The sequence below is a fragment of the Saccopteryx leptura genome, chromosome 2, assembly GCF_036850995.1.
Source record: "Saccopteryx leptura isolate mSacLep1 chromosome 2, mSacLep1_pri_phased_curated, whole genome shotgun sequence".
In the NCBI taxonomy this organism is placed as follows: Eukaryota; Metazoa; Chordata; class Mammalia; order Chiroptera; family Emballonuridae; genus Saccopteryx; species Saccopteryx leptura.
This window is the reverse complement of record NC_089504.1, coordinates 348,408,307-348,475,920: the sequence shown is the minus strand read 5'-3', so window position 1 is coordinate 348,475,920 and position 67,614 is coordinate 348,408,307. Positions and strand designations below refer to the sequence as shown.

General features: G+C 54.4%; 5 protein-coding genes across 6 annotated transcripts; 4 read left to right on the top strand and 1 right to left on the bottom strand.

Moving 5' to 3' along the window:
• The first annotated feature begins 9,175 nt into the window (after window positions 1-9,175).
• On the top strand, window positions 9,176-15,057 carry SP6 (Sp6 transcription factor). Its single transcript, XM_066364409.1, has 2 exons — window positions 9,176-9,380; window positions 11,532-15,057. Exon 2 carries the CDS (start codon window positions 11,590-11,592, stop codon window positions 12,718-12,720), a length of 1,131 nt encoding a protein of 376 aa, XP_066220506.1. The 5' UTR covers window positions 9,176-9,380; window positions 11,532-11,589; the 3' UTR covers window positions 12,721-15,057.
• Window positions 15,058-19,556: 4,499 nt separating this feature from the next.
• On the top strand, window positions 19,557-23,225 carry SCRN2 (secernin 2). Of its 2 annotated transcripts, none has more exons than XM_066364406.1 (8): window positions 19,557-19,669; window positions 20,012-20,185; window positions 20,490-20,671; window positions 21,247-21,446; window positions 21,890-22,105; window positions 22,232-22,397; window positions 22,486-22,666; window positions 22,922-23,225. In XM_066364406.1, the coding sequence occupies exons 1-8, from the start codon at window positions 19,619-19,621 to the stop codon at window positions 23,078-23,080; spliced, it is 1,329 nt and encodes a 442-aa protein (XP_066220503.1). In that variant the 5' UTR covers window positions 19,557-19,618; the 3' UTR covers window positions 23,081-23,225. The 2 variants fall into 2 exon arrangements, with proteins under 2 accessions (XP_066220503.1, XP_066220504.1); XM_066364407.1 differs by lacking the exon at window positions 19,557-19,669 and adding an exon at window positions 19,689-19,751.
• On the bottom strand, window positions 23,216-29,346 carry LRRC46 (leucine rich repeat containing 46). Its single transcript, XM_066364408.1, is given in 9 exon segments — window positions 23,216-23,506; window positions 23,508-23,739; window positions 24,034-24,173; window positions 24,484-24,553; window positions 24,739-24,848; window positions 25,949-25,995; window positions 26,824-26,932; window positions 28,823-28,928; window positions 29,029-29,346. Coding segments are annotated over 9 exon segments (933 nt in total). The 5' UTR covers window positions 29,039-29,346; the 3' UTR covers window positions 23,216-23,397.
• Window positions 29,347-29,467: 121 nt separating this feature from the next.
• On the top strand, window positions 29,468-36,418 carry MRPL10 (mitochondrial ribosomal protein L10). Its single transcript, XM_066364405.1, has 5 exons — window positions 29,468-29,542; window positions 31,698-31,867; window positions 34,429-34,593; window positions 34,844-34,988; window positions 36,116-36,418. Exons 1-5 carry the CDS (start codon window positions 29,491-29,493, stop codon window positions 36,370-36,372), a joined length of 789 nt encoding a protein of 262 aa, XP_066220502.1. The 5' UTR covers window positions 29,468-29,490; the 3' UTR covers window positions 36,373-36,418.
• A 2,743-nt stretch (window positions 36,419-39,161) lies between these two features.
• On the top strand, window positions 39,162-54,374 carry OSBPL7 (oxysterol binding protein like 7). The gene is made up of 23 exons (XM_066364404.1): window positions 39,162-39,313; window positions 41,104-41,258; window positions 41,349-41,474; window positions 41,672-41,725; window positions 42,314-42,427; window positions 42,768-42,878; window positions 42,991-43,108; window positions 43,728-43,831; window positions 44,188-44,280; window positions 44,361-44,493; window positions 44,584-44,678; window positions 44,856-44,951; window positions 45,676-45,813; window positions 46,361-46,454; window positions 47,295-47,542; window positions 47,742-47,879; window positions 51,115-51,178; window positions 51,294-51,372; window positions 52,299-52,443; window positions 52,538-52,682; window positions 52,768-52,894; window positions 53,078-53,200; window positions 53,361-54,374. The coding sequence occupies exons 2-23, from the start codon at window positions 41,184-41,186 to the stop codon at window positions 53,467-53,469; spliced, it is 2,529 nt and encodes an 842-aa protein (XP_066220501.1). The 5' UTR covers window positions 39,162-39,313; window positions 41,104-41,183; the 3' UTR covers window positions 53,470-54,374.
• Window positions 54,375-67,614: the final 13,240 nt, after the last annotated feature.

Genomic DNA, 67,614 nt, shown 5'->3' with positions numbered 1-67,614 from the left:
TGGGGGGCTACAAAGATGAACAGAGCAAATTCCAATATTTCAAGGAGGTTCTGATACACACACACACACACACATAATCATATTACCCATCAGTGTTGAGCCCTTTGGATTTTAGGACTGTAGGAACACAGGAGAGGATACCTTGGAAAACTGGAGAGGGCTTAATAGAGAAAGGAGACCTATGAGTTGGGCCTCAAAGGGTCAGTAGGAGCTCCCAGACAGAGCAGTGGGAACAGCATTTCAGAGCAGAAACCATATGGGGCATGAACATGTGTGAATGAGGGTAGAGTGAAATCCCCCTGCGGCTGGAACCTGGAGGATGTGAGGGATGAAGCTGGAAATGTAAGCTGAGGCCAGATGGGGTACGGAGCTTCAATTCTGTGCTCAGGACAAAGAGTATGGATTTTCTCGTGTAGGTAATGGGGAGCCATTGAATGCTTTTGAGCTGAGGCATGACATGATCAGGATGCTGCCACCCTGGAAAGAAGAATGTTGACTGCCCACAGAGGGAGAAAGGGAATTCTTTCTCTGCCTCTGCTTTTCTCCATGGCTGCTGTGTAGCCAGCGCTTTCTTCAAGCTCCCACTCATTGCCCTTGCTCCTTCTGTCCCAAACCTCAAACACATTATGCCAAGCAGGCTAACAGGGCAGAGTGTTTCCCACTCCCCCAGCTCTTAGCCCAACCCTGCATGTTCCAGGCGTTCCTGCTGGATCCCTCACCGTCCATCACACAGCCAGGGCCAGTATGGAGGTAGGGGTGGGGGGATAAGACACGGGATGAGCAGGCAGAGAAGGGGCGGCAAGGAAGCTGGGCTCATTACCTCAATGGATCGTTGGGTCTCAAGGCCTCTGTTGTGTCTTCCTAACTGACCCATGCATGCTTCTGCCTCCTCTGCCGCCCTCCTCAGCTAAGAGATTCTGGAAGCTTTGATTTCAGGGAAACACTTTTCTAATTCACTCAGCTGTGACTTATCCAACCCCTTCTCAAAGAAAGACACCGGGGTGAGGACTGGGTGGCACTAAAAAGACGTGCTCCCTGCCCTCCAAGAGCCCACCACCCAACCAATAGGGAAATAAGACAACCCCATGGAAACAGGTCGTGCGCAGGAAGTGCTGGGGAAGTTCAGAGGAGCAGCCAGTACTGTGCGGCCACTAAGAAGCCTTCATTGAGAAGCGGTGTTTGAGCTGGGAGTTTGAAGGATGCTGAGCTTCCCTGAGGCAAAGAAGGGGTGGCAGGGTGGAAATAGTTGGAGCAAAAGTAAAAAGATGAGGCATATTTGGTGATCATTGAGCCCAGCAGGCTGGCCTGGGCTGGAGGGTTTGTACAAGAACCAAGGGGAGTGAAGGTTGTGAAGGTGGCAGAGGCCGAGTCGGAGGGTTTTGAATGTCATGGTTAGCACTGGAGAGCCACTGGATGCGGAGAGTTCCAAGGTGGAGTGGCCTTTCAGGGTTGGTCTGGAGGACAGCGTAGGTGGCCAGGCACAGAAGTGGCAGGAAGCCTATAAGAGATCTGAAAATGATCGAGATGAGAAGTAATTCCTGTTACCAAGTTGGCACCTCTGTAGGACTTCCACAGACCAGTTGTCATTCCCAGTTCACTCATTCACTCACTCACTCATTCATTCACTCACTCACTCATTCATTCACTCACTCACTCATTCATTCACTCACTCATTCATTCACTCATTCACTCACGCACTCGTTCATTCATTCATTCACTCACTCACTCATTCACTCACTCACTCACTCATTCATTCACTCACTCATTCACTCACTCATTCATTCATTCACTCACTCATTCATTCACTCACTCACTCATTCACTCACTCACTCACTCATTCATTCACTCACTCACTCATTCATTCACTCACTCACTCACTCATTCACCCACTCATTCATTCACTCACTCACTCACTCATTCATTCATTCACTCATTCATTCACTCATTCAACAAGCATTTGTTGATGCTTGTCAGGCTCTAAGTACCAGGAATTATTTTAGGCTCTTTTCTTTTCATTCCTCTGACCCCCACCCTGGCCTCTCACAGACTTTGGATTTGAAGACAAAGGTAAAATCTCACCCAGGTGCACCTGAGGACCTTAGTCCAGTCCCCCAGTCCCCCCCCCCTGGGGCGGTTCTGCATCCCAAACTAATCCAGTAGCTTCCGCCTTTGGAGCAGGTATACTGAAAAAATTTAGAAATTAGAGTACACATGCGGTAAAAATTTGGGGGCTAGCATGAGGGTGGGGGGTGAGCAGCTTGGGCAGCAGAGAGCTGTTGGTGGGAGGGCAAAGCAAAGTGGACAGCTGAGTGTAGGGGGGACCTGGGATCTCTGGGGGAGGGAGGCTGGGAAGGAGGAGAAGGATGGAGAGAAGAGTGGGAGACATCTGGGTGAGGGTGGGGGCTGGGAGGGAGGGACAAATTAGAGAGCTGGAGAAGGAAGCAGAGTCTTAGCAGCTAGAGGAGGCGGGGGCCTGGGAGGCAAGGGCAGAGGAAATGGGCCCAGGCACTGGAGACAAAAGTCTGGGAGTCTGAGCCTCTGAGGAGCCACCTGGGAAGTGCAGGCAGCGGCAACATCAAACTTGGGATCCAGGGTTGGCTCTGGACTGAGCTGGAGTTGGGGGGGGGGATCCAGGGGGAGCTAAGAGCAGGAGAGAGGGGTTTGGATCTCCCGTTGACCCCGCTGGGTCTTCAGCCTCACCCAGTACCGGAGCCCCACCCTCCCCGCTAGCTCCAGGCTGCACTGCACCCCTGCTTTCCTCCTCATCAGTGTGCGGGGAAAGCGCACTGTGCTGAGGTACGAACAGGGAGGGAAGGGGGTCTCCTGACAAACACGGTCCGCGTTGTGTCAATAGCTCCCCTCCTGGCAGACCAGTCAGGGTCTCAGTGCACCCTGTGCCGATCCAACGCTGGGGAGAGGGGTGTGGGCCAGCAGGGCCAGCCCGAGGGCTGTCTTTTTCCTGCCCCCCAACTCCCCTCACCCCAAGATTCTCCCATCTTTTGGACTGGACCTGCTACCTAAGCATATGGAACCGATTGAAAGAATTTGTATGCTCACCTTATAATTTATGCAAATCAACTCTGTAATTAACTATAATTTGGAGGCATCCTTTGGTATTTGAGACATTTATCCATGAGGAAATGCCCTAGTGATAATGCTCCCGTATTAACATTATTTACTCCACCTGTGTGGTCTCCTCAGCTTGTCCCCCCCTCCACACACACACACTCTGACTTTCTGGGCTGGAAGGTAGGGAGGGACAGGGAAGCCCCTCCCCGAGCCGCCTGCCTCTGTCCTGGTCCTGCCGCGGGTGCTCCCAGGGAGTTGTGCTGGCCCCATCCTTTTCACTGAGGACTGAAGGAGCGGGTGCCGCTCTGCCTCCTAAGCCCCCACCACTCGACTCTCTCCTGCCTGATTGGGTGGCTTTCTGACGAGCTTTTTAAGCTCCCTTAAGGACCTCGATGTTCTCATCTCTGAAATGGGTAGAGGAAGGACCTGTGGAGGCCTTTACGGGATAATTACTGAAAAGCTAATGAAGGGACTGGGAATCCCCAGTCTAGAGGTTTCTGGGGGTGGAGGGGGAGGAGCAGGACAAGAGTTCAGGGCGAAGACTGCCTGACTCACCCTGTGGGGGACTTGGGGGAGGTGGCACGCCAGCCTTGGGTGGCCCGGTTCTGGGCATGTGCAGAGGGAGTGCACGGCAGTTTCTGTGCTCAGCACCAAGGACGTTGAGCTATGGCAGAGAATGGGACAAGAACGCCAGGCCACTCTCCTACGTGGGCCAGAATTCCTAGCTTCAGAGAGCTTTGGGGAACCAATCTTACTCTGTTTCATCTCCCGGTCTTTGTCCCTCTCTGCTCCAGGACATGCTCCCGAACTTACAACCACCCTAAAATTAAGTTCTTGTAAATAGTTGTGGCTGTGGGGGCTCCACCTAAATTCACCTCCGGGCCCCCTCTCCCTTTCCAGGCTGTGGCCCCGGCCTCTTCACCCTCCTGGAGTCCCCGGATTCCTGAACTGTCTATAAAAGTTCTTGGCTGAGCTCGGCCTCTCGTCTTAGGTGACCTCTTGTTTCTCCCAAGCTGCCTCACCCTAGCCTAAATCAGGGAGAGGGCCTCCTGCCTCCCCCATTGACAATGAAAGAGCCCAGATCCAAAAGTGGATTACACTGGATCCCGGGGATCTAAGTTGGGTAGGGGATGAAGGAAAGGGAGAAGGAGGGATGAAGCTACAGCGGAAATAGGGGAGACCTGCTGGGGTAGCCAGCCCGCTGATGGGGAGGTCTGCAGGGAGGAACCAACTCGGGCTGTGTATGTGCGTGCGTCCTAAGTCATAAAAGTGGTGCTTCTTTCTTTCCCACCGAGGCCATGGAAGAAACTCACAAGGAGGGTGATGGAACTGCAGAGGCCCAGCTCTCGGCCCTGGTGAAGTGCATTCCCTCCACCCTGCAAGAACCACTTTGTCCTCCTACTGCCCAGCCCACCTCTGGGGTGGGAAGGGAGGCCTGCTCTCCCACCCCCAACCCCAGCTGCCTCTTCCAGCTGAAATCCTCCTTTCCTGGCACACCTCGGAGACTCAGATCTTACCCCCTCTCCCTCCCCCAGGGGAGCCGGGGGCCACTGTTTCCTGGATTAGCCTAAAAGCTTCCTGAGGGGCCGTGGGGACTTGGCAGCTCCCCTGCTTTAGCTCTCACCTCCCCCTCGGGACTGACTGTTGCCTCCTTTATAAAGCCTGGCTTTCCCATCACCCCCACTTGCCCCTCACTGCTGCTGCCAGCTCTGGGCTCCATGGACTGGTAAGGAGGGCTGTTCCTGTCCAGTTCAGGGGACAGAGGTGTCCACTTAAATGGGGATTGTTGAGAAGGGTTTGGAAGGCTTGATTCTTTCTGAGTTGGAGAGGGGTAGGTAAGAGGGAGATCTTGGCAGTCTCTGTATAGAGAATTCCTTTGGAGGTCTTTGGACTGGGCTGGGCTGAGATCTGGGGGAGAGAGAGTGGATTCACCAGATAATAGACGGATTCCTAATTCTGATAGAAAAGATAAGGAAATATTAACAGACACGCAGGGCACGCACTCATCTTCCAGAAGTTCATGCCTGATAAACACCTGCACAACAAGTAGGAGGGGAGGAATCACCGTACATGGCCTTTTACATGAAGAGGACAGACACCCCCCATTCAAGCCCCAGAAGCACTCACAGGCATGATGGGTACACAGGCATAATGTGCACCCACATTTGTAGATAACACGCCCCCAACATAACAGATGCACTATCCTCAGTGAGGTTCACCTTTCAGACTGAAAAGGGATGTGGATGCTAGTGATGTTTGGCTTTGTGATAGAATTAATGTCCAGCCTAGTGCTTGGACCCTAGGTGGACCCTCAGGAAATGTTTACTAAATGAACAATTGTTGAATGAAAATAAATCTATTTGGCCCCAGCCCTGGATTCTGTCCAGTTTCCCAGGAACCTGGGACAGTAGCATAGAAAGAAAAAAGGAAAGGAGCAATGTGTTGGTGTGCAAAGTCACCAGCTTGCAGTCTCCCTAGTGCAGCCAGAGGTTGGGCGGAGAGGAGAGAAGAATGAGCAACTAGAAAACCAGGAAGGGGGAGATTGGGGTTCTGGTCCCTGCTCTGCTTCTGACTTGCTGTGTGACTTTGAACTAATTGCCTCTCTTGTTCTGAGGTTGTTTCCTTACTAGTGAAATGAGGACTTGCACTAGACAATTTTTATGGGCAGTCTAGCTTAGATACTTTCATAATGCAATCTCCACAGAAAGGCAATTGAAGTTTGGGAGGGACCACAGATGTAGCTGTGACTTGTCCCAGCAATTCAGATGACTTTGATCTAGGGATCAGTTTAAGAATACTGTCCTTTCTATCTTCAGGATCTAGGGGAGCCAGAATCCCAACACCATTGCTGATGCCACAGGATGGCCAGAAGGACAGAAGACAGAACACAGGCTTGGAAGCCTGATAGACTTGGTTTCCCCAACCTTGTCTCTTTATAGCTGTGTAATCTTGACCAGGTTATTTAACTTTTTTAATCCTTGGCAGAGTTCCTCATCTGTACAATGAAAATAATAGTAACTCCTTAGCTGCATGTTTAGGGAATTAAAGATATTTGGGTAAAGCACCTGGAATATAGTAGTAGATGCTCAATAAGTAAGTGTGGATTATGATAAACATGGGGATAAATGAGGCTGCTCCACATAAAAAATGAATTGCCAGCTATGGATGAGGTGTGAGCAGAGGAGTGGAAGGAATGGGAGAGGGACACCTGTGGCAAAATCTGTCTATTTACCCCTTTGGGAGAATAAGGGAGAGGAGCAGAAACGACCCAAGACCCGGGCAGATCTTAGCTTGTGTGGGAGATGTGGTGGGCAGCGTTGATCAGTGTTGAGATACTACTGGGCAGTGACGTCCACCAGGCCATCAGTAGGAAGACATCTAGCACCTGGGAAATGGGGAGGCTGAAATCAGAGGGATGGATGCACATAGAAAGTCACTTGGAAGGGAGCGAGTGCCGAATCAGAAGCAGAAACCTGGGCAGGGCAGGAAATCAGAGTGGCTGGATTTCCAAGACAACAACAGCATTACTGTCCAATTTCGAGCTGATGAGCCACAGGCAGATGGAGGGTCTTTGCTTTTGGGAAGCCAGGTATCTACAGGTCAGGGTGAGGTGTGGTTAAGGGGGATTTGGGGTGAAAGTGGGGTGTCTACCATCTAGGGGCTGTATTCCTCTGCCTGATGCTTTTCAGGGATACAGAAAAAGCCAGAAAGATAAGACAATCTGGTGCCTATAAATAAATGAGAGGGGGAAACTCAGTCTCCCACCCAGAGTCAGACCTCTGAGCAAGTGTTAGCATCTTAAGAGCAGCAGCTCTGGGAAGAGCCAGAAGGCTAGACTAGAGGGCTGCAGGGAAGAGGAGGCAAAGAATGCCAGGGGGTCAAATAGGATTTAACCGAGGGATCTGAGTCACAGGGTGTGTGACATGAGCCCCTAAATCTGTTCTAGACATTGCTGTGAGCAGGGATGCAAACCCAAATAGCGAGGATTTGCAGGCTGAGTGAACGAAGATCAAAACATGAGGATAGAGAGGGATGTCAACGTCGTTGTGGCCACAAAGATCCAGAGCAGTTCTTGACAAGCTATATCTCACTGGCCTGAGTGTTGGAAAGAAGGAAACCCCACTGGTCAGAAAGTACAAGCTTGTTGTTATGGATGGGGGTGGGGGAAGGCGCCCGTCTGGCTTCCTAAGCGCCTGTCCCTTGACTCCCCAGGGCAGCTGCTCTAACCAAGTTTCACAGAGAAGGAAACTGAGGCTTAGAGCAACCTGATCCGACAGATCAGTTTAGCAAATACAGGGCTGGGGCTAGAATTTAGGTCCATCAACTTTTAGTCCAAAGATCTTTGTGAATATACTTTAATCCTACAAACATTGGCCAGGAGCCGGCCTTTTAAATAATTAACAACAACAACAACAACAACAACAAGGGTACCTTCCATTTACTGTGAGCTTACCAGGCGTCCACGGGGCTAAGTATTTTAAATACCCCAGTTCCTTTAAGCCCCAAGAAACCCTCCCAAATTTGTACCCAGGTTGTCCAAATGAGGAAACTGAGGCATAGAAAAAAGGGAGAAGCTCAGATAAATCAGACGTCGACTGTGGACATGAGACGTATTTCTTGGAAAACCACATACACAAAAGATCGATGTTTCAAGTGGCTTGTGAATTCAGTGTAGCCGGTTTATAGTCGCACCTCCAGCGTGTCGCGAACGGGAATGCAGGACGGGTCACCCAGTGGTGGCGGAATCGTGGCTGCGGAAGCGAGACGGAATCAGCCTGAATTCCGGTCCGGCTGTGCGAAAAGGACTGTAAGGACAAAACAAAGAAACAAAAAAACAAAACCCGAACATTTAAAAAGCCGATGGCAGAGCGCTTAGGGAAAGCCAACCGGCGCAAAGACAAAAAGAATACGAAAATTGATTAGAATTCCCCTACCAGACAAGGGTCACTTCGGGAGATCAACGCGGGGGGTAGAGGAGACGACCGGGAGGGGAGCCTCGGGCTGCCGGGGTGCAGAGGCCAGAGGCGCGCGGGGCGCGGCCCTGCTACCCACCGGCGCGCGGGACCGCGATCAGCTCGGATCTGGAAAGGCGGGAGTTGCGAACGCTCTGACACTTTGCCAGAAAGCTGCATTGTGAGTGTGCATTCGTTTGTCTCAGAGGAATCTCAGATCCTCCTCCAGAGTAAAGAATCTTGGGTTTAGACATTTAAGTGAGAATCGGAAAGGAGTGGTGGCCCGGGGTCGCTCAGTTCTTTCCAGAAGTGTCCGTCCCCGGGGCCTTAGAGGCGCCCGCCCAGCCTCCACGGCCGGGTGCGCCGGGGCGAAGGCGGTGAGGCTATTGGAGAGGTGGGTTGAGTAGGCGACGGGGTTGCTGCCTCCGGGGAGATGGAGAGTGAGAGCTGGAGGGGCCTGGGAGCCGCGTGGGGGCGGCAGAGCCCGGCCAGGTGGGGGATGGAGAGGAGGGGAGAGAAGAGGAGGGGGTCACCCCCAAAGAGCGAGTGGCCGGAGAGGGAGAGCCGGAGAGCCAGCGAGAGCGAAGGGCGGAGGAGGGAGGTGGTGGTGGCGAGAGCGGCGGGGGCAACAGGGAAGGAGGGCGGCCGCCGAGATGCGCTCGGCCTGGGCTGGGAGCAGACCGGACGCGTACTTAGCGCTCAGCCTCGTCTCCTTCTCTCCTCTCGGTTTCGGGGCAGCGTCGGTGGGCCGAGGGTCGTCAGGGCACACGACGCCCTAAGGGGGCTCGGCCTCAGCCCGGGACCCGCCCCCTCTCCTGTCCCCCACCCCCAGGGTCTGCGTCCTGGGGCCCCTACCGGACCGAGCCAGCTCGAGGGCAGCTCTCGTCCCCGTGGGGCGGGTCTCGGGACCTGGAAAACACTCCGCCCGGGCCCCTCGCCCCCGAAGTGGAGGGACAAGGGAGGAGCGAGGGAGGGGGCGGGAGGCGACCTAGTTAGCGATCCCTCCCCGCTCCCCTCCCGCCCCCTCCGCGCCGGGGCCGGGCCTCCCGTCCAGCCGAGCCCGCAAGGGTTAAAGGCGGCGGCAGGTGAGGTGGGCGGGGCCGCGATTTCGGGGAAAAAGGAGCGCTGGGCCGGGATGCAGGCAGAGCGCGCGGGTGAGTCACGGGCGGAGCTGGCCTCGCTCCCTCGCTCCCTCGCTCGCAGGCTCCCGCCCTCCGCCCCTCCTCCGCCGGGCCGGGTCGCGGCCCCGCTCGCCCTCCGCCCCTGCCCACCGCCGCTGGAGAGCCCACCCGCGCTCAGGACCCAGGAGCGCCCGCCGGTGGCTCGCCAAGGTGCCGGGAGTCCGAGCGCAGCCTCGAGGTAGGAGCCCGGGTCGGGGTGGCGAGGGGCGAGCGCTCCCGGCTCCTCGCGGAAAGGCGCGCGCAGAACGCACCCCAGCCTCCTACGGCTTTGGGGGAGGTGAGTCCGAGGGGCTAAGAGCCTCGGCGAAGAGAAAACTGGGCGGACGGGAGAGACCGGAGGGACCGAGGAGGCTGGAAACTGGGGAAACTGGAGCGACTGGGACAACCGGAGGACTGGAACCTTGAGGACTGGGAGTACGGAGGTCCGACCACCTGAGCTGTGGGGATGTGGAGAGGCAGCCGGCAGAGGAGGGGAGGAGGGTGTCTTTAGCTGCCTTCCAGCGTTGGGGAACGCGGAGCCGGGAGTGCGCGTCCTGCTGTCTCCCACCCCGAAACCTTGCTGGCAGGCTAAGCATCCCCGGATTAGGCTCCCTGCCCTGTGTCGGGAGGGGCCACAATGTGGAGCCTGGGTCGTTAGCCTTCCCAACCCCTAGCCCTTGGGGCCTTTCCCAGGCGCCAAAGCTATTAGGGTCCCAGGCCTCAGTGCTCCTGCCCAGCCCCATCTGGGCTGCCCTGCCTGGGCCTGAGGCTCCATTCCTGCTGCTTCACCCTGTTCTTTTCTTGTGGTGAGGCAGGGGACTGAGTAGGCGCCCCAGTCCCCCTCTATCTCCTGCCAAGCTACCAGGGCCCCCTTCCTGATCCCAGAGGCGGAAGGTAGCAGGGTCAGCTGAGCCCTGCTGTGGGAAGTCCCTGCCCTGAACTATTGCACCTCCTAGATCCCAACCTAGATCTGCCGCAATCAGAGAAGGCCCGAGAATACAAATCCCACACCTGGGGCACCAGGGCTCCCAGGCCTGAGGGAGAGGTGGCGAGAAGAAGGGGACCTTCAAGTCACAGATACATGGTCATGAAAGGGGTGGAGGTCTTTAGGTTCCCAATGGTTTAGGGAAAGAGTGGAGAGGCCTGGTTCAGAGGTACATACAGTACATATTTGTTGATTGAATGAATAAATGAATGTCTCTGTTTAAGTCACTTCTCCAAATACTGTCTCAGTTTTCTCTTTTTAAAGAATAAAAGAGTTAGCTTGAGTGGTGGGTCTCCACACTTGGCTGCATATTAGAATTATCTGTGGCATAAAAATCCACACCTAGAATGCACCCCTTTACAAAATCTCTTTGGGCAATTCTTCCTCTTAATTTCTGTGATTCTGGATTTTCCTGTTGTCCTCTGCTTACCCCACATCACTTAAGGGGTGGCAATTTTACCTTCCTGAGCTTGCTGGCAAGCTCTTCTCTTCTTAACCCCCTTCTCTGGGGAAGCCGACCCCTTCCAGCTTCATATCTGGGTCTCCCCTCCATTGGAGAAGGGCATGTTTAGCAGCCAGAGCGAGCTGGCTGGCACCAGTGTGGGTCAGGACCGGGAAGGCGGCTTAACTTTCTCTGGTGGCCAGAAGTATACCCAGCAACTGGCACTGCAGCTGCACCCCGAGGGAGGTGAAGTTCCTGAGGGGAACGGGGTGGCTGCCGGGTGTGGAAATGGGTTTGGGGGAGCCACGCAGGGACCTGAGGAGGAGTGAGGAGGGGCAGTGAAATGCTCTTCCTCACTGAGCATGCCTCAGCGATGGAATGAGGGCTCTTTCTCCAAAGTCGTAGGATTTGTTTTGGGCTTTGGGAAGTCAGATCACCTCAAGCTTGGAGCTTCAGAAACAGATCACCCCCTCTCCTCACTGTGTCCTGAGTCAAAGTGGGAAAGCTGAAGTGGATCTAGAGCCTCCCCTTAGGCTGGCAGCAGGTCTGAAGCGGAGAAATGCCACTGCCCCTCTGCTGGCCTGCGCAGCTGGGGTGGGCTGGTTTGAGCACTGTAGTGTGGGAGTGTCCCACCCGCCAGCCGGGGCCAGCCCGGCTCCCAGGACAAGCCAGGTCCCCTAGGAGAGAGAAGCTAGGGAAAGGCAGATTTCCCTCGTCCTCCCCACTTGGCCAAGAACTTCACATCCCCAACCCTTCCGAGGGTTCTCAAATTCTCTTAGCTGATCTTTAGTCACCAACCCGAGTGTGTTCCTCTTTTTCACCTGGGGGCTTGGGGAGGTGCGCTTTGCAGGAAGGGGGTTTAGGCTGCGGTTGATAGTCAGCTGGCGATTTTACTCACTTCACCTCTTCTTTGCCTGTTTTAGGTCTCACCTGAGGTGCTCCTGACCGTCCCTGTCCCCCATCTCACTCTGCATCCCGGCAATGCTAACCGCTGTCTGCGGCTCTCTGGGCAGCCAGCACACGGACGCGCCTCACGCTTCCCCTCCGCGCCTCGACCTGCAGCCTCTCCAAACATACCAGGGCCACACGAGCCCGGAGGCTGGGGACTACCCCTCCCCGCTGCAGCCTGGGGAGCTGCAGAGCCTCCCGCTGGGCCCCGAGGTGGACTTCTCGCAGGGCTATGAGTTGCCAGGGGCATCCTCTCGGGTAACCTGCGAGGACCTGGAAAGCGACAATCCCTTGGCTCCGGGACCCTTTTCCAAGCTCCTGCAGCCGGACATGTCACACCATTACGAATCGTGGTTCCGGCCGACTCACCCAAGCACTGAGGATGGCTCGTGGTGGGATCTTCATCCCGGGACCAGCTGGATGGACCTCCCCCACACTCAGGGCGCACTGACCTCACCTGGCCACCCCGGAGCGCTTCAGGCTGGCTTGGGGGGCTATGTTGGAGACCACCAGCTTTGTGCCCCGCCACCCCACCCACACCCGCACCACCTCCTCCCAGCCGCCGGAGGGCAGCACCTTCTGGGGCCTCCCGACGGGGCAAAGGCCTTGGAAGCTGCCGCCCCGGAGTCTCAGGGGCTGGATTCCAGTCTGGACGGGGCGGCCCGGCCCAAAGGCTCCCGTCGGTCAGTGCCTCGCAGCTCAGGCCAGACCGTGTGCCGTTGCCCCAACTGCCTGGAGGCGGAGCGACTGGGGGCTCCGTGCGGGCCCGATGGGGGCAAGAAGAAGCATTTGCACAATTGCCACATCCCGGGCTGCGGAAAAGCCTACGCCAAGACCTCGCACCTAAAGGCACACCTGCGCTGGCACAGCGGCGACCGTCCCTTCGTGTGCAACTGGCTCTTCTGCGGCAAACGCTTCACGCGCTCGGATGAGCTGCAGCGCCACCTCCAGACCCACACGGGCACCAAGAAGTTCCCCTGTGCCGTCTGCAGCCGGGTCTTTATGCGCAGTGACCACCTGGCCAAACACATGAAGACCCACGAGGGCGCCAAAGAGGAGGCTTCCGGGGTAGCCACCGGCGAGGGCAAAGCCGGAGGAGCGGTGGAGCCCCCGGGAGGCAAGAGCAAGCGGGAGGCTGAGGGCAATGGAGCTCCTTCCAACTGAGCTCCTCGGTAGCGCCTCCCCGCTGACATCAGAAGAGTGCCCCCTGGCCTGATGTCCTTGAGGGGCGGCTTGAGTAAGAGGAGAAGGTGTTTATTTATTGAGAGGGAGGAAAAGTGGTGCAGGGTCAGGGAGAGGGGGCGGTAGGGGTGTTTTAGTCTCTGGGGCTGGACGGGACGCGTTTCACTGTTTGGCTGGGCTGGGGGAAGCTACGCGTGCCCCTCTGTTCTCGGTTTCCTCGCTGTTTCACCCAAGCCCCCAGCTGCGGGGATCGGGCAGGGTATCCCTACAGCAGCTGGAGGGCCGACGGGGCCTGCTGGAGAAGATGTGCGTCCTGTCCCAGGAGCAGAGAGGAGTGGGGCGGCCCCGGGCGCTGGGGGTAGCTGTCTGGACGCGCCCTTAGCGCCTGGGAACCGGGACATGAAAGCGCCTCCGGAACCGCCCTGCAGTTCAGGTCCCTTTCATCCCCTTCATAGCGTTTCTTCCCCTAGGGTTTCCGGAGGGAGAGCTGAGATGGGGCAGGGGAAGCTGGGGGTCCCCTTTCGGGAGAGGTCTCTATCAGGCTGGGAAGATAGTTGCTGTAGAAATGACTCCTTTGATGCGTCTCCTTATTAACCCTTCAGACCCAGTCTGATGGAGCTATGAAGGAAGAGGGGAAAAAGCCAGAATCCGAGACAGCTTCCCAGCCATATGTGTGGGGTGGAGAAGAGAGCTAGATGTGGGGGGTGGGCAAGGAAGTCCCCTTGAAAATGAGAGAAAGCAATGTGATGGGGGAACTAACCCCTTCCCTCTCAAACTTGGATTCAGTCTTTAACCCTTGGTCTTTATAAAATAAAGTTTAGTAGTCCACATTCCCCATCTGTTACTCCATTCCCACGTAAGCTTTCAAGGCAGCCAGAAGCCCCTCCCTCTAGACTTGAAGTAGTTCCTCATTCTCGGTTCCCCATCATTTGCCTTCCCCGTGGCAATGGAAAGAACAGGGTTAGCTGCGATTGTTGGGGGCGTGGGGGTGCCTCAGCAGAGGGACACCCAGTGGGTCCCACTCAGAGTGGAGGACTTTGTCTCTGCCCGGCTGTCTCCTGCTCACCCTCCCCTTTCCCTGCTCCTGCAAGCCTTGCCCCTCATGTCCAGTGTGTGTTGGGGGAGGGCTCCCTACCCTCTTCCATATGAAGGAGTGGTTCTCCCACTGGAAGGGGTCTGCCTTCTGAGGTGATGTCCAGGAAGCCGTCCCTGTTCCTTTCTGTATATACTAACAAATACATCCTGATTGTGATCGTGGAGTGGGGAGGGGAGGAGGGAGAAGTCCAGCAGAGGCTGAGCCCAGCAAAGGAAAAGGAGCTGATAGGACTTTAGAACTAGTGGGCTTTCCCAGGCTTGATGTAAGAGGCCGTGAGTTTCCCCTGCCCTACCCTTTCCCCTGCCCTACCCTTTCCCCTGCCCTCTTTCCGCCCAGAGCCTTATTTGAGGATTAGTTATGTATTGATTTTTAAGTTATAAGCAAAGGGTATTTTATTTAATATTAGGGCATGTGTCTGTGCATGTTGTGTGTACATGTGTGGTTGTGTGTGTGTGTGTTTCTCTACTGAGCCTGGGGTCTCTAGCAAGGGAGACCCTATCTTGTTCACCCCGTCCAAGGTGCTGGGGTCTAGGCCTACAGTGTCTCTTCCTCCCTTGGGGATGCTGAAGCCCAGTCCCAGGACTGGGAGCTCAATGGGAAATAGGGCTGGGATCTGAGTGGGAATATGCGTTTGTGTCGAAGGCAATCCTTAAAAGGGACAGGGTGACTCTCCCTGAGGGACCATGGGCCTAGGGTAGTTTAAGAAGTAAGGTTCTCTATGCTCCCTCTTATCCCTACCTCCTGCTAACCCAACCAGACAGAGGTCCTTTTCCTTGCTGAAAGGGTTGGGGGCAGGAGAGAGTTGGCAGCGCCTGCAGGTTACCTGGCCAGGTAGAGAGAGGGGGAGAGGGAGGGCACTGTGGGTGTGAGATGCCTTTCTCCTCCACCCATCGAAACCAGCCACCCCCTCCCTGTGCCACCAGGACAGCATTTCCCAGTGACCATTCTAAGGGGAACTCCCGAATAGGTGTTGGTGGTGGGGGGACATGGATGTTCCCCTATGGAGGCCTCCAGCTCTAAGGTGTGGGGTGAGGGCTTTGGTTAGATTTTCTTCTGTTCCCCCCTTTTATAGATCTAGGTTGCTTGGCTGTCTGCCCCCTTCTAGGCAGCCCCCTAGAGGAGAAATGTAGGAATTTTTTTTCTTTGACTGCTGTGAACCCACTTTGTTGGGGGGGTGGGGGGAGAGGAGGAAAAAACAGCCTGTGTTTTTTATGCCATAATAAAGTCATCAACCACATCATTGCTTCGTTTGTCTTCCAGCTCGAAGTTTCCTTTTTGACTCAGTGTCCCTCAGCAGCGAGGAGCAGGCCGCTGCAGGGTGGGGTGGACACTTCCCTTTGATCTTGCTGCCCTGAGCAGACTCACTCCCTTTGTTTGAGGCAGAGCTGAGCTGATTGAAGGGTCCGGTCCTGCGCGGCCCTGCGCTGGAGGTGGCCGGTGTAGGAGGGAGGAGATCCCTCTGGGGTGATAGCTCTGCTGACTGCCCCTCCCTCGTCTTAACCTGTGCAAATGAGGAAGTTCTAGATATTTCCTTCCTCCTCCACATACAAGCCCCCTCTTTCCCCTCCCCTGCCAAGAACGCTGGTTCCCTGCCTTCCCAGAGATAGCCAGCCTCTCGGCACCCTCACTCCACCCCCACGGGGGTGTGTGTGTCAATTGGTCCCTCTGGCTGTAAGGTGGGGGTGACTGACAGTGATTTCTTCACCCAGGGTGATCCCTATCAGGAACAAGGCGATGAAAGGCAGCCAGGTTATCTGATGGGCTCCCACCCAGCTGGAAAGCGTGAGGGAAAGGCTCCTACTGCAGCTCCCAGATAGAGACCCGCCACAGTTACACAACCTGGCTGTGCACACATGCGCCCTCGCCGGGCTCGTGGGGCGCCCTCGGAGATGCAGAAACGCTCCTCGGCATGCTCTTTCCCAGGCCGCCCAGTGCCTGGTATGCAGCTAGTACCTAAGTAATGTCAAGTGAGTAAAAACCTCAACTCCAGAGCCCCAAACCCAGGAAGACTCACGGAGGATCAGTTTTGGGCTCCGAGGGGGCAGGATATACATTACTGTGTTCCTTCACCTTCCCATTCTACTTTGTTTTTATTTGGCCAAAAAAAATTTTTTTCTATTTATACTTCCCCCATTCTAACTTTAACCTAATTTGTTAGAGCTAAATCTGATGCTCAGGTTGGCCCATCCCATCACATGTTTGGGAGAGTCTGGGCTCAAAGGGTCCACCTTGGCACAGGGCATCAGAATGATTTAGGGCCTGGCCTGTGGTGGCGCAGTGGATAAAGCGTCCACCTGGAAACACTGAGGTCGTCAGTTTGAAACCCTGGACCTGCCCGTTCAAGGCACATATGGGAGTTGATGCTTCCTGCTCCTCTCCTCTTCTCTCTCTCTCTCTCTCTCTCTCTCTTTCCTCTCTAAAATGAATAAATTAAAAAATATGGAAAAAAGGTGTTTTGTTGTTTTTTTTTTTAAAGAATGATTTAGGGGTCATAGAGAAAACCAGCCCGGTCTGGGAGCCGAATGTTTGTTTCTGTGTGCTCATCACCTCCTGCCTACCCCACCCCACTCTTCAGGGCACCTCTTTTGTCTTCCTGGTTCTGGGGGCATTAGACCCCAGGAGCCTGGTGAGTCCTCTCCCCCTAGTGAGTCCCAGGGACAGGACAGCTGTGGGGCTGGCTGGGCCTGTCTGGGCAGGGCTGGGCCGCCCCTCCTCCTCCACAGCTCCTCCCAGTGACCTGCATTCTTAGCGGGGGCCTTTGGTGGGGCCGTGACACTCACTGGCTCGTTTGCCTTGACAGCAATGCTGCCTGGCTGCCCCCCCCCCCCCATGGAGCCCAAGGCCACCTCTGACCCCTCAGAATTGGAGCCTCTGGCAGGATGATCTCAGAGGGGCTGGGAGGGAGGGTGGGAATTCAGAACATCTGGGCTGACCCTCTGGGCGACCTCTCTGAGCTGCCATCTCTCCTGGGAAGTAGAAGTAGAATTCTAAGGTGGGTGAGTGAAATCAGGAACGGGAAAGTGACAGCAGCAAGCAGCCTGGGAACTGCCGCCTGGGGCTGTGCTGCAGCAGTCCCACACCTCTCCTCCTGCCTGATCCTGCCCCCCAGCGGGAGGCCGGGGAAGTGCAGGAGGTGAACCAGCTTTCTTGCAGGCGCCTTAGGTGCTCGAGTTAGCCCACATCCTTTTTTTTTTTTTTTAATTTTTTGTTTATTTTTTACAGAGACAGGGAGTGAGTCAGAGAGAGGGATAGACAGGGACAGACAGACAGGAACGGAGAGAGATGAGAAGCATCAATCATTAGTTTTTCATTGAGACACCTTAGTTGTTCATTGATTGCTTTCTCATATGTGCCTTGATGGGGGGAGGGGGTGGCTACAGCAGACCGAGTAACCCCTTGCTGGAGCCAGCGACCTTGGGTTCTAGCTGGTGGGCTTTTTTTGCTCAAACCAGATGAACCTGCGCTCAAACTGGCGCCCTCGGGGTCTCGAACCTGGGTCCTCAGCATCCCGGTCCGACGCTCCATCCACTGCGCCACCGCCTGGTCCGCCTAGCCCACATCCTTGATGTTTGCTTTTGCCGTGCCATGCAATAGCACACTTACCACTCCTCCCCGACATCTCACCTAACGCAGCCTTCACCTCCACATTAGTGCCAGTGAGCCTGACTGCTCCGCATCCCAGCAGTGTAGGTTTGCAAAGAATCTCAAGGACCAAACTGTCCTGCTCCCATCCAGCAGATGACATATTAGAATCACCCATTAAGTTTTTCAAGATTCCCTGATTCCCTCCCCAAGACCCTCCCCAGTTATGCATCTTGGGGCTATATCAGAGCAGCGCTTCTCAAACTTCACACCCGAGGTCTCGATAACATTCAGCTTCTGAGTCAGTCGGTCCGAGGTGGGACCTGAGATTCTGCAGTTTTCACAAGCTTTCACACGACGCTGTGCTGGCGGTGCGCCGACATTCTGATAGCGGAGTATTCCAGTATCCTGTTGTGCAGTGGGAGTTGTGTGGTTTAAAAATAGCTTCCTTGCCCCACTCATGGTTAAGAACCACAGATCTAGTTCAACACCTTCATTTTTTTTTTTTTTTTTACAGAGACAGAGAGTGAGTCAGAGAGAGGGATAGACAAGGACAGACAGGAACAGAGAGAGATGAGAAGCATCAATCATTAGTTTTTCACTGAGCGTTGCAACACCTTAGTTGTTCATTGATTGCTTTCTCATATGTGCCTTGACCGTGGGCCTTCAGCAGACCGAGTAGCCCCTTGCTCGAGCCAGTGACCTTGGGTCCAAGCTGGTGAGCTTTTGCTCAAACCAGATGAGCCCGCGCTCAAGCTGGCGACCTCGGGGTCTCGAACCTGGGTCCTCTGCATCCCAATCCGACGCTCTATCCACTGCGCCACCGCTTGGTCAGGCAACACCTTCATTTTGCCACCGAGAAAACTGAGGTCCTTGCAGGAAAAGCGGCCTGCCCCAGAGACCCCACCGAAGCAAGATGAGATGCCGGTCTGCAGAGTTCCAGGTACCGCTCCTTCCTACCTCCAGCCCGGCTTCTAAGTCGTTCTTCTCTTCAAGTGGCAGTCCCATTTCTGAAAGTGAAGCCCATCTCCCTGGAGACAGCATCTTGGGAATCAGCCTTGTATACCTGCAAATATCTCAGATTTCAGACCCCCCACCGCCTTATCTGACAGGTCTCCTACAGCCATCACCCAGCCTGCCTTCAGCCCGCCGCCCGGGAAAGCCTCAGCCTCTGCCTTCATTCCCATCCCAGGTGTGACTGCGAGCTCGGACGCCGTGGCCAGGGCTCTGAGCAGCAGTCCTGATTATTGGGCTGGTGGCTGTGGGAGAAGTAGGTCCTCTGCAGTGTCTCCCCCATTCCTGGAAGGCCCCTCAGAGCAAAAGGAGTCCCAGGAGGTGGCAGATGTAGGCATTCTTCTAAGGCCTTTCCCTCCCTGCTCCCCACGCCGGGGAAGCCTCCTGACATGGTAAAAGGATGCGAGCTGCATTAATTATGGAGGTGCTTTATGGAGGAAAATGACCCGGAAGCGGAACATTTGAGACCAGAGCCCACTCTGCACCTATGCGTGCTGCACCCCCACGCCGGTGGCCAAGACCTCTGCACTGTTTCAGCTTTACTACGTGCAAATGCCCCATCTCTTTGGAGTAGAAATTCCCAAAACTCTTTTCAAAGCTATCTTCCTATGAGTCTGAGCACTGTGGGGCAGAATCGGCCTTTTAGGCCTTGGGTGGGTTTTATGTATATGTACACTTCGTGTGTGTGTGTGTGTGTGTGTGTGTGTGTGTGTGTGTCTGTGTACACTTCTTAAAAGGCATTAATTTAAGTGTTCCCTACACCCCCTGGCATGACCACTGTTACAGATCTTACGGGGAGGTTGGTGGGCCTGGGACTGTCCCTTTGGAATTCAAACCCGGGAACAAGTAGCTGAGGTTCTCTCTTAATCTCCAGGTGCCCCAGCAGCCCGGTCTTTCTTTTCTCCCTCTTCACGTGGCTCCTTTCCACCCTCCAGCTCCTGCTCCCCATAGTGATCCTATTGGAGTTGGCACTGATTCGCAGCCTTTTCGGGCCTGAACCGGGCTCCCCGGGAAGGGCAGGCACCCAGGAAAGACCAAGAGGGCCACCCCTCTCCAGGAAGTGGTGCTGGCGCGCGCCCTGGTGGACGATAGCGGAACTGCAGGCGATCAGTTCCAACTCCGCCCCCTGAGACAAGGCCTTCCAGGTCACCTGGGAACCTCCGTCCAATAGGACAGACCTGACCCTAAATGGAGGTAGTGGTGCCCGGGACTAAGCTGGAAATCTTGCAAGGAGAGAGGGTGAGAGGCATACGTTATTGGGAAGCCAGAAGGGGTGGACAGAAGAGGGGCGTGGAACTCTTGAAGAGGGGAAGGGTAACAAGTGAGCTGTGCAGGGCCCTCAGAGTGTGCTGGTCTGCCCTGCCTGCTGACTCCCAGCCTGGAGCTTGGGGAGAGAGTGGGTGTCTGTTGTCACATCACACACGGACTGTGTGTGGGGTGCTGAGCATCCAGAACCCAACTGTAGAGTCTTCCCTGAGTGTCTGTTTTCACGTGTTGGGAAAGGGACTCCCCAGGACTGATTCCTGGACAGGATGGTGGAGAGGTCGCATAAGGGACATACTCATCTCCACCTCTTCCCAGATGACATCGTGGAGCCCTGACACCCCATGCTCCTGTGACTGCTTTGTCTCAGTGCCACCAGCCTCGGCCATACCAGCTGTGATCTTTGCCAAAAACTCAGACCGACCCCGGGACGAAGTGCAGGAGGTGGTGTTTGTACCAGCAGCCACGCATGCGCCTGGCAGCTGGCTCCAGGTAGGTTGGTTAGGCCTTATGGAGTCCCAGGAGGTGGCAGATGTAGGCATTCTTCTAAGGCCTTTCCCTCCCTGCTCCCCACACCGGGGAAGCCTCCTGACATGGTAAGAGCATGACTTCAAGTCTACCAACCTGGACCGAACCTACTATTTAACCTCTGTTTTCCTCAGTTTCTTCATCTGTAAGATGGAAATGCTATGACCTTCCTCCAAGGGTTGTGTAAGCTGACTGGCACAGTGCCAGCACCTGGTATATACCTCTCCCTTTCTGAGTGGACTCTCCCTTTCTCCTCCCTGACCTGTAGTGTACCTACATTGAAGTGGAACAGGTGTTGAAGACCCATGCTGTGATCCTAAGCCGCCCTTCTTGGCTGTGGGGGGCTGAGATGGGCGCCAATGAGCATGGTGTCTGCATTGGCAATGAGGCTGTGTGGACCAAGGAGCCAGTTGGGGAGGGGGAAGCCCTGCTGGGCATGGATCTACTCAGGTGCGGCCCTGCCCTCCCTCCTGCCCCCAACACACCAGAAGTCTGGGGGCTGAGTGCTGGCCCAGGCCATCCTCCCCTCCCTCAGGCCCGGTTCACAGGGGCCTCCTCCTTTATGCCCACCTTGCCTTGGTGTCCTCCCCAGGGGGCTGTCCCTACCCCTCCTCTCTCCTGGACTCATCTCTATGGTCTGGGAGGAAACTCTCAAATGTGGCCACCTCATGGTCTGGAAATAGGGCAGTGGTTCTAAATTTCTTCTCAACAGAGGTGAAATGTTTTTCAAATGAAATCTCATGTAGCATCCTGATTTATAAAACTGATAAAAGTGGGGCAGCTCTGACTGGAGAGAGGTTGTGGGGCTCTGGGCACTTCGCTCTCTGAGACTGTGTCCCAGGCCTTTCCATGGAGCCCTCAGGGACGGCTGGAAACCCAGCGACATATTTGTGCGATGTTGGCAGGTTTTCTAGGGGACTCGGGCCTGACACCACCCACCCCAGTCCTCTCTGTCCATTAGAGCTTCTGCCACTAGTTACTGGTACTCCATCGCCCTCTGTCCCTTGGACCCCTTTTTGTGCCAGGCTGGCTTTAGAACGGAGCAGCTCAGCCCAGGAAGCCCTGCACGTGATCACAGGCTTGCTGGAGCGTCATGGACAGGGGGGCAGTGGCTGGGAGGACCCCAAGGCATTCTGCTACCACAACACCTTCCTGCTGGCGGACCGGACTGAGGCATGGGTGCTGGAGACGGCGGGGAGGCTGTGGGCTGCCCAGAGGATCCAGGGTGAGCCCAGTGCGGGGACCTGCCTCCCAGAGGCATCCTCTTCGGTCAGCCCTGGAACGGGGTGGGGAAGGTTGGCAGGGAAGGGTCAGTGTAGGAGCAAACCTCTCGGGTGGTGGAGCCATCCAGAAAGATAGAAAATGAGCCCACTGAGGAACTTATCCTTCCTCTTCACTTGGTTAAATCCTCTTGTGCTCCAGCCTGCTGCTTCCTCCGAGGAGCCTTCCAGGATTCTCTGGTGGTCAGCAGGTTTCTCCTTCACATGCAAGTAGGTGGTTCTTTATCACACCACAGTTGGCAAGCTCACATTTATTTCTGTGATTGTTTTGTCTGTCTCCACGAGAGTAGGTCTGTGCTCTTCACTGTGTGTTCTCAGCTTCCAGCCAAGCACCTGGCACAGAATAGGTGCCTAATGATGAGAGAGCTGCCCCCCTTCTCCTCCACAGAGGGGACCCGCAACATCTCCAACCAGTTGAGCATTGGCACAGACATATCAGCCGAACACCCGGAGCTTCGGACCCACGCCCAGGCCCAGGGCTGGTGGAGTGGCCAGGGCAACTTTGACTTTGCTCAGGTCTTCTCCCTGACCCAGCAGCCGGTGCGCATGGAAGCTGCCAAGGCCCGCTTCCGGGCCGGGCGGGAGCTGCTGCAGCAACGGCAAGGTCAGAGTGCGGACAGGGTGAAGGCCAGCAGGGCCACGGAGCTGCCAGCCAGCCCCTTGCCCCTGCCGTTCCTTTGGGGGGCCTGGCCTGAGGCCTAGGGGCCCCTCACCCTGTCCCACCTGGCAGGGAGCATCACGGCCGAGGTGATGATGGACATCCTCAGGAACAAGGAGAGCGGCATCTGCATGGACTCGGGAGGCTTCCGCACCACGGCCAGCATGGTGTCCATCCTGCCCCGGGACCCCGCGCAGCCCTGCGTGCACTTCCTCACGGCCACACCGGACCCCTCCCGGTGAGGGGGCGGGCCGGAAGGACGGGTGGGTGCGCCAGGCCGGGGAAATGGAGAGAGAGGTGACTCCTCGGTCCCTGTGTCACATCAGGTCAGTGTTCAAACCTTTCATCTTCGGGGTGGGGGCGGCCCAGGCCCCCCAGGTGCTGTCCCCGACCTTTGGAGCGCAGGACCCCGTTCGGTCCATACCCCGATTCCAGACTCGGGTGGATCGCCGGCACAGTCTCTACCGCGCACACCAGGAAGCCCTGGGGCTGATGGAGAGTGAGCAGGTGACCCCAGGGGATAGGGGCTACTCTGGGGGTCGGCTCATCGCCCCCACACCCAACTGAGTTCTGGGAAAACAAGGGGGTCTGGGAGGGTAGAAACTCCCGGGCTGGGAGGAGGGGTCTCTCCCTCGAAAGTCAGCTGCGCAGGAGAATGTCGGGTCATCTGTGGTTTGTCCTGCCGTGTGAGACCGCAGACATGTCCCCCTTCGTTGGGAGGGAAGCCTGCTCTGGGGACTCACGTCTGCCTTTCCCCGGCAGGATCGGGGGCGGCAGCTTCGACAGAAGCAGCGGGAGCTGGAGCGGGAAGGCCTGGAGGCTGTGCGGGGGCCACTGGCCGGGGAGCAGGCCCCACCTCCCGGGGCGCTGGGCAGCCTCTTCCAGGCCTTTGTGCAGAGGGAGAGCCAGGCGTATGCCTGAGCCCACAGCTCCTCCCGGCGGGGCGCGGGGCTCTGGCCTGGGGGCGGGCGCTGGGCCCTGCGCTGGTGAGATCAGAGCCGTTCCTGCATGCCCCTTGTTCTGAGTGGCCGGCTTGGACTTGCCTTAATAAATGTGTTTGATTTCCTATGTGTTTTACTGATTGCTTCCCTTGAGATGCCCCCAGTGACGTGAAAGACATTCAGGGCCTGGAGACACTTTATTGAGATAGGCTCCCGCCTCAGGGGAGGCTCTCAGAGGAGAGCAGGCCCACTCTGCTCTTGTTCCTGTGGCTGTGCTTCATTTCTTGATTCTTCTGGTCATAGTTTTGGTTGTGCCCCAGCCAGAGAGGCCTTGAGGCCTTCAGCTGCTCTGACCCCCTTCCTTGCCTGGACAGTGCTTTGGGGGCCCCTGGAAACCAGAGGGCAGTTTCTCGGTGGCAGAGGAGGCTTGTGGCAAGGAGGCGGACTCGTGAGGTGCCTCCTTTCCCTGCCTGGGAGGGACACCAGCACTGCCGTCCCCCGCCATGGACCGCCCCGGCAGCTGGGGGAGCTCAGTGAGGACGGGCTGCGTCCCCATCCGCAGAAGGTGCTCCGTCAGGGCCGCCTGCTGCCTGTGCTCCTTGCGCCTGCTCGTGTCCTGCTCCAGCTCCTTGAGGAAGCCTGTGAGGGCCAGGATGGTGGTGCTGGATGGAGCTCGGCTCAGCGGCAGGGCCCTGGGCTGAGGGAGAAGGCCTCTGGCTGACCTGAGCAAACTGCCATCCTGATGGGGGAGGAGCCCAAGGAGGGGGTGGGAAGGGCAGGCCACCTGTGTGCCCAGACTGGCACCTGGCCCTGGCTGGACTGTCCTCCCCTGGCCCAGGTGCTGATGTGGGCTTGGGGCTACTTCCCCAGGCGCCACTGCCCCCCACAGGGACGAGCTCTGGGGAGGCTGTAAGCCCAGGAAAGCAGGGTCACCTCGCTCTGAGCGGAACGGGCCACTCAGCTCTGGGAACTCTTCCTCTGAGGCCTCATCCTCCCCATCCGAGTTCCAGCGCTCCGACACCGGCTGCCTGTCCAGGTCCATGAGCAGGGGTAGGGCTGCGGTCACCAGCTCCCTGCAGGGCAGAAAGCAGCGGCTGTGCTGGAGGGCGCTCTGGCATGTGGAGCGGGGAGGTCATGCACACACAACAGCGCCCACACTGGGTGGTATGGTGGCTTCCAGGAGCGAAGTCCCCAAAGAGCTAAGGGCTGGCTCCATGTGGAGTTATGGGGCTGAAAGGGAACGGGGGCCGATGAGCTGGGGTGTGGGGGGAGAAGGTACCATGGATCGAGAACTCCAGGTTTGCAGGCTGAGAGGGAGCCCACGGAGTTAGTAGGAGGGATTCAGCCATCACCCCTTTCTTCCTACCTTCAATTTCTCCTCACCTGTAGCCATCCTGGTTGGTGCAGCGGTTTCCGGTCAGGTTGAGGATGAGCAGGCTCTGGGGGAACTCATCTGTTTACACCAAAGTGGCGGAATAAGGTTCTCATACCCACCTTCCAGCCCAAAGCGACTGCCTCTTTGCATGCCCCCCCCCCGGTTGTGCTGTTAATACAGCCACGGGGTGAGAGGGATAAGGGCAGAGAGGAGGGAGGCCCCACACGGGACTTATTCTATGAGCCAGGATGAGGTGTTCCTACCCATCTTCAATGTTTCTATAAGGTTTTCAGAAAGGTCCAGAAACTGGAGGTATGGGAGGTCACGGAGGTTTTCCACCTGCCTGATTCGGTTTCCTGCCAGAGACAGGAAGCTGTAGGGGAAGGGAGGGGTACAGAGAAAGGGCTGAATCAGGACACCTGGGGGAGAGGCAGAGGGCGTCCGGTGCTCAGGCCCCTGGCTAAGCAGCTGAACGACAAGTGGGGACACATTGAAATGAAGCAGCAGAATTCAGTTTCTCTAAAACAGACTTTCAGCAGAACTTACGTTGTTTTTTTTTGTTGGTTTTTTTTTGTATTTTTCTGAAGCTGGAAACGGGGAGAGACAGTCAGACAGACTCCCGCATGCGCCCGACCGGGATCCACCCGGCACGCCCACCAGGGGCCACGCTCTGCCCACCAGGGGGCAATGCTCTGCCCCTCCGGGGGACCAGAGCCACTCTAGCGCCTGGGGCAGAGGCCAAGGAGCCATCCCCAGCGCCCGGGCCATCTTTGCTCCAATGGAGCCTTGGCTGCGGGAGGGGAAGAGAGAGACAGAGAGGAAGGAGGGGGGGGTGGAGAAGCAAATGGGCGCTTCTCCTATGTGCCCTGGCCGGGAATCGAACCCGGGTCCCCCGCACGCCAGGCCGATGCTCTACCGCTGTGCCAACCGGCCAGGGCCAGAACTTATGTTTTTTAAAAGACTCCCTACCCCTGGCCTTGAGGCTGGTTTCCCAGGCTGTGGCCTTGGGCTGGTTCTGCGAAGTTGCAGATGTTCCTAGAATGTTTCTCCCCAAATTAATTCTATATATAAGCATTGTAAATGAGCTTGTTTCACTGCTTTCTTTTACTGCTAGGCATCCCCTCCTCCCCATTCCCCAATCAGTGTGTAATTCTGTCTTTAAAAGCTAACTTCAAACTATGTTTGAAGGGCCGCATGATTTGACTGACTTAGGTCTCCATGCGGTTGCCGGCTTTGAATAAAAGACTCCTTTAGATTTGAACGTTGGTGTAGAGAACGTCTGTATACTCTCACCGGTTTCGCTACAACAACATAACCATCTGGGGTGAGGGAAGCAGAGCTAAGCTTGTTGGATCCCCAGCTGACAAGAAGCCAGGCTTGAAGAGGTCTGAACCAGTTTTTGGGGTGTTAGCAGGTCTCCCCCTTTCGCTCTCCCCTTTCCTCCCCCTACCCACGAGTGCTGGCACCACATACCGCAAGGAAGGGATGCAGGCCAGGTTCTCAATTCGCTGGATCTTATTCTGCAGGAAGAAACAAACCAAGCTGGGAAACCAACCTGAGCACAGCTGGGTGGGGGGCCCTTTAAAGGGACAAAGCCCCAAGACCGTGTCTCCTCTTGCAACTGGAGATATGGCACTAGGGAATGATAACCCCAGTCGCTGAACTGTTTGTCATAACTTTGGGATGATTTGCTTTCTCCATGTGGATGGTTCAGAGGGTAAATTTGGCTAAACTTGATTAAAGTATACTCTGCTCACCCCACAACCAAAGAAAGATCTGTAAATAAGACGAGGAAGCCAAGGTGCCACTCCACTGGGAAATTGAAAGGGTCTTGGTGGTGGGGGGGGGTTTGCATATACAGAGGGAACAATGACTATATACTACTTTGATTTGTAAGGTTTCTGTGGGGAAAGTTCAGGGAGCTGGGTTTATTCAATCTGGGGGAGGCTGCAGATCAACCACCCACCCACCTACCACCCATCACTGACAGTTTGCAAGGTTCTGAAGGACACAGAGGAATCTTCTTGGTTCTCTCCCTCTTTTTCAAAACAGGAAAAGAGCTTGAGCTATATAATGTGAAAGATTTAGAGTAGACACCAAGAGGAACTAGACCAAAAGAAAGTGTCTGACAAAAAACAGTGATTCGAGAACATGCTCAGGATCTCTTTTGGGAGGAAGGACTGGTCTTTCAATTCAGAATTCCTGGTTCGTCTGGGAATGGTTTCAAGGAAGATATGCCTGCCTGAACACCGGGAAAAGGGCGAGATGCCCTGGTTGGCTCCTTTTAGATCAGCAGACTTGGTCCACTGGGAGAAGGTAGGGAAGAAAGAGAGGGGGTAAGAAGTTACCGCTTGCAAATAGAGGCTGTGAAGATTCTGGAGGCCCTCTAGATTCCTGATAATGGTAATCCCTTCCCGGTCCAGGCGGATGGTCTGTAGTGTGGCAATAGTGTGAAACCTGGGAGAACAGTCAGTAGGGAGGTATGAGTGACATTTCTGTGGACTCTTAGCAGGGAAGATGGGATGGGGACAGGAAAGGTTTTAAGGAGTGGATGGCTCAATGACTTTGATCAGATGTCAGGAACACCTTCTTGACTCAGAGATGGTGTTCAGATCGTGAAACTGGGATGAATTGGAGACCTTGATCTCTGTCAGTAACACTGGGAAGGATCAAAGTGAGAGAGGGGTCAGAGCTCTTTATCTGGGAAACTCAATGAGAGCAGCTTATATCTGGATAGACTCAGAGGCAAAGGAAGCCTTCTTTGAGTCAGCTTGGATGGTGGAGGGAGGGGCTGGGACAGAGATGAGACAATTTCTGCAGGACGATCCTTCTTCATCTCCCCTTTGAGTGGTCCATTAAGGGAAAATCACTTGTTCCATTCATCCATTAATTAACTCCATAACATTTACTGAATGCCCACTAGAGATAAATGAGAGAGTCCCTGCCCATCAGTATTAGGGAAGCAAGCCAAACATCTATGACAAGTGGATGACAGAGGCAAGTACAAGGGACTAGGGGAGCACATGGGATATACACTGAGTCTAAAGTAGGGAAATCAGGAACTGCTTCCTGGAGGAGGTGACATATGAGTAGGAGTTAGCCAGAAAGGTGAGAGGGGGGATGAGGAGAAAGTATTTCAAACAGAAGGAGTAGGAAGTGCTTATTCAGCTTTTCTCAAACGTTAATGTGCCCATAAGTCCCCTGGAAGAGTTATTAAAATGCAGATTCTGACTCAGTATGTCTGCAGTGGGCCTGAGATTCTTTATTTATTTTCAAATAAAAATTTTATTATTTTTTTGAGAGAGGGAGGAAGAGGCATGAACTTGTTGCTCCAGTTTGGTTGTGCATCCATTGACACACGTGACATATGTGCATTCCTTCTCATATATGCCTTGACTGGCAATCAGATCGGAGACCTCAGTGCTTCTGGCCACTGGTTTGATCTACTGTGTGACCACCAGTTAGGTTGGGCCCAAGATTATTTATTTCTAACCAGCTCCCAGGTGATGCTGCTGCTGCTGCTGCTCCACACTGCCCCCCCCCCCCAGCACCAACCACTCTAAGTAGTAAGGTACTAAAGGTATGAGGACATGGGATCTTAGAAGAACTGCACACTTATTGAGAGTGACAAGAAATAAGGCTGAATGGGCAGCAGAGGTCAACTCACGCTAACATGTTTAGATTTTATTCTGGAAGGTTATATGAGGGAGTACCTGATCAGATCTGTCATTTAAAAGGATCACTTTGGCAACGGTGGAGGGAGCCTGGACCAGAGTCATCGAAGCTGACTAGGAGTTTGTTGAGGTGATGACAGCGTTATCGAAGGCAGTGGTCCCCAACCTTTTTTGGGCCACGGAATGGCTTAATGTCAGAAAATATTTTCATGGACCAGCCTTTAGGGTGGGACGGATAAATGTACAAAACAAAATTATGCGACCAGCGTAAAAACTGTGGTATTTTTAAATATAATTGTCGAACTTACGAGACAAGCGTCAAGAGTGAGTCTTAGATGGATGTAACAGAGGGAATCGGGTCATTTTTTAAAAATAAAACATCGTTCAGACTTAAATATAAATAAAACGGAAATAATGTAAGTTATTTATTCTTTCTCTGAGGTACCGGTCCGTGGCCTGGGGGTTGGGGACCACTGATCTAAGGCAGTTGAGTAGGCATGGTGAAAAGAAACAGAATGATTTTTAAGAAGGGAAAAATCAGTTGGACACTACCACTGATTGAATGTGTGGAGTAAGAGGGGCAAAGATTAGTTGTCACATCAGTACAGCTCAGGGGACTGGTCATCCCAGGTGTTTCAATCTTCCAGCACGCTTATCGCTCCCGTGCACTCACATCTTCTCTGACAGATCCTCATCCTCGGGGAAGGTCAAGTTCCGCTTAGTGATAAGGGCCTCAGTAATGCACACGCTCCCTTCCTCTGGACTCTGGGCAAGATTAGCTGTGAAAAGATGGGTTCAGTTGTTACAGTTCCTTATTCTTGAAAGCCTGACTCTACTGTTATCCAACTGTCCTACCTACCATCCCATTTCCCTACTCACCTCCAGGCATGATCTAAAGGCGGCTGGCCTGGGGCGGGATTGGTACGAAGAGCAGAGCAGCTTGGACAGCCCCTAAGAATGGCGGGATTCGGGATCGTACCAAGAAAGAGAAGCTCAGAGAGTTGGGGCACAAGAGAAAGGGGTTGATTCAGAGCAAATTATTGAAATGGGGCAGAAGACAAATAAACAGAAGTGGAGAATCGGGAGTTTGAGGGTTTCCGAGGGGCTTTGCTGGCCGCAAACTGGGATACGGTGGTTCTTGCGGCCGCGGATGAGCGGTTGAGCGGTTTAGCGTCGTTGCTAGGAGACCGACGCGAGGCCGCGCGTCGGCAATGGCGGGCTCGCCGCGCGTGCGGATTACTGCTCCAGCCGGCGAATCCGCCTACTGCTTCCGGCCCCAGGTCTCCCACAATCCTTAGCTTTTTCCGTTTCACTCGGCTCCCGTCCGTTCTTCCGGCGGCAATGGCTGCGGCCGTGGCTGGGATTCTGCAAGGCGGTCTCCTGCCCCAGGCGGGTAAGGAGCGGCGCAGGTCCTCACGGCGTGTTACGGCCGGCGCTCTCTAATCTTCGTCTCCCCTCTCGTAATCTCTGACTCCAGACAGCCCCCGATGACCCCCAGCTAGATCGCTAGTTTCCTTCCCCAGTGTAATTTTCTATGACTGCAGGCTCGCCGCAGCAGAGCCACAGCAGCTACTATAATCACAGTATTGTGTACGCCCTAATCCCCCTACCTTCTTTAGGTGTCTGTAATACTCTGCCTAGATTTTGCTCGCCTCCAGTTTACTTTGTTCCTCGCCCCGACCTTGGCACTGTCTCCTTAAGGCCTCAGTCTAAATGTCACCTCCATAGGTCTGCCCTTGTCACCTGCAAAACCGGTTTCCCCTATTAAATCTGTACCTGCACCCTGTTTATTGACTCCTTAGCCCATCACAATCTGTAATTTAGCATTTGTTTATTTGTCTATTAGACTTTAAACTCCATAAGGACAGGAACATGTTTATTCAGCATAGCCAACAGGTGTCATGTGCTTAACATTATTAGGCATGCAGTAAATTTGTTTGATGAATGATTTTGAGCACATAATATAAGCCAGGTACAGTGATAAATGCTATACATGTGTTATCTCATTTAAACCTTAAAGTACCCTATGAAGAAGGGGCTCTCTTCCCCTCTTTATAGAGGAAGAAACTCAAGTTTGGACCCATCAAGTGGCTGGTTAAGGTCACAGGTAGTAAATGACAGAAGAAAGATTAAAATTTGGTTTCACCTGATCCAGAGCCTGTGCTCTTAATAGTTCGGTCTCGTGGCCTCCAGCAATAAAACCTCTCACCCCAAGAACTCACCATGCTCTGACTGTCAGAACTACCTTCTAGCTAAACCTTTCCCGATATCTCATCCCAGTCTTGGAAACAGCTGAGAGTGGGAAGCTCCTAGCCTGGATTCTTTTGTTGAGAATGAAGGGGTCACTTTAGCTCAGTATTTTGAGTAGTTCCCCTATTTTCTGAGGGGTGCTCTTTGGTGATGCTGGCAAACAGGATGAGCAAAGGGGAGACTTGTTTGGAGGAGGTCTGAGGGCAGTATACCCCCCCCCTTCATATCACGGGAGAGAGCTTTGGAGTACTGCTTAGAGCTGTGGTTTTCAAACTTCAGCATGCATCAGCATCACTGAGAAGGCTTATTCAAACACTGCTGAACTCTACCCCTGAGCTTCTGATTCAGTAAATCTGGGATGGAGCCTGAGAACTGGTATTTCTGAGAACTTCTCCAGTGCTGCTCCTGTTGGTTGGGAGTGGGACACATTTTGAGCACCACTGGTTGAGACCAGGGCACACTTTGAAAACCACTGATTGATACCAGGGGTTGGCAAATTATGGCAGTGCTGTCACAGTGTTTTATAAGTAAAATTTTATTGAAATTCAGCCACATCTGTTTGTTTACATATTATCTATGAGTGTTTTCATGATACAGTAGCAGAGTTGAGTAGCAGTGATAGAGATTGTCTCTTAAAAAACTTATATTTACTATTTGGCCATTTGAGAAAAAGGTTTTCTTGCCCTCCCCCCCCCTTTTTTTTAACAGAGACAGAGAGAGAGTCAAGAGAGAGGGATAGATAGGGACAGACAGACAAGAACGGAGAGAGATGAGAAGCATCAACCATCAGTTTTTCGTTGTGGCACTTTAGTTGTTCACTAATTGCTTTCTTATATGTACCTTGACCGTGGGGCTATAGCAGACCAAGTAACCCCTCGCTCGAGCCAGCGACCTTGGGTCCAAGCTGGTGAGCTGTGCTCAAACCAGATGAGCCCGCGCTCAAGCTGGCGACCTCGGGGTATCCAACCTGGGTCCTCCGCATCCCAGTCTGATGCCCTACCCACTGCGCCACCACCTGTCAGGCCCCTCCTCCCTTTTTTAATGTGCTCAAAATACTTTGTCTTTGGTTCTCCTCTTTCCCCCCCATCTCTGTGCATAAAGAAGCACAGAAGAAATGGGAGCCTTAAAGGATCAAGCAACTGAACTAGGGTCAGCTGTTAGAAGAGAAGGTTTGAGTATTCAGGATTTCTAGCAGAAAATTCCTCATCCCACTCTTGTGCTGAGTCTAGTTTCTCCATCTGCGACAGACTAAGGCCTCCAAAAGGCTGCATCTCACTGCTTGTCATTTCCCCTCCAAGGCTGGCTGCCCACCCTCCAGACTGTCCGCTATGGTTCCAAGGCTGTTACCCGCCATCGTCGTGTGATGCACTTTGAGCGGCAGAAACTGATGGCTGTGACTGAATATATCCCCCCCAAACCTGCTGTCAATCCAGGATGCCTGACACCTCCTCCCAAGCCTTCCCAGGAGGTAAGAAGGAGACTGGGAATGTTACTTGGTGGTGGAATGGTGATTGAAGTGATCTTAGCCTGACCAGGTGGTGGCACAGTGGATAGAGCATCAGACTGGGATGCAGAGGACCCAGGTTGGATACCTCGAGGTCGCCATCTTGAGCGCGGGCTCATCTGGTTTGAGCAAAGCTCACCAGCTTGGATCCAAGGTCGTTGGCTCGAGCAAGGGGCCACTCAGTCTGCCGAAGGCTCGCGGTTAAGGCATATATGAGAAAGCAATCAATGAACAACTAAGGTGTCACAACAAAAAACTAATGATTGATGCTTCTCATTTCTCTCTGTTCTTGTCTGTCTGTCCCATCTATCCCTCTCTCTGACTCTCGTTCTGTCTCTAAAAAAAAAAGTGATCTTATATATGTGGCTATAGTGAAGTAAGATTCCAGGACAGCATCCACATCATTACTGCCCCACTTTATCCCATGGCCCAGATACTTTCAAATGAAGCCTGTGCTTGATTTAGCATTGGCCTTTTGGGCTCTGTGGATTGGACGGGCCTCCTGAATTTTCTTCATTCCTAACTTGTTTCCAAAAATACAATATATGTTTGGAAGCTATCCAAGCAGTGTGGGGTTTGGGATAATATCTTTGTTCTTGAAGGACCTGAAGCTGCTGTTTACCTAGAGGAATCACAGAGGTTTTCTGTTTTAAAAAAGAACAGAAAGACCAGTGGCAAAGTTGTGAGTATGGTGGTTAGTTTTATGTTATTGTGGTATCTAATAAATTGTAGTTTCTAGTTGGCTACTGCTGTTTAAGGACTAGTTAGCTGTCCTTAGAGGCTGGGCTATGGGGAAGTGAGCAGCAGCTGCAGCGTATGAGATTTAAGGTCGGATGTCAAACACTGATGCAGGAGGCGATATGATTCATTTGGCAGAGATTCCTCAAGGACTCATGGTTGGACCGAACCCACCCATCTGGGTTTTCTGTGAAAGCAAAGAGATATCTGAAATGAGCTCTGTAGAGTGCCTGGCAAATCATGTTTCAGTGTCTAGAACTCTTCCAGCAGGTTTTGCTTTTTCCCAGCCAAAATTTTTTTTTTTGTATTTTTCTGAAGCTAGAAACGGGGAGAGACAGTCAGACAGACTCCCGCATGCGCCCGACCGGGATCCACCCGGCACGCCCACCAGGGGTGACGCTCTGCCCACCAGGGGGCGATGCTCTGCCCCTCCGGGCGTCGCTCTGCCACGACCAGAGCCACTCTAGCGCCTGGGGCAGAGGCCAAGGAGCCATCCCCAGCGCCCGGGCCATTTTTGCTCCAATGGAGCCTTGGCTGCGGGAGGGGAAGAGAGAGACAGAGAGGAAGGAGGGGGGGGTGGAGAAGCAAATGGGCGCTTCTCCTATGTGCCCTGGCCGGGAATCGAACCCGGGTCCCCCGCACGCCAGGCCGACGCTCCACCGCTGAGCCAACCGGCCAGGGCCTCCCAGCCAAAATTAATAGAAAAATTGAAACCCCACCCAGACAGCTCGGCTGGTTAGAGCATCCCGAAGAGCAGAGGTTGCTGGTTTGATCCCGGTCAGGGCACATATAGGAACAGATGTTCCTGTCTCCCTCCTGCTCTGTCCCTTCCTCTCGCTTAAGATCAATAAACAAGAAAAACTGGTTGATAACCCCCAGTTTAGACAACAGTCAAGTCATTGAATGGAATTTTCCCACTCAGGTTTTTCCGTCATAATTTTTTATTAAGCCAATGGAGCTTGCTGCCTCATAACTACAGAAGATTCTAGAACAGTATAAGGCACCAGAACTTTTTGGGTGATGGCAGTGATTTACATCTGACCGTCAAATATGTTAGCTACTGACCATATATGACTATCACACACTTGAAATGAGGCTATTGTGACTGAGGATCTGAATTCTTAATTGTATTTAATTTTAATTAACTGAAATATAAATAGCTATGTGTGGCTAGTGGCTACTATATTGGACAGGGCAGGTCTAGAATCTAGATTTAGCTCAATAGTGAGTCTTCTATTACTTTACCTTGTATGCATTCATACATATGTGAAAAACACCATTACTGTAGTAAAAAAAAACAATCTCTTATACAGCATTTATGGGTAATATAATCTCAGTTTCACAAGTTCTGAACTTTGTGAAACACTGTCTTAAGAAAATGAAGCCTTGGTCTGTGAAAATATCTGTTCTGAATTAACACTGCAAAAGAATTATCTGTATTTATAACTGGTGAAGTAATTCAACATGGTTTCAGTATTAGAGGGATAACTGAAATAATTTTGACAAAATTATTGTCAAATAATAGTGACTGAATCATACTGCTGAGCATTTGGAGGGACCCAGTGTTCTCAGGTTTGAAAACACTGCCCTAATGACTGCGATGGAAATCGGAGGGTACGGTGGGAGATGGGACATGTCTCTGAGAGTTAGGAGCCCAATCATCCTGCCTGCACCCCGCTCTTCCCCACATTTGGGCATCACTGGAAGCCCAGCACCCATCCCTGAGGGAGTAGAGGGGGACGGAGAAGCAGTGGCTTATGTCCTTGGTCATCCCTTCCTGACTTCAGGAGACAGGTCTCATCCGGCTCCTCCGTCGGGAGATAGCAGCCGTTTTCCGAGACAACCGAATGATAGCCGTCTGCCAGAATGTGGCTATGAGCGCGGAGGACAAGCTGCTTCTGCGACACCGGCTGCGGAAACACAATATCTTGGTGAAAGTCTTTCCTAATCAGGTAGGGAGCTGTCCTGCCCGTGGGCCCTGCCCTTGCTTCCCCTCCCTGCCAACTCAGACTCCAGCATCTCCAATAACTGGTGCTTTTGAGTCCTCCCCTCCACGAGTGGACCCTCGTCTGGGGCCTGTATTGCAGTTGGGGGCTGAGGAGACCCTCTGGTTGGACCCTCAGCCTGATGTGGCCTGTGACCAAGGTGGGTCACTCTCCCTTCTATTTGTCCCCAATAAAGCCTTCTTTCCTGCTGTTCCAGGTCCTGAAGCCCTTCCTGGAGGATTCTAAGTACCAAAACCTGCTGCCCCTTTTTGTGGGGCACAACCTGCTGCTGGTCAGTGAGGAGCCCAAAGTCAAGGAGATGGTGCGAATCTTGAAGAGTGTGCCTTTCATGCCACTGTTAGGTGAGAAGGCTCCCGTGCTGTAGGGGTGGGGTGACCGGGAGCCCTGCTACAGCAGCCTGGTGCCATCTGCTGGACGTGAGTGGAGAAACTATGGACATCCTTGGAGAGGACATCCTCTCACAGAGGGGGCCCGAGTCAGCAGCATGGTTTGTGGAGGGCTGCCTGTGTCTTCTAACATCTGCACTGGCTTACTGCCCTGCACCACTTCTGCGGTGGAGGGTGATTAGGGAAGGCAGGGAGGACTTTACCAAGGAGGAAGTTTAGACACCTTGAGTCTAGCAGTGGAGTAGCAGGTGCTAAAACCCACATATACAAAGATACTTAAAACAAATAGCCCGCCTGACATGTGGTGGCGCAGTGGATAGAGCGTCGGACTGGGATGTGGAGGACCCAGGTTCAAGACCCCGAGGTTGCCAGCTTGAGCGCGGGCTCATCTGGTTTGAGTAAAGCTCACCAGCTTGAGCCCAAGGTCGCTGGCTCGAGCAAGGGGTCACTCAGTCTGCTATAGCCCCCCTCTCCTCCCGTCAAGGCACATATGAGAAAGTAATCAATGAACAACTAAGGTGCTGCAATGAAGAATTGATGTTTCTCATCTCTCTCCTGTCCTGTCTGTCCCTCTCTCTGACTCTCTCTGTCTCTGTCACCAAAAAAAAAAAAAAAAAAAGGAAAAGAAAAACAACAAGTAGCCCAAGTAAAGGGTGCTGAAGACCAGGAAGCAATATTCCCCAGACTCCCCTGTACTAAGAACCCCTAGAGGTACTGTTTCTCTATAGAATAGTGATTCATAGGTCTCTGTGGGGAGGGCGGAACCTGTGTTTATAGTCTCTCCCATGCCCTTGCACCCCCACTAACATATAGTCTCTGGTTCTTCAGGGAAGTTTGGGAAACTGACTTAGTGGGGGTTGGGCCAGATGGATGATTTATGTAAGGATTTTCTCGAGAAGAGTTAGGGAGGCGAGGAGGGGATCAGTCCCAAACGGGGGGAGTGGGGGGACACAAGTAGGAACCAGATGGGGGAAGCTGGGAGGTGAAGAAGGGTAATGGAGAGCAATTCTTGGGGTTAGGACGTTGTGTTCAGAGAAGAAAGGCATTTGTGGGGAGTCACCTGACTCTCTGTGCCCTTCCAGGTGGCTGCATTGACGACACCATCCTCAGCAGGCAAGGCTTCATCGACTACTCCAAGCTTCCCAGCCTGGCTCTGGTGCAGGGGGAGCTGGTAGGAGGGATCACCCTCCTCATGGCCCAGACCCACTCCCTGCTTCAGCACCAGCCCCTCCAGCTGAGTGCCCTGTTGGATCAGTATGTCAGACAGCAACGTGATGGGGACTCAATTGTGCCAGCCAGTGGGCAGCCCAATCCTCCCAACCCTGTTCCGGACTCATAGCCAACCTGTTTACCCAGCCTGCCAATAAATCCACCCTGCTGCCTGGGCTGTGCTGTCCTTCTGGAGTGTGGAACGACTTGGAGTGGGGAGTGGCATGTGTCCCCTGGCTTCTGCTGACGACAGACCTCCTCAGATGAAAAAGGCATTTCATTTCAGAATGGAGGCTTTTTTTTTTTTTTTTTTTTTTGTATTTTTCTGAAGCTGGAAATGGGGAGAGACAGTCAGGCAGACTCCCGCATGCGCCCGACCGGGATCCACCCGGCACGCCCACCAGGGGTGACGCTCTGCCCACCAGGGGCCACGCTCTGCCCACCAGGGGGCGATGCTCTGCCCCTCCGGGGTGTCGCTCTGCCGCGACCAGAGCCACTCTAGCGCCTGGGGCAGAGGCCAAGGAGCCATCCCCAGCGCCCGGGCCATCTTTGCTCCAATGGAGCCTTGGCTGCGGGAGGGGAAGAGAGAGACAGAGAGGAAGGAGGGGGGGTGGAGAAGCAAATGGGTGCTTCTCCTATGTGCCCTGGCCGGGAATCAAACCCGGGTCCCCCGCACGCCAGGCCGACGCTCCACCGCTGAGCCAACTGGCCAGGGCCGGTATTCATTCTTTTATTTCTTGGGCAGAGAAGTTAAAGAGACTGCCCAAGGTCATGTTGGTAAGTGGCAGAACAGGGACTTGAACAAGGTTCTCTCTGCTCTGAAGACCATGCTCTGGATTTCTACACTAGAGCTTCCTCTAAGGTCCCAGGTGGGTTTGGATGTTAATTCTCCACTCTTGGGGTGTGCCACATTGTGGAAAGGCTGGGTAGGAACACTGCTTTATGATAAAATTTTACTTAGGCAATTTCACTGTTTACAAGCTTATCCTCCTTATAGACTCATCCTTAGGGTCATCTCTAACTCTCACTTCCCTTCCTAGAAAGTCCTTCCTCTTCCCATGTCCAAGCCTGTCACCTCCTACAAACAGCATCTCTTACATGCTTGTCCTTTTAAAGGCAGCTGCCATCTTCACCCAATACCTAATATGTCCAGGTGGTTTTGAGAAAAGGAGCTGGGAGAAAACCAGGGTTCTGCATAAATGAGGGGGCAACGGGGCTTTTCAGTAGAAGGCCTCATTCAAGGCAAGGAGCTACTGACGTAGTTCCTAATGAAGGAGAGATGTTTAACTAGAAGCCAACCCTTGGCCCTGGCCGGTTGGCTCAGTGGTAGAACATTGACTGGGCATGTGGATGTCCCAAATTTGATTCCTGGTCAGGGCACACAGGAGAAGCAACCATATGCTTCTCCACCCCTCCCCCTCTTCTCTCTACCTCTTCCTCTCCCACAGCCATGGCTTGGTTAGAGCAAGTTGGCCCCGGGCTCTGAGGATGGCTCCACGGCCTCACCTCAGGTGCTAAAATAGCTCGGTTGCCAAACAACGGAGCAAGGAACCCAAATGGGCAGAACATCACTCCATAGGGGACTTGCCAGGTGGATCCCAGTCAGGGCACATGTGAAGTCTGTCTCTGCCTCCCCCACTTCTCAGTTAAGAAAAATTAAAATTTTTTAAAAAGCTGACCCTTTATGGAGCATGCTCTGTGTGGACACAAGGTTGATGTGGGGAGAGTGGCTGTTGAGCATTCCTCCTGGACCTGGAGCCGTGCCATAGCTTCCCAAGTCGGGCACACACCACTCCGGCGGTGGTGATCTGTAGTGGCCTCTCTGTGCCTGGTCCAGGACCAACTGGCCACCCAGGGATGCTCAACAATGTGGAATGAATGAAAAGGCCCTCGAGGCTCCTGGATGCCAGAACCAGTCTGGCCAGTGCTGCCCAGTGCTGCCCCTGACTCCCGGAACAACCAGGTGCTAGCAACACCCTCCGGGAGCAAGCCAGGGCTGAGGTTCTGAATGACGCCAAGAACAGGCATCTCCTGAGAGCACTGTAAGACCCTGAAGGGTCAGCCAAGGCCATGTGGGTACAAGATGGGTGGGGAAAGTAGCCCAAACCATATGAGTCAAAGAAGAACCTCATATTATATCCTTTACCTGCTGCTGAGCCTGAGGCCCCACCGATAAAATCCCACTTTCCAGAAAGAGGCTTCACTGCACTAAGCTGTCTGCCCTTCCACATTGTTTCAGTGAACTTGAGACCTTTCTCAAGAGCTGATTTTTAGAATAGAGCAGCTGAACACAACTCCAGCAGCAGAGCAGAGGTGCTCAGGAAGTGAGGGTACCCACGCTGGCTCCCACGAGGCCTTTACCAGCGGCTGGGTCCTGCCCTGGACCTGTTTCTGGTACAGACTCGCAGGCTGGGGTATTGGGCTTACCGCATCGGGTGGTGCTCTCAGCACCCCGCCCCCAGGGGTCCAGTGACAGCCCTGTCCCCCGGCCCTTTGGGGCCTGGTCTGCCCTGCTGATTGTGCTCTTGGCACTGTCTAAACCGGGCATCCATCCCTTCCCATCAACCTGATACCTTTGCTGGCTCCAAATTTTGCAATCTATTTTCAGATGTAAAACGAGAGGCAGGAGTTAATAAGGAAATGGACTTGGGTACTACCTGGGGTCAAGCCCATGCTCGTCTGAGTAAAAAAAAAAACCAAACCGTTTACCGCTGTGGGCTTCCGGCCAGCAGCTCCCAGTCCTTGGTGACCCCTTTGGAACGGCGCCCGGTGGGACGCGGCCCCTACTCCTGGGCCTCCTCAGTGCTGGGGCGTCACTCAGCCCTGAGTCCTCCGGGGAGCAGGGGGCAGAGCTGAGCGGCCGCCCGGAGCTGGGCGGGAGGAGGGCGGGGGAGGGGAAGGTGGGGAGATCCGGCTAGAGGGGAGGCTCCGCTGTCTCCTTCCTTCCTGGTTCCTGCAGCAGCTGCTGCCACTGCTCAGCTCTGTGAGGAGGGAGCGGGCGACTTGGAGACGGTGACTCAGAGGCAGAGCGGCGTGCGGGCCAAAGAGCACTGGCGTCCATGGACCCTGGGGTAAGGGGGCCACGCTGGCATCAGCTGACATTCCCCTAAGGCTTCCACCTGGAGCTGGTGGCTCTGCTCTTCCGGAGAAGGGGGCGGGAATGGAGATGGAGACAGGGCACCCACCTGGCTCACCTCGGCCCCACACCCTCTAGGGACGGAACCTCCCCCTCCAGCTGTAAGCAGTGAGGGGCCAGGATCCCACATGGCCAGGAAAAGGGCACAGGGGTACCCAAACACTGGGAGACTTTGGGAACTTTCAGTGGCTGAATGGAGGAGCTACCCCCCCCCCCCCCGGTCAGTCTGTCAGCATGGGCCTCTCTGCCCCGAGCTCCTGGCCACCCCTGCCCCACCGTGTCCCTGTTCCCTCTGGCCTCAACTCCTCAGGTGCTTACAGGTTCCATCGGAAGGTCTGAGCTGTTTCCCCAGCCATTAGCCAACCTTGCCCCTCCAGTTCCCTCCCCCCGTCTCACACACACAGAGCCTCATGCATTATTGATCTCCCTGTGGAGCCAGGATGGCCAGGGCTGGTGCCAAGGGCGCCTGTGGGCACTGCTGCGGGATCTGTGCGGACCTTGGCATGCTCTTGGCCACCTCTCCTCGGCCCCCATTCACCATTGTTTCCATTGGCTCAGTCCCCTCCTCCCTCTGGGTGGGTGTCACTTCTCAGGAGCCCCCAGGACTGGGATGGTAGAGAGGAGATGGCGAGGCTTTAGGGACACCAAGGGTCCACAGTGTGCATCCTAGGGGGACATTTGATGGGAGGAGGCTCAGGGAACAATGGGGGCTGTCCTGGGCCTCAGTTTTCCCATGCAGGAAATGGGAGCCCAAGAACTAGAGGATATGGGCACCAATCGGCAGGGAGTTGGGGTGGAGGGATTGGGGAGCTCTGCACGGGGGTCATGGCAGAGGAGTCTCCATGCTGAAGAGGAGCTGGACTGAGATCTTGCTTGTCTAGTCTCTGAATTCCTCTGGCCTTTTTTGGAGCCTCTTTCTTCATTCCTCTGCCTCACCTCTGATTGCCCCCAGGGAATCCTCCAGAGAAAGCACCAACTGTTTCCTGGAGCCAAGAATGGGTGCTCAGGGTGGGGCCAGGTGCCTGCCTCTCAGTGAACTAGCACACTGGGGCTGCAGGAGAAGGGGGCGCCCCAGCCCCGGGTGGGGCCCGGTGCCTGCCTCTCAGTGAACCAGCACACTGGGGCTGCAGGAGAAGGGGACGCCCCAGCCCCGGGTGGGGCCCGGTGCCTGCCTCTCAGTGAACCAGCACACTGGGGCTGCAGGAGAAGGGGGCGCCCCAGCCCCGGGTGGGGCCCGGTGCCTGCCTCTCAGTGAACCAGCACACTGGGGCTGCAGGAGAAGGGGCGCCCCAGCCCCGGGTGGGGCCCGGTGCCTACCTCTCAGTGAACTAGCACACTGGGGCTGTAGGAGAAGGGGGCGCCCCAGCCCCGGGTGGGGCCAGGTACCTGCCTCTCAGTGAACTAGCACACTGGGGCTGCAGGAGAAGGGGGCACCCCAGCCCTGGGTGGGGCCCGGTGCCTGCCTCTCAGTGAACTAGCACACTGGGGCTGCAGGAGAAGGGGCGCCCCAGCCCCGGGTGGGGCCCGGTGCCTGCCTCTCAGTGAACTAGCACACTGGGGCGGCAGGAGAAGGGGTGCCCAGCCCCGGTGAAGGAACAGATTCAGGAGAGGCAGGACAGGTAAGCGGAAACTGTGGTGAACTCTTGTCTCAGAATGCAGGAGAGGCTGTAGGTGGAGAAGGTGATAGCAGGGTCTGTGCTAATGGGGTCTCTCTCTTGCTTCAAGGACCCCCTCGGGACAAGGTGACAACCTCCTCTTCCCACCCTGCTCTGGGTCCTCAGCAGGGAGTGGCTGCTCCCTTCTCCATGGACTTCCAAGAGAGGGGCCCTCCCTCGCTGGCCGAGAGCACTCAGTCTGCAAGGTCCAGCAGTGCCCAGCAGGTCTGAGGGCAGGAAGCAGGCAGTGGGGTGGGCTTCATTTGGCCCAAAGGGGCCTCACCAGCCATCCCCCTCCTCTGTGCTGGACTGTAGGCCTCTGAGCTGTGGGAGGTGGTGGAGGAGCCTCGCGGCCGGCGAGGTGCAGAGGGGATCATGCCCGAGAGGCAGGAAGGCCACCTGCTCAAGAAGAGGAAGTGGCCTCTGAAGGGCTGGCACAAGGTAGGCTGGGCAGGGCGAAGGGCAGGGCGAAGGGCAGGGCGAGCGTCAGGGCAGGCTGGGGGCGTGCTGGAGGCTGTGGGCAGTGCTGGGTGTACGTGTGTTGGGGAGGAGAAGACAAGTACATGTGAGCGTTGCTCTCTTCCCATGCCCCTTTCTCTTGGTCACCTGGGTCCTGTTCCTCCTGGGCAACATCACAGAGGTACTTTGTGCTCGAGGACGGGATCCTTCGCTATGCAACTACTCGGCAAGATGTGAGTCGGGGCCTGGCCAGGGGGCGTGGGGCGAGTCTGGTCCCAACATGCCCTGAGCAGGCAGGGGGTTCCTGGAATCCCTCCAAGCAGGGCCTGAATCCCAGGTACACCATTCCGGGGTGTGGTGTCTTGAGCAAGTGTCTTCCCTGGGCCTCAGCTCCTTCATCTCTAAGATGGGACCAGTGCTATCACCCATTTGTAGGGTCATTGTCATCTTGGTAGGTCCCGCAGAACAGTGCCTGGCACAAAAGTGCCCAAAAAGGAGGGAGCTTTATCACCCTCTGTGTCCCATTCTCATTCTGGGAGTAAGGGACCAAAGGCTTAGAAGCCCAGGCTCCTTCCTCCTCGTCTTTGTGGACCCCTGAGGGTGGGGATCGTTTTCCCTGCTCCGTGACTCCCGTGAGCTCAGAGTGTGACTTCTGAGTTCTGTGCACAGGATGACAGAGAGGTCCCTGCTATAACTGTTACTTGGGCATGAAGGTGACCTCGCTGCCTGGCCTTTGAGCCTAGAGTGACAAAGCCATGATGGCTCTGTGTCCCCGGGGGTCTAAAACCAGCCCCCTTCCCACCACCATTCCTCCTCTCCAGATCACCAAGGGGAAACTCCATGGCTCCATTGATGTCCGACTGTCTGTCATGTCCATTAACAAAAAGGCCCAGCGCATTGACCTTGACACTGAAGACAACATCTACCACCTCAAGGTGACATCTCTGGGAGCTAGTTAGTGGCTTGGTCCCCAGCCAGGCAGAGGCACGGGGGCATACAGGAGAGGAGGGCAGGGGCTGAGGGTCTGTCCCTGAATTTGACGAGAAGGGAGTTCCCATCATGTTCAACAGCCGATGGCAAACCACCCCTGTTGGTTGTTATATGAACACAGAATTAAGAGTTGAGACACTGGGGGAAGCGTGTCTGCAAGGGGCCTTTCCATGGGTTGGACACAAAGGAGAGACCTGCTTGCCTGGGGACCGGACCCCCGACTGCTTGCCCCTAGGAAGCAGTCCTCCTTTTATGTGTCCCTCTCCTTTGCCGTCACTTCTGCAGATCAAATCTCAGGAGCTGTTCCAGAGCTGGGTAGCCCAGCTGCGTGCCCACCGCCTGGCCCAGCGCTTGGACACGCCCTGTGGCCCGCCACCCAGCAACACTCACCGGAAGGTAAATGGGTCCTGGGGCAGGAGATGTAGGCATTCAGGTATGGCTGCTTCAGGGGACAGTGAGACCCAGGGAGGCGGGCACCATGCCTTCTGACCCTTGACCTACCCCACAGGTTCCTGGTGCCCAGCTTCCCACAGCAGTCAGTGCCTCAGCTCTCCCTGGGGTTGGACCTCGGGAGAAGGTGTCTTCTTGGTTGAGGGGCAGTGATGGCCTGGACCGCTGCTCTCACGGTGAGTGGCCTGGCACCATGCCTCAGAGGGCAGGGCCCGTGCTGTCAGGTTTAGACGGCATCAGCAGTCACGGGGGAAAGTGTTACCTCCATCCCTGCCTCCCGGAGCCCCAGTCTGACGGGGGAGACAGCCTCTGCCTCCCAGCTGATTGGGTCTACTCCGGCCCTGTCCTGGGGTTCCAGTCTTACAGAGGGTGGCGGGGCGTGTGCCCTAGGCACATGGACAGGCCTCCTGAGAAAGAAGACCCAGATGCCAGTGCAGGGAGGAGTAGTGCCGGGGAGGGGGCGCTCTAGAACTGCGCTCCTGGAGGGCGGGCTGTGACATTGGCCTGGGGGAGAGGGTGCAAGCCCAGTGAGGAGAGAGAGAGAGAGGGAGAAAACAGCAGAGGTAAGGTGTGATGCAGACTCAGGTGCTGGCTTTCCTGGGAAACCGGTGAGGCCAGACCAAGGGTGGGAACGGGGAACTGCTTTGGGCTCACGATTGGCATGGGCGGGGGGGAGAGAGTGTCAGGATTTCCCTGGCTGTGGGGGAGGCCTTTGGAGGAGAAAGGAAAGCTGAGGGGCAGACTTTGGGGTGCCTGGCGGTGATGGGAGGACTTTCTCATTCATTCTCCCTGCAGAGCTCTCTGAGTGTCAGGGGAAGCTGCAGGAACTACACAGACTCCTGCAGAGCCTGGAGTCCCTGCACCGGATCCCCTCAGCGCCCGTGATCCCCACTCACCAGGTGAGGGCCAGGGAGGAGGCAGGCTGCTGCCCGGGGCCTCTCTCCTGCTCGCTGTCTTTCTCCTGTCACTGCCCTGGCACAGGTCCCCAGTCCCCTTATGTCACCCCTTATTTTCAGCAGAGCCACGCATCTGCCTAGTTGTCTCTCCTCCTGTGTCCTGACTGCCTCAGGGTTGTCTCTTCGTCCCTTTGGGGCGACCCCTTCCTCATGTCTGCCAAGGTGGTGGTCTTCCTGCTTTAGATGTCACTTGTCTCTGGGCCCTCTTCTGTGGCCATCTGCCCTCTCTCCTGGCTTTGATGGTTGCTGCCCCCTTTCCCCACCCTGAAAGTGAGAGTCCCCTCGCCTCGACTTGGCAGGCCTCGGTGACGACTGAGAGGCCCAAGAAGGGGAAGCGGACCAGTCGCATGTGGTGCACACAGAGCTTTGCCAAGGACGACACCATTGGACGGGTGAGGCGGGGTGCGGACCCGGGCACTGGGGTGGGGAGCTCCGAAAGGGGCTGTCCCCTCACCTCCTCCTTCACCCACAGGTCGGTCGTCTCCATGGCTCTGTTCCCAACCTGTCCCGATACCTGGAGTCCCGAGATCACTCAGGACCCCGGGGGCTGCCACCCCCAGACTATGCCCACCTGCAGCGCAGCTTCTGGGCCCTGGCCCAGAAGGGTGAGTGTGCAGGGGAGGGTGACGAGACGAGGGGCAGGCAGGGCAGTGGGGGGAGGCAGAGTCTGACGGCCTGCCCCCCCCCGCCCGCAGTGCACAGCTCCCTCAGCAGTGTCTTGGCCGCCCTCACCGCTGAACGAGACCAACTGAGGGACCTGCACCAGGGTTCTGAGCTGTCCAGAATGGGGGTGAGGCCTGGGGACAGGGTGACTGGTGGGTGGAGAGGGCTTGAGACTGAGGACTGCAGGCCCCGGGACGGTAACAGACCTGGGCCGGGGGGGGGGGGCATGGCAGAGGCGGTCTGCATGGCGGGGCAGGGAGGGCGTCATCCTGCTGTACCCCGTCCCCTCGTCCTTTCCCTGCAGGTCTCCGAGGCCTCGGCTGGCCCCAGGCGCCTCCACTCACTGTCCATCTCCTCGGACACCACGGCAGACTCCTTTAGCTCTCTGAACCCCGAGGAGGTAGGAGCCGGGGTGGGCTGTGGGTGCAGTTTCTCCTGGGCCGTCAGTCCTAGCAGCAGCGAAGGCAGACTCGATATTCAGACCTGAAACAGCCCAGAAATCCTAGCTCCAACCGCTTTCACACGACATTGACAGCAGCCACATCTTGGTCATTACTTACCAGTGTGAAGAATACTTTTATTTAATTCAGAGGCCTGTGAGGCAGTGATTCTTACCCTCTAGTTGATAGATCAGGAAACTGAGGCTCAGACAGTCTTGCTGATGGGCCCAGGCTCTCACGCTTGTGGACCAGCTGAGCTGGGACTTAAGGGTCCCAAGCAAAGACTCCGAGGCCCTGCCCCATGGGTTTGAATTTGGCTCCATTGCATGGCAACTTTGTGACCCTGAGCCTCAGTGTCGCAATCTGCAGAGTGAGGAGAACGAGCACATCAGTCTTGCAGGGGGGGTGTCAGGATCGACTGAGTTAATACACACAGAGGGCTCGGAGCCAGGCCCAAGGCCGGTGCCCCGGAAGGGCAGGCCGTCAGCGTGGGGCCTGTGTCTCCTGACCCCCAGGCCGGTGTTCAGGCCACTGCTCTCGGCCCTCTGTGTCTTCTCCTGCTCAACAGGTTTCAGACTCAGTCCTGGTTGTGCTTCCCTCTCAAGGGAGCTGCCAGGCAAGGGGGGCCCCGTCTGACGCTCCCGGCCCGGTCTCTGAGGCCTCGTCTCTGCCCTGCTCCCACAGCAAGAAGCTCTGTACATGAAGGGGCGAGAGCTGACCCCCCAGTTATCTCAGAGCAGCATCCTGTCCCTCGCTGATTCCCACACAGAGTTCTTTGACGCCTGTGAGGTTCTTCTCTCCGCCAGCTCTTCTGAGAATGAGGTGAGGGAGGCTGGCAATAAGATGGGGGGCCCTGAATATAGGGGTGGGGTCCAGAGGCTAGAATCTATAGATTCCCAGATCCTTTCTAACCACCTCAGCTGTTATCTCTTGTAATATGTCCAACCCTCCTGGGTTTGAGTGGCCCTGATTACAAATCTCTGCTGCAGCCCCTTCTTCCAGTTGGACGTGCTTTATCTACATTGGGTTCCCCTGAAATTGCTGCTTCAGCTTCACCTCAGCCATTTCCCTGTGACCCCATTTGAGACCCTATGCCCCTACCCCCCAAATCTTAGTAATCCCCACTTCCCTTTGCGTCTCACCAAACCCTGAGCTTCCCCCAAACCCCCACCCCAGTCATAGGGCCAGGCCCTCCCTCTCCCAAGGTGATGCCAGGCCTTCTGGGGCATTGTCTTAGGACCTCCCCAAATACATTCTCTTCCCCTTCCCACCAAAGGGCTAGCTGGGCAGAGTCTTGCCAGGCCCTGGGCACTGCCCAGCTGCCCGGGGGAGGCCCAATCTGCCCGGCCTGTCATCTGTCCTGGCCCAGGGCTCAGAGGAGGAGGAGTCATGCACCAGTGAAATCACGACCAGCCTGTCCGAGGAGGTGCTGGACCTCAGGGGAACTGAGCGCTATCAGAAAGGTGCCAGCTAGGTGTTTGGGCAGGGAGGGGCTGCAGGTGGACGGGGAACTGGTGGTGTCCATAGCCCAGGCCCCTTGGGGAGGCAGTCCTTTGTGATGACTGGTGGCTTACTCCAGAGGTGACCCCAGAAGGTGAGGAAGGCTAATCTGTAAGCTATGGAATGTTCCAGAGTGGCTCCAGAGGTGGAACAGATGCTGGCCAGGGGGCTAGCCTCCATTCCAGTCTTCTTTTTTATTATAAATTTTATTTTTATTTTATTTATTCATTTTAGAAAGGAGAGAGAGAGGAGAGAAAGAGAGAGATAGAAGGGGGGAGGAGCAGGAAGCATCAACTCCCATATGTGCCTTGACCAGGCAAGCCCAGGGTTTTGAACCGGCGACCTCAGCATTTCCAGGTCGACACTTTATCCACTGCGCCACCACAGGTCAGGCCATTCCAGTCTTCTGAAAAGGGTCACTAGGGCCTGACAGAGAGGGAGACGATCCCACTTTGCTACTCTTTGGCAGTGTGGCTTTGGACACGTCATTTTACTTGTTGGAGCCTGTTTCCTCATCTATAAAATGGGCCGAATAATCTGCATCCATCCTGACATCAGTTTCTATTTTATAAAAGGAACAGAAGGCAGGAGTGAGGACTCAGGAAGGGCTTCTGGGCTACAGGATTTCCCTGCCGCCCACCTCAACCCCTCGGAAGCTTGTCAAGATTAGCTTGTCCCCGACTGCCCTGCCCCAGAGTGGGTCGAGACTGGGACTTGGGATAGGAGGCGGCTGGACTGTGGGCCAGGCTGTGGGCTTGCTGTGTCTGGGTGCCGGAGAGTGACATGGCTGGGGTGGGCCCCAGGGGTGTGTGTTCCAGGGAGAGCTCCAGGGCCGCCCCGTCGCCGCTGCCTGCCGGCGGCCAGTGGGCCCGGAGCTGACGTGAGCCTGTGGAACATACTACGTAACAACATCGGGAAGGACCTGTCAAAGGTGTCGATGCCTGTGCAGCTCAACGAGCCGCTCAACACTCTGCAGCGGCTCTGTGAGGAGCTCGAGTACAGCAGCCTCCTGGACCAGGCCAGCCGCGTGGCCGACCCCTGCGAGCGCATGGTACTGGCCCCACCTGCCCGGGGGCCCATTGGGCTGCCTCTTCCTCCCGCAGCCCTCTGCGGCCCAGGAAAGCCTGGCTGGGCTGTTCTCTTGCTGCAGAAGTTCCACCCCAGAACCCGAGTCCTTGCTTGCGGTGGGGTGGCGTCTTCTCCAATCCCCGCCACCTCCAGCGGCATTCTGCCTGCCCTGCCTCCTGCAGGTGTACATCGCGGCCTTTGCTGTCTCCGCCTACTCCTCCACCTACCACCGAGCAGGCTGCAAGCCCTTCAACCCTGTCCTGGGGGAGACCTATGAGTGTGAGCGGCCAGACCGAGGCTTCCGTTTCATCAGTGAACAGGTGTGGGTCCCAAAAGAAGGGGGCTGACCTCGTGGGTGGTCGGGGCGGGAAAGCACCCAAGCTCCAGAGGGACTGGGCATAGGAGAGAGCACAGACAGCTGGCTCAGGGCCAGGCACGGGCCACGTGCTGGAGGTACAGAGGGCTCTACTCAAAGGAGCACCCCACTTAGTGTGGGGCATGAACTTGAAACAAGGAGTTACGGTGCCATGTTCTGGAGCTGGGATCATGGAGCTCATAGGGAGGTAGTCAGCTCCCCCTGGGAAGGCACACTCTAGGGCAGGGGTCCCCAAACTACGGCCCGCGGGCCACATGCGGCCCCCTGAGGCCATTTATCCGGCCCCTGCCACACTTCTGGAAGGGGCACCTCTTTCATTGGTGGTCAGTGAGAGGAGCATAGTTCCCATTGAAATATTGGTCAGTTTGTTGATTTAAATTTACTTGTTCTTTATTTTAAATATTGTATTTGTTCCCGTTTTGTTTTTTTTACTTTAAAATAAGATATGTGCAGTGTGCATAGGGATTTGTTCATAGTTTTTTTTATAGTCCGGCCCTCCAACGGTCTGAGGGACAGTGAACTGGTCCCCTGTGTAAAAAGCTTGGGGACCCCTGCTCTAGGGGGTGAGCTTGAGCTAAGTCTTGAAGGATGAACTGGAGTTCGCGAGGAGTCCAGGGGGTGGGAGAACGGGATGTTCCAGGCAGTGTAAAGGAGGACGTAGCATGTTTGGAAGGAGTTAGGAACAGGGCTGGAAGACATGGCAGGGCCGGATCCTGAGGCGCTCTGGGTTTGTTTTTAAACCCGAAGGCCGTGCGGAGGCACTGGAGGGTTTGAAGCACTGGAATGGCATGCTCAGAATCACCCTTTCTAAAGCACACTCAGGCAGTGGGGTGGTCAGAGAAGGCCATTAGGAGGCCGCTGCAGTCATTTCCCTGAGAGCTGCTGAGGACCTGCTCTTAGGTCGTGGCGGCTGGACTGGGCGGACAGGGGCTTCAAGAGCTGTTTATGTGTTGCCCTTGACAGGCCTCAGTGGTCAACAGAATGTTCTTACAAGTAAGGGGTAGGGAGGGGGCCGATGAGAGGGTGAAGTCTGGGGGGGCTGGAATTTCTGGATTGCGGAATTTGGTGGGTGCGTGGCGGTGCCGGTTGGCAAGCTGGAGTGTATGTGAGGAAGGTAACTGAACTAGGGAGACCCCTGGTCCACAGGGGCTGGACTTCCGAGGGGAGATGTCCAGCGGGCCCTGGGGCATGTGGCCCGCAGCTCCTCAGAAAGCGCTGTGGGGGAGCTGACAGATGAAGAAGTCACCGTCAAGTCACAGATTGCTCCCAGAAATGGTCTAGAGAGGAGCGGGGCGGGGAGGGTGCGGGAGCTCAGAGGTGCAGGAGGAGGGAGGGCGGATGGGCCACAGGACTTGTGTGGGGGGGTGTCATTTGTTTCCTGATGTGGGACATTTCAGACAACAGCTGGGGGCCCAGGCTGGGTTGCAATGAGTAGTGTAAAAAAAAAGTGGAAGTTAAAAAATGAGAGAGAAAGAGCCCCTGGCCGGTTGGCTCAGCGGTAGAGCGTCGGCCTGGCGTGCGGGGGACCTGGGTTCGATTCCCGGCCAGGGCACATAGGAGAAGCGCCCATTTGCTTCTCCACCCGCCCCTCCTTCCTCTCTGTCTCTCTCTTCCCCTCCCGCAGCCAAGGCTCCATTGGAGCAAAGATGGCCCGGGCGCTGGGGATAGCTCCTTGGCCTCTGCCCCAGGCGCTGGAGTGGCTCTGGTCGCGGCAGAGCGACGCCCCGGAGGGGCAGAGCATCGCCCCCTGGTGGGCAGAGCTTCGCCCCTGGTGGGCGTGCTGGGTGGATCCCGGTGGGGCGCATGCGGGAGTCTGTCTGACTATCTCTCCCCATTTCCAGCTTCAGAAAAATACAAAAAAAAAAAAAAAAAGAGAGAGAGAGAGAAAGAGAAATGCAGGTTATATCCACAAAATTTTACCAGGGGAGTAAAAGGGTGACAGCCAGAGGGGGAGATAGAGGGTTGAGGCAGTTTTTTAGTTTAGATCTTAAATGTTTTTGAACACATGGTGACGAGTTCACAGAGTCCAGTAGTGTGTGCAGTAGAAGATGACCCCCAGCCCCACCCCGCCCCTCCGAGGGGCCGGCTGCTGCCAGTGTTTGTTTTGGGCATGCGCTAGCAAAGATGCGCATGACTAGAAAGGGAAGATTTACTCTGTTTTTAAGGAGGAAGAAATAGGAGATATTTCTGTTCAGAGAGAAAGACTGCAATGCAGAGAGAGGGGCGACGGGAGGAGTGAGGGGCCTGCAGGGAGCGGGGGGAGGCAGCTGGAGGAGGAGAGGGCCCTGTCCTGGCAGCAGGTCAGTAGGGGGGGAGGCAGGAATTGGTGGGAGCGGTTGCTGGTTCTGTTCTCCCTCTGATTCAGGGGAGTGGTTGTGGTTTACAGGGGATGTCTTGGGTGTAGGCCCTCAGGACCGTGGGTGACACTGAGGCCCCAGGTGAAGACATGATGGAGAATCGGAAGTTTCAGCATGTGCTCTGCGTTGTGCAGAGGGGTCCGTGGCTCTAGAGAACAGGGAGCTGGGGCAGCACAGCGGGGGCCGCTGGTGCTGGGGGCCAGGGCGAGTGGTGGCAGCAGGTGGTCAAGGGTGCTGGCGAGAGGGCTGGAAGTGGTGGAGGAGTCTCCGCTGAGCGGGAAAGAGGTGAGCCGGGCTAACAGGCCATGACAAAGCAGAGTGGCCGGAGTCTTGGCAGAGCCCTGGGCACCAGGGAATGGAGAGAGAGGCAGAGATATAGGAGTTCAAGGTTCCAGATGTGGAGCCGATCCAAGGACTCCAGAGTTGGGGTTTTCCAAGGATGTGGTGCAGGGGCTGCGGGGTGATGTGAGCTTTGGGGAGAAGAAGGTGCAGGAAGAGTCCTCCTGGGAAGGCTGGCTTCCAGGCAGGGCACAGTGGAGTCTACTTGTCACTGTTAGAGAACTTTAGGGGCTTCAGCAGGGGTTCTGGAAGGCACCAGAGGCAGGGTGGCAAGGACAGCTCCAGAGGGGGGTGGCGAGCGGGGAGAATGTAGGGGCCCTGTGGACAAAGAGAAAATGATGATGGAATTGGGGTGGTAGCCACAGGTTACAGGGACAAGAGACCTGGAACTAACTAATCTGGGTCACAGGAGAACTGGGGTGGGGGTAGGGGGATTTGGGGGCCCTCAAGCACAGCCTCAAGAGAACTTCCTTGCTCACCAAGGTCTCCCACCACCCCCCCATCTCGGCGTGCCATGCGGAGTCGGAGAACTTCATTTTCTGGCAAGGTGAGGAGGAGGCATAGCGGAGTGGACCTGGGGGCAAAGGGCAGGGTAGGGAGAGGCTGGGAGACTATCTGGCCTTATCACTGCTCTCCCTCTCCCTCCCCCAACCCGCCTCCAGACATGAAGTGGAAGAACAAGTTCTGGGGAAAATCCCTGGAGATCGTGCCTGTGGGGACAGTGAATGTCAGCCTGCCCAGGTGAGTGTTCCTAAGTGCTCAGGGGCCAGGCCAGTCCACAGGCCATCATCCTGCAGGCTGGGATGGGCAGGTGGGGGGGGCGGGGCGGAGAGAAGAGTCTGGCCTGACGCTGCTTGGGGTGGGGCAGTGTCGGCACAGTCTTCCCCTCTATTTGTAGCAGTTTCCAACCGGGAAAGGGGAGACATCTTAGCTTGGTAGAGCTGGGAGGGCTCATTGAGGTCATCTGATGAAGTGGCTTTCACACTGTTTTGACTATGACTCATGTAAGAAATAGATTTGAGACTTCAAGCCGAAGCGTGTGTGTGCACACACCCCCACACACACCTAAATTGATCTCAGAACGGTCACAAACCGCATTTGAAATGTCCTTTTCCAGCTCATTTTACAGATGGGGACTGCAGCCAGAGAATAGGGGCTTACCCAGCTTGGTCCAGGAGTTAGCCGGAGGCCAGTGTGGGGGTTGGGGGACACCTGGGCTTTGGGGTCGCAAGTCCTGGCTGGGGATCCTGGTTCTGCCACTTAATAGTTATGCAAGTGGCAAAAAGACTTGATGTCTCAGAGCCCCGAGTTCGCTCTTCTGTAAAGTGAGAGTAGTGAGTAACACCGGTAGAAGTGGGGGGTAAGCAGGGTGACAGAACAGCCACCACAGTCCCTGGCACCCAAGGGCACAGCCCCTGTCCGTGTTTTTATCCCCATGGCTTAGGCACTCAGGAGCTTTATTAATGAATGGAGACGCGTTGAAAATTTCCTGAGAAGGCTGCTCTGCTTTATAAATCAGTCACCCTTCACGGCAGAGCCTGAACCTGGACCCCAGGATTTCTTCCATAGACCCACATGAGCTGCTCCAAAGAGACAGGGGCTCCTAGCTCAGGGTGGCACTTGTTCCCCAAGGCTGGCCAGCTGCCCTCGCGTTCTGTCTCTCTCAGGTTTGGGGACCACTTTGAGTGGAACAAGGTGACGTCCTGCATTCACAACATCCTGAGTGGCCAGCGCTGGATCGAGCACTATGGGGAGGTCCTTATCCGGAACACGAAGGACAGCTCTTGCCACTGCAAGATCACCTTCTGCAAGGTGGGGACACCCCCCGCCCCTGCCTAGCCACCCACAGCAGCTCACACCGGGGGAAGCGGGGGCATCTCCCTGAGCCGCCCCTGCCCCACCCCAGGCCAAGTACTGGAGCTCCAACATCCATGAGGTGCAGGGTGCCGTGTTCAGCCGGAGCGGCCGTGTCCTCCACCGACTCTTCGGGAAGTGGAACGAGGGGCTATACCGGGGACCCCTGCCCAGTGGTCAGTGCATCTGGAAACCCAGTAAGTGGGGGGGTCGGGAAGGGCTGGGAAGGGTGAGGGCGGCTATGGCACAGTGCACCTGCCCCAGCCCCTGCCTTCCCACCAGACGTAATGCCCCCAGACCACGAGCGAAACTTCGGCTTCACTCAGTTTGCCTTGGAGCTGAATGAGCTGACAGCAGAGCTGAAACGGTCCCTGCCTTCCACAGACACGCGGCTCCGGCCAGACCAGAGGTCAGTGCCAGGCAGGGGCACCCCGGGAGCCCCAGGCTTCTCCCTCCCCGACATGAGTTTCTAAGTGGCGCGGGGAGCATCCTTCCTGCCCGCAGTCACCTCAGGGAGATGGGGCCTGTGTGGGGGCCTCGGATTTGGGACCCCTGAGGGGACAGTTCCGCTGATGGCAGTCTGGATGCTCAGGTACCTGGAGGAAGGGAACATACAGGCCGCGGAGGCTCAGAAGAGAAGGATCGAGCAGCTTCAGCGAGACAGGCGCAAAGTGATGGAGGAGAACAATATTGTTCACCAGGCTCGCTTCTTCAGGTCCTCCGCCCTCGCCCCGGGGCTCTGTGATGGAGGCTTCCCCTTCTCCCCTCCCACCCCTTCCTGCTTTGCTGGGGGGGGGGGGCATCGGGAGGCAGCGTCTCCAACCAGCCTTACTTCCCGATGTTCACTCTTCTCGCCCCTTGGCTGTCTTCCCCAGGCGGCAGGCGGACGGCAGCGGGAAGGAGTGGTGGGTGACCAACAACACATACTGGCAGCTGCGGGCTGAGCCAGGCTACGGGAACCTGGATGGGGCCGTGCTCTGGTAGCCCCGGCCCTGGGGGCAGGAGGCTGCAGCTCCCCACTCCTGCCTCCACCCCCAGCACGGACACATGGACGAGGCCAGGCTCCCCACTCACTGCCCTGGAGACCAGAGGGGCAGCGCTGGCTCTGGCCCCTCCCCCTCTGCTGGCCAGAGGGGCTGCATCTCGGCCCATCGCCCATCCCACGTTTGGGGCGAGAAGCAGGATTCGTGCTTCCCCAGTCTCGTTGCCCCCAGAACCGGCATGTAAGACCCTTCTTGCTCTGTCACCCCCTCTCCTCCCTGTTGGGGTACTTGGGGGAGACTCCAGGCTCTGCTCCCCATTTCAGTGCCTTCCTAGGACACAGGGGACCCCAGGATGTTCCCCAGGCTTTCTCTGCCCCGGGCTCTGTCCCCAGACGTGTAGTTGGGTGAGTGAAGGAGAGGAGATGACCTTTTCTTCCACCCCATCCCTCCTACACCCCTCCCCAGCATCTCCCCCGTGCTCTGCCCCCGCGGAGCTCCCTGTGCTTGGTCCCTGGCAACCTCACTCATCCTCCTGCTGGACCCCCTTCTCCCGAAGTGCAAACACCTGTAGCTTCCAGCGCCTTCAGCCCTGCTCCCAAGTGGTTTCCTTCAGGCTCCCCCCCTGGAGCAGATGCAGCCTCTCCAAGAGGCACGGGGCCAACTGAGCAGGCAGGGCAGGGGCCTCAGACCCACCAGGGGTGAGTGAGCGCGTGTGAGTGTGAGCCTGTGTAGAGAGTGTGTGTGTGTGTGTGTGTGTGTGTGTGTGTGTGTGTGTGCGCGCGTGCCTGTGTACTGCTTGCAGGCGAGCAGGAGTCCTCATGCAGCCTGGTCCTGGGTGTCCGCCATTGTTGCTGCTCATTTTCACACAGTCTGCCCTGCTGACATTCCAAGCTCCAATAAAGACTATCCCACACTTTGGCCTCTGACCATTTACTTAAACACATGTGCTCAAGCCTAGCAAAGGCCCACAGGTACCCACTCACCTGGGCTAAAAAACTGATGTCATCTCTCTCCTTTAATCCTCACATCCTGTCAACAGTACCTCAAGTGTCCCTCAGCTCTGGCCCTGCCCGAGACCACAGCACAACCGTACCTGGCCTAGGCTGGCCCCTTATTAATCCTTGCCTGGACATTGCAGGGTCCCCCCAACCCCCAGTCACTTCCATTGTAATGCTGGCTTTTAGGGTGACATTTTAAAGGAGAAAAATGGCAATTTGTACCTGCTTCAAATATGTCCATTGCTTCTGAGTGCCTAGGGGAAATACCCAAACTCTCCAACCAGGCAGAATACTGTGGTCCCTGTGCCCCTCTGGTACAGAGTGAGGACCCCCATTCCCAGCATCCTCAGGTCTGTGCCTCCTCCACCTCCACCCCCAGATTAGTGAGTGTTCAAGGAAAGGTGGGAGGGAGGGAAGGGACCAGAAGGGACTGGAGAACAGGGCAAGGTGCAGTGTTTCCTATTCCCCCACAGCCTACGCTGGGCCCAGCTGTTATTTCAAAGCTGTGTGATCTTGGTCAAGTGCCTTCCTCTCTGTTCAGACACCATTTCCTTAGCTGGCTTCTTTTGTACCCTAGAGGAGCTGGTAAGTGGGAGCGGCCCAGGCTCCTGACTTCGTTAGCTGTCTCTTAGCCCCTGCCCCTACTACACTGCAACAGCCGGCTGCAGGCCCTGCTCTAGTTTGATGGATGTCCCAAGAGCAAGTCGTGGTTTCTCTGGGGTGTGGCAAGAGCAGAGGGGACCCTTGAACTACTGTAGCCCTTCTAATCCTGGTCCGTTTCTTCTCCCCCTCTCCCCAACCCTGGGGGAGGGGTGGTAGGCCACATTTCCAGTTTCCAGAAAGTGTTCACGTTAAAATGAACATACTTGCCTTGATACTACAAACCAGAAATAACCTCAACCCACTTCAGAAAAGCAGAGGCTGCACACATTCAGGATTTTCAAAAAAATAAGGTGCACTAGCCTCCTCCCCAACCCTTTCCTCAGAGCGGCACCGAGCCTGGCTGGCTAGCCTGTGTTCAACTTCCACATATTTTAAGAATTAGAGTTTTAAATAAACGAAATTCCAGAGTTCTTTTTCAAACAAAGACAGAAGATTAGCAACACTTCTGACCACAGGAACCGAGCCCTCGGTGGCTTGCGCCATCTCGACCAGCAACTTCTCCCAGCCCGGGCACGGACCCAACAGCAGGAAATGGTCAGGTTGCTTTTGCTCTTGCTGGGGCCCCGTAGGTGAGGGGCCTTCCTGCTGAAGGTCTGCTGTCTTCTTAGAAACTCTCCCCGTCTGGTCAGGGTGGGTCATTGCTGCCGGGGTGCTCAGGCCAAGCTGTGCTCTGTGGACGGAGTGTGAAGGGCCCAAAGCGACTGTGGGTGGGTGGTGACCACCTCCCGGCCACCAGGAGACTGGCTGTAGGGGCAAGGGGTGTTCAAGTCTAGTTTGAGGCAGAAATGGTGGGCCATTCCCTACCCCATTTCAGTCTCCCCCGAGGCGCACAGGAGGACTGCTCATCCGTGGGTCTCGGGGCAGCCCAGCCCAGACCTGGAGCCCGGGCTTTGATCAGAGGATGTGGCAGGCCTGGGACTATGGGGAGGAATGTGGGCTTAGTGACCCCACATCCTGACTTCGCTCGGGAAAGGTAGAAGGTGAAACACACCCGTTTGTAAAGCCAGGGACCAACTTTTCCGGATGAGCAGGGGACGGTCAGCTTAAAGAGCAGGGGAAGCTCCTGAGCCCACCCACGGCGGCGGAGGGAGACAGAGGCGGGCAAGAGGGACAGTTCTCACCTCCTACTTTGGGCCCTCCAACTCGAAAATGCTCCACCCAGAAAGAGAAAAAATTTGTGGGTTTTTTTTTTTTATAATTTAGCTATTGAATGCCCCTAGTTTGCAAGGGGCATAAAGGCTGAAAACACTTATAACCGCCAATGGCCCGAGTCTTCTGAATGAAGAGCGGTTTTGGATGTGTGTGTATCTGTATAAGCCGGAGAGGGGAAAGAGCGCCAAAGCGGGCAGGGGGCGGGACGTCAAAGAAAACACGGTCGGACTTCAGTTCAAGTGGTGAAAACAGGTTCTACTCAGTGACTACTGACAGGAAAACTGGTGTTTAAAGGAAGAATGGGGGTGGGGGAGTCCAGCAGACTCAGAGAGGTGAAAAACGGTCACTGTAAATGCGATTAGGCAGGGAAGCCTGCTGGCTGGCATCATCGAAGTCATTGAAGCCTCCCATGGAGGCTGGGAGACAGGCCCTGGACTTTCTGATGATTACATTTCAAAGGAATGGCCTTCAGGTCCTGGAAAAAGACACTCCTGAGTTGTAGGAGATACACATTACCTCAAAGGGACAGAGGAAGGAGTCACAAGTGTAGGCCTTTTTAAATAAATGTCTTTTTTAAAAAGACTTTATTCATTTTATTTATTATTATTATTATTATTATTATTATTTTGTATTTTTATGAAGTGAGAAACAGGGAGGCAGAGAGACAGACTCCTGCATGCACCCGACCGGGATCCACCTGGCAAGCCCACTAGGGGGCGATGCTCTGCCCATCTGGGGCATTGCTCTGTTGCAACCAGAGCCATTCTAATGCCTGAGACAACAAGGCCATGGAGCCATCCTCAGTGCCTGGGCCAACTTTGCTCCAATGGAGCCTTGGCTCTGGGAAGGGAAGAGAGAGATAGAGAGAAAGGAGAGGAAGAAGGGTAGAGAAGCAGGTGGTCGCTTCTCCTGTGTGCCCTGGCCGAGAATTGAACCTGGGACATCTACATGCCAGGCTGACACTCTACCACTGAGCCAACCGGCCAGGGCCAAGACTTTATTCATTTTAGAGAGAGAAGTGGGAGAGAGAGAGAGAAGGGAGAAGGAGCAGAAAGCATCAACTCCCATATGCGCCTTTACCAGCAAGCCTAGGGTTTTGTTTTTTATTTATTTATTTATTCATTTTAGAGAGGAGAGAGAGAGAGGAGAGAGAGACAGAGAGAGAGAAGGGGGGAGGAGCTGGAAGCATCAACTCCCATATGTGCCTTGACCAAGCAAGCCCAGGGTTTCGAACCGGCGACCTCAGCATTTCCAGGTCGACGCTTTATCCACTGCGCCACCACAGGTCAGGCAAGCCTAGGGTTTTGAACCGGCATCCTCAGCATTCCAGGTGGATGCTTTATCCACTGCGCCCCCACAGGTCAGGCAGTAAAGGTCTTAAGAAAGGGAAGTCAGGGGGCCTGCCGTCAGGTGTTGACTAGAACAAACAGTAAACCTGGCAGTGTCGGGCTCTCTCAGGCAGGCATGTTAAGGGAGCCTGGGGTCACCCCAGGGCTCAGCGTCATGCTGCTGGAAGCTGTGCTGGAGTTTGGTGCCAGGGGTCGGATGGAGTCGGTATGAACTGAGTTCCGCAGTTCTCACAGGGCACTTCATGTGCCCTCCTTGAGGTCAGGGTGGGAACCCGACCCTGGGAAGCTGGAGTGGGTGTTCGGGGCAGGAGGCCAGCCCCTGCCTCCCTGCTCCCCTGGGGCGTGGGGCTAAGGCGGATGTGTGTAGGGCTCCCACTGACTCTGCTGCAGGGAGCAGGAAAGCTGTGGGGGTGGGGGCAGAGGTGGGGGAGTACCCATGTTTCTAACTGATGCCTGCTAAGAATGCGAAGGTCTTGATATGTGACCTCAAGTCCCCTGGTTTTAGTCTGTCCCCAGACTGTCCCATTCTAGTCCCAGTTCTCCATAGACATCTTAAAGGTCCTGGAGTGTCGCCTGGCCCTGTCCAACCTCTTCAGGGAATATTTCCTTCCTGGAAAGGACCCATTGGCCAGGTGACTTCCCTCTTTAGACAACCTCTGGTTCCCGCATGGGCAGAAAAGGAGGTAGGCTTAGCAAGCTCCCCCGGCAAACCCTCTCTGCACCTTTGAGGTGGTCGTGGAAGACAGCATGGACGTCAGCGAGCCCCTCACAGGCTGTTCTGGGCCAACTCGTGCTAACCACCGACTCCTGGTAGAGACACCTAACCAGGCCACCTGGCCTAAAGGGTTTAGGGACTGGTCCTTCCTTATTCTTTCCACACCCCCATTCCTTCCTCACCTGTCCCCTAAGAGCCAATGCAGAGAGGGGGTCACTGAGAGTTCTCGAGGTCCCCAACAGGCCACAGTCAGCTCAGCAAGCAGTTTGGGGTCAAGGAGCCCCGAGGAGCTGGGAGCTGGAAGCTGGGGTTCTGGAGTGCTACCCATGTCTCAGCATTTGTCATCACAATATCCCAGGATACTGGCAGCTGTTTCCAGGCCTTACTGTATATGGAGGGGGTGGCTTTGTATGAGTAAGTCCAGATGGTTAGTACTATACCCCATAATGCCAGGACTCTGGGGATGCTGGGTGCTGTTTCTAATATGAGAAGCCTCTCAAAATGATGGTGGGCCGGGCTATAGGAAAGGTGTAAGTGGAAGAAGAAACTGGAAGGATGGGGACAGAAGTAAGAAGGAGAGGGGATGGGGATGAGAGCTTCTGAGTCCGTGTACCCAGGTGGTAAGATTCTTCAAGCATCCTCAAGAGGGCGCCAGGGTCTCTTGAAAGAACCAATTCAGGCACTTCCTGAACCCACCTGGCAAGAAGCTACACTGCCAGCTCAGAGCATAAGACCTCCCAGAATCTCACAGTGGCTGGGTCCCAGCTTGGCTGTGATAAATGACAGTGGCAGACACTTATCAGCCCCCATTCCTGCAGATTGTCAGTGCACTCAACCTCGGCCCACCTTCATACTTCAGAAAGCAGTAACTGGGTCGGGAAGGCCCTCTTTGGAAGGCCTTGGTGACCCCAACCACTCCCAAAAGCTGCCCAGGTATTCTGGGAAAGGTAGTCAGGCCCCCTTGGTGACATCTCCTCACGGCCAGGTGACAGATCCGCCAAGACAGCTGCTTCAGGATCCGTCCACCACACACAAAGCCCTCTTACTAGAACTTTCCACTAACACCTCCCCTGCTTCTCTACCCCCACCTAGAGCCGTCACACCCGGGCAGGAACCCTGGATTTGTACCCTAATTCTGAACTTCCCAAGAGAAAGGCAAGTGGAGTGGAGAGTAGGAAGAGGACCACGCTTAGGTCCAGTCTAGAGGTGCCCCTGCCAGGGCCTTCTGCTTTAGAAGGTCTGGTTCTAGCATTCCTTTGACAGTGCCCTCCCCATGGGGCTGGAGATCAGCGTCGTGAGGGAATGTGGTGCCTGACCCCTCACAGACAACATTCTGGGTAATTAGGACCCTGGGATTCCTGACCAATCAGCTTCTAAGCCACAGTGCAGGGACTTCCAGAGACACCTTACTGGGGGTTGACTGTGCCTACCAGTGTGCGTGCCCTCCCAGGGCGTGACAGACACAGGGCTCAGCCATCGGCCTTGGGCCACGTCTCCCTACACTGGGCGAGGAACTCAAAGGATTTTCAGAATTCCAAATCTGAAAATGGCCTTTCAGGTCATAATAAACTTATATTTTGTCAAAGTTAGAAGATAGAACTTATTTCACAGAAGTTGTTAGTTTGGTTTATAATCTTTAAGTATTTAGCATATGACATGTGGGCCTGTGTTTGTAACCCTGTCCTGGGCCCTCCAAATGTTAGTGGTGAGTCTGAGAGGGTTTCTTGTATTGTGCTTCTGAAGGGTGTGTGTGCGCGAGCGCATGCGCGTGTGTACCTCAGATCTGCGTTCTGGGCTTGGCTCTGCCATCTATTCCCTTTGTAGAGTGGGCGTAATGATAATGGCCCAGCTAGTTCAGTTTCCTCGCTTTGTCAAAGGACACAGTGGGACTTGGCATTACCCAAGCAGTGGAACCCCACACAAAGGTGGCTTCAGATGACTTGGGCCAGACTCACCACCGGCTCTGCTGCTGGCATGCCTGGGGCCCCCAGGGCAGCCCCGGGTCCTCCCTGAGAGGGAAGCAGAGCTCCAGCGTGGGTGTGCAGACACAGTTGGTGCCCTAAGTTTCCTAAAGCTTTTGCCAAGAAAAGGATACAAAGTGACTTATGCCCTAGCAGGATAGCTCAGTTGGTTAGAGCATCAGCCCAAAGCCCAGAGGTTGACTGTTCAATCCCCGGGCAGGGCACATATAGGAACAGATCGATGTTGCTGTCTCTCTCCCTTTCTCTCTCGCGAACATAAAATTTTTTTTAAATGTGTCTTCACAAAACATGGAGGGCTCAGGCATTGGTCCAGGAGGAGGGAGAAGCACCCCTCATCTTTCTGGTCCCCCCTCACCATCAGTCCCTGAGATACAGCATCCCCATGCTGGTTAGCTGACTGCTCTTCCCCAATAACGGAGGCTGGGGCTGTAGGAAGTTCCTGCCCCACCCACCGCAGACACACAGAGAAACCTGGCTAACAGGAATTAGAAAGCTCTGCAAGGGCAGGAATCCAGGTTAGCAGAGAGAAAGGTAGGGAGAGCAGAAATGGGCACCTGTCCCAGGCGTCACCTTCAGCGCGCTCTCTGGCACCGTCCCTGGATTGGGAAGTGGCTGGGACGCAGGGGCCTCGGGCAGAGCCGCGCAGCCCAGCTCAGCGTCTCGGGTGCAGCTGGCCCGGTGGCCGCGGGGCGGAGCCCGAGGACCACAGACGTCGGAGCGTAGGCCTTGGTAAGGCTGGAGGGACTCGACTCGTAGCGTCGTTGACCATCTCTTCCCAGAGCGGCGCAGGACCGCGTCAGCCAAAGCTGGGGAAAACCGCGTTGGGATGCGGGAGGGAGGACTGAAAGGGCTGCCAGAGTCCCCGCGCCCTCCCTCCGCGCACACGAATGCAGGTCCCTCCTCCAACACCGGGCACCCGGGCGCTGCCCGACCCGGGACCGTGCCCCTGCATTCCAGCGGGCAGTCCTCCCCCTGCAGAGAGGGCTGACCCAGGGCGCCCCAACCTTGGACGGACTCTCTCGCAAGAGGCTTGACCACTCACCCTGTCCGTCTCAGTGAGTGTGGGGTGTGTCCCGGATGAACATCTGGAAAAGGATGTTCCCACCGAGGGAAAGGCAGAGAAGGGGCAGCTTGGGCCTGAAGTGCGGTGAGGGGTGAAGACAAGAGGTGAGGAGGCAGGGATGTCTGAAGGCATAATAATTTAGAGCCCCAAGTCTGGGAGAGGAAGTGGCGACTGGGTTCCCTTTCTAGGGGTTGTCAGTTTCTCCTTGTAGCTCTTTATTATTTTTTTTAATTGATTTTAGAGACAGAAAGGAAGGGAGAGAGACTCATCAATTTGTTGTTCCACTCATTTATACATTCATTGGTTGCTTTTTATATGTGCCTTGACCAGGGATCAAAGCCACAGCTTTGGTGTAGTGGGACAATGCTCTAACCAACTGAGCCACCAGGCCAAGCAAGGCTTTTTGTAGTTCTTTAAAGTGACAATATAACACTTTAAAACAAAAAAAATACCCCTTGACCCCTGTTAAAAAGAATGAATTTGCCTGACCAGGCGGTGGCGCAGTGGATAGAGCGTCAGACTGGGATGTGGAGGACCCAGGTTCGAGACCCCAAGGTTGCCAGTTTGAGCGCGGGCTCATCTGGCTTCAGCAAAAAGCTCGCCAGCTTGGACCCAAGGTCGCTGGCTCGAGCAGGGGGTTACTCGGTCTGCTGAAGGCCCACGGTCAAGGCACATGTGAGAAAGCAATCGATGAACAACTAAGGTGTTGCAATGCGCAACAAAAAACTAATGATTGATGCTTCTCATCTCTCCGTTCCTGTCTGTCTGTTCCTGTCTATCCCCCACTCTGACTCTCTTTTTGTCTCTGTAAAAAAATAAAATAAAATAAATAAAAATAATTTTTAAAAAAAGAATGAATTTTTCATTGTTGGAAAATTAGAAAATAAAAGACAAACATGATTTTCTTTTTTTTTTTTTTTCTGAAGCTGGAAACGGGGAGAGACAGTCAGACAGACTCCCGCATGCGACCGGGATCCACCCGGCACGCCCACCAGGGGCGATGCTCTGCCCACCAGGGGGCGATGCTCTGCCCCTCCGGGGTGTCGTTCCGCCGCGACCAGAGCCACTCTAGCGCCTGGGGCAGAGGCCAAGGAGCCATCCCCAGCGCCCGGGCCATCTTTGCTCCAATGGAGCCTAGGCTGCGGGAGGGGAAGAGAGAGACAGAGAGGAAGGAGGGGGTGGGGGTGGAGAAGCAAATGGGCGCTTCTCCTATGTGCCCTGGCCGGGAATCGAACCCAGGTCCCCCGCACGCCAGGCCGACGCTCTACCGCTGAGCCAACCGGCCAGGGCCAAGACAAACATCATTTTAAGAGTATGCATAATAACCCACTAGAGAATAAGACGTCTAGATTTTTTTTATATTTTATTTATTGATTTAGAGAGAGGAGAGAGAGAGAGAGAGAAGGGGGAGGAGCAGGAAGCATCAACTCCCATATGTGCCTTGACCAGGCAAGCCCAAGGTTTCGAACCAGCAACCTCAGTGTTCCAGGTTGACGCTTTATCCCACTGCGCCACCACAGGTCAGGCAAGAGGTCTAGATTTATAACCTTAAAAATATACCACAACACAGCAATAAAAATCCTTGAAGCATTTTCTACATGCAAGTCTTTTTAAGCTACATGACTAAACATGAAATTAGTAGATCCAGTGCAGTGGGTTTCAAACCTTGCTGCACAGGCAATTGTTCTGAGAAGTTTTACAAAAGACATGGCCCCAGTGGTCCAGTCATTACCAACCTTCACCACTCACTTCCAGGCCCTCCCATTCCAAACAGACTCACTCACATGTCTCCCTTCTGTCATACTTGATAATAATTTTTATTTCTTCAATATTAATCAAGTAATAATTGTTTTTCTTCTCTAGTGGATGTTTGACATTTATATTCTGAGAAAATTGCCCATTTAATCCACATTTCCAAGTATATCAGTATGTAGTTATATATGTTGTTCACTCAGTTATTTTCTTTCTATTTTTTTTTTCTTTGCATTTTTCCGAAGTTGGAAACGGGGAAGCAGTCAGACAGACTCCCACATGTGCCCGACCGGGATCCACCCGGCATGCCCACCAGGGGGAGATGCTCTGCCCATCTGGGGTGTCGCTCTGTTGCAACCAAGGCCATTCTAGCGCCTGAGGCAGAGGCCACAGAGCCATCCTCAGCACCTGGGTCAACTTTGCTCCAATGGAGCCTCCGCTGCAGGAGGGGAAGAGAGAGGGGGAGGGGTGAAGAAGCAGATGGGCACTTCTGTGTGCCCTGGCCGGGAATTGAACCCAGGACTCCTGCAAGCCAGGCTGACGCTCTACCACTGAGCCATCCGGCCAGGGCCTACTCAGTTATTTTCATTAACCCAGTAACTTATATCTCCTTCTTTTAAAAAAAATTTTTGACTGATTTGAGAGAGAGAGAGAAGCATCAACTTGTTCCACTTAATTGTTTCATTTAGTTGTGCACTCATTGGTTGCTTCTGATATGTGCCCTAACTGGGAATCAACTCTGTGATCTTGGCATGCTGGGAAAACTCTATCCACTGAGCCACGCAGCTGGGCCTTATAGCCCCCTTTTTCTTCTTCTTCTTTTCCAAGTGAGACAAGGAGAAATAGAGAGACAGACTCTCGCATGTGCCCAGACCAGGATCCACCCGGCAGCGCTCATCTGAGGCTGAGGCTCTGAGGTCATGCTCATAACCGGAGTTATTTTTAACACCCGAGGCTGAGGCACCAAGGAGCCATCCTCAGTTCCTAGAGCCGATGTGCTTGACCCAATCGTGCTATGCTTGCAGGAGGAGAGAGAGAGAGAGAGAGAGAGAGAGAGAGAGAGAGAGAGAGAAGGGAAAGGAGGAGGAGTGGAGAAACAGATGGTCGCTTCTCCTGTGTGCCCTGACTGGGAATTGAACCTGGGACATCTACATGCCTGGCCGATGTTCTACTACTGAGCCAACTGTCCAGGGCCATTATAGCCCCTCCTTAATTCTCAAATTTTATTTATGTCTGAAGGCTAAAATGAAAAAGACTGATAACATGAAGTGTTGGAAAGGATATAGAACAATGAGTCTCTCATACATTGCTGGTGGGGGGGTGTAAATTGGTACAACAACTTGGAAAAGCGTCAATGCCTACTAAAGCTAAACTTAATATACCCTAGGTCCAACAATTACATTGCCAACAGAAATGAATGCATATGTTTACCAAAGGACATATACAAGAACATTTGTAACATTCATTATTCATTATTACCAAAAATACCAAATACATTCCAAATGTCCATCAAGAGGAGAATGGATAAATTGTGGTTTGTTTATACAATGGAAATCAAAGCAATAGAGCATTAAAAAATACTGCTACTTACAAAAACATGAATGAATATCACAGATATAAGATTGAGCAAAAGAAGCCATACTACATAATGAATAATATCATTTATAGAAAGTTCCATGGTGCTAGAAAGCCAATTAGTGGTGACCTTTACGGAGATGGATATTGGCTGAGAGGGGTTCCAGTGGAGGCTTTTGGGGTGCTGGCAGTGTCCTGAATTCACCAAGTTGTACATCTACGGTTTGTGCACGTGACTGTGTATAATTATACCACAATACAAAGTGAAAAAAGAAAAGAGGACTTCTGTGCTGTGGTATTTTCCTTAAACGTACATTTCCCCTCTTGTGAGCTCTTCATTTCCTTCTTTTTGTTTCATATTTTATTTATTTTATTTATTTTTTTACAGAGACAGAGTCAGAGAAAGGGATAGATAGGGACAGACAGACAGGAACGGAGAGAGATGAGAAGCATCAATCATCAGTTTTTCGTTGCGACACCTTAGTTGTTCATTGATTGCTTTCTCATATGGGCCTTCAGCAGACTGAGTAACCCCTTGCTCAAGACAGTGACCTTGGGTCCAAGCTGGTGAGCTTTGCTCAAACCAGATGAGCCCGCGCTCAAGTTGGCGACCTCGGGGTCTCGAACCTGGGTCCTCTGCATCCCAATCCAACACTCTATCCACTGCTCCACTGCCTGGTCAGGCTGTTTCATATTTTATTAATAGTTACATTTGGTTATTTTTAAAAGTTTGTTATTTCTAGAGTGAGCATAATTAAATAATATACATACTCTTTGCCCAAAATTGTCATGCTGGCTTTTCCTAGGGCTTTCTTTTTTTTTTTTTTTAAAGTTTATTTATTTATTTTTTTTACAGAGACAGAGAGAGGGATAGATAGGGACAGACAGACAGGAACGGAGAGAGATGAGAAGCATCAATCATCAGTTTTTTGTTGTGACACCTTAGTTGTTCATTGATTGCTTTCTCATATGTGCCTTGACCGCGGGCCTTCAGCAGACTGAGAAACCCCTTGCTGGAGCCAGCTACCTTGGGTCCAAGCTGGTGAGCTTTTTGCTCAAACCAGATGGGCCCGCGCTCAAGCTGGCGACCTTGGGGTCTCAAACCTGGGTCCTCTGCATCCCAGTCCGATGCTCTATTCACTGCGCCACTGCCTGGTCAGGCTCCTAGGTCTTTCTTAATCATTACTTGAGGATTGTTATTCAACTTCTCTATAATTAAGTTTTTTAAATGCAAGTAGTAATTTTATTATATTATTTTTAATTATGGTAAAATACATATATCAAAAAACTTACCATTTTTAAGTGTGCAGTTGTATAATTCTGCAACCATCACCATCATTCATTTCCAAAACTTTTTTCATCTTCCCAAACTAAAATTCTATATCCATTAAACATTGAGTCCCCATTTTCTGGCAACTACCATTTTATTTTCTGTCTCTATAAATTTGACTACTTTAGTTCCTTATATAAACGGAATCATGCAGTACTTAACAGGAATTTGCTATTTTTATTTTTAGTGAGAGAGATAGACAGAGAGGGACAGACAGACAAGGGAGAGAGATGAGATGCATCAACTCATAGTTGCGGCACCTTAGTTGTTCAATGATTGCTTTCCTGATATGTGCCTTGACCAGGGAGCTCCAGCCAAGCCAGTGACCCCTTGCTCAAGCCAGTGAACTTGGGCTCAAGCCAGTGTCCTTGAGCTCAATTCAGCAACCTTGGACTTAAGCCAGCAACTTTGGGCTCAAGCCAGTGACCATGGAGTCACGTCTATGATCCTGTGCTCAAGCCAGATGAGTCTGCACTCAAACCAGTGACCTCAGGGTTTTGAACCTGGGTCCTCAGCATCCCAGGCTCACACTCTATCCACTGCACCATTGCTTGGTCAGGCCTTAACAGAATTTTGAAGAGGTTATTCGTTCCCTAAAGTTTGATGTGATGTTACATGGAGGAGAAAGTATGTTTTCAGATACTAGAAAGTCATATTGTCAACACTGAAAGAAAATAAAAATACTTTCTTATATATTTTATAAAGCAGCAGAACACTTGAGATGGCCCTGATCTGTCCACGGTGCTGATAATTCACAAGCCATTCTGCCAAACAGGTTGGAAAGATTTGATAGCTAATTATAAAGCTATTGGCTTTATGGTTTCCAGTCTCAAGGAGGACTGTGGGTCTAGACCAGGGGTCCCCAAACTAAGGCCCGGGGGCCACATGCGGCCCCCTGAGGCCATTTATCCAGCCCCCACCGCACTTCCAGAAGGGGCACCTCTTTCACTGGTGGTCAGTGAGAGGAGCATAGTTCCCATTGAAATACTGGTCAGTTTGTTGATTTAAATTTTACTTGTTTTTTATTTTAAATATTGTATGTGTCCCCATTTTGTTTTTTTACTTTAAAATAAGATATGTGCAGTGTGGATAGGGATTTGTTCATAGTTTTTTTTATAGTCCAGCCCTCCAACGGTCTGAGGGACAGTGAACTGGCCCCCTGTGTAAAAAGTTTGGGGACCCCTGGTCTAGACTCTTCTCCCCCCATCCTCACCTGGAGAAAATTGAATCAGAGACATCCTGTCTTGAAGCCAATTGACTAGAATACCAAAGAGCCTTGAAAAGAGTTACAAAGCTCAAAAAAGGTGCAAAAAAATAATACCTTGTAATCGTGTATATATCCATATATATATATATCATGTATATATACAGTAAGAGTATATATATGTATATATATAAATATGATAAGAGTATAGGAAAGTTGGATTAAGATTTTTTTAAAGATTTTATTTACTGATTTTTTTAGAGAGAGGAGAGAGAGACAGAAGTGGGGGAAGAGCAGGAAGCATGAACTCATAGCTGCTTCTTATATGTACCTTGACCAGGCAAACCTAGGATTTGAACCAGC

Bases quoted from the DNA above. Each gene is read 5' to 3' on its own strand.
- SP6 (XM_066364409.1), top strand. From the start codon at position 11,590: ATGCTAACCGCTGTCTGCGGCTCTCTGGGCAGCCAGCACACGGACGCG.
- SCRN2 (XM_066364406.1), top strand. From the start codon at position 19,619: ATGGAGGTAGTGGTGCCCGGGACTAAGCTGGAAATCTTGCAAGGAGAG. The intron at 19,670-20,011 runs GTGAGAGGCATA...ACCTCTTCCCAG, and splicing joins AAATCTTGCAAGGAGAGAGG to ATGACATCGTGGAGCCCTGA. The intron at 20,672-21,246 runs GTGCGGCCCTGC...TTTTTGTGCCAG, and splicing joins CTGGGCATGGATCTACTCAG to GCTGGCTTTAGAACGGAGCA.
- MRPL10 (XM_066364405.1), top strand. From the start codon at position 29,491: ATGGCTGCGGCCGTGGCTGGGATTCTGCAAGGCGGTCTCCTGCCCCAG. The intron at 29,543-31,697 runs GTAAGGAGCGGC...TTCCCCTCCAAG, and splicing joins CGGTCTCCTGCCCCAGGCGG to GCTGGCTGCCCACCCTCCAG. The intron at 31,868-34,428 runs GTAAGAAGGAGA...TCCTGACTTCAG, and splicing joins CTCCCAAGCCTTCCCAGGAG to GAGACAGGTCTCATCCGGCT.
- OSBPL7 (XM_066364404.1), top strand. From the start codon at position 41,184: ATGGACTTCCAAGAGAGGGGCCCTCCCTCGCTGGCCGAGAGCACTCAG. The intron at 42,879-42,990 runs GTAAATGGGTCC...CCTACCCCACAG, and splicing joins CCAGCAACACTCACCGGAAG to GTTCCTGGTGCCCAGCTTCC. The intron at 47,543-47,741 runs GTACTGGCCCCA...TGCCTCCTGCAG, and splicing joins CCGACCCCTGCGAGCGCATG to GTGTACATCGCGGCCTTTGC.